The sequence below is a fragment of the Monodon monoceros genome, unplaced genomic scaffold, assembly GCF_005190385.1.
Source record: "Monodon monoceros isolate NGI ecotype Baffin Bay Population unplaced genomic scaffold, NGI_Narwhal_1 Super_Scaffold_9, whole genome shotgun sequence".
In the NCBI taxonomy this organism is placed as follows: Eukaryota; Metazoa; Chordata; class Mammalia; order Artiodactyla; family Monodontidae; genus Monodon; species Monodon monoceros.
The window spans coordinates 22943934-23012354 of record NW_021703786.1 but is presented as its reverse complement, the minus strand read 5'-3'; the positions used below and the strand labels follow the sequence as shown (position 1 = coordinate 23012354).

The window sequence follows — 68421 nt, the reverse complement described above, 5'->3', positions numbered from 1 at the left end:
TAGGTTCATTTGTGCCATATTTTAGAGTCCACATATAAGTGATATCATATCATATTTGTCTTTCTCTTTCTGACTTACTTCAATTAGTGTGATAATCTCTAGTTGCATCCATGTTGCTGCAAATGGCATCATTTCATTCTTTTTTATGGCTGAATAGTATTCCATTATATATATATACCACATCTTCTTTATCCATTCATCTGTCGATGGACATTTAAGTTGTTTCCATGTCTTGGCTATTGTGAATAGTGCTGCAATGAACGTAACGGTGCATGTATCAATATCTTTTTGAATTATAGTTTTGTCTGGGTATATGCCCAGGAGTGGGATTGCTGGATCATATGGTAGTTCTATTTTTAGTTTTCTGAGGAACCTCCATACTGTTTTCCATAGTGACTACACCAACTTACATTCCCACCAACAGTGTAGGAGGGTTCCCTTTTCTCCACACCCTCTCCAGCATTTGTTATTTGTATCTAACGTTCTTAAATTCAGTGGGAAGAGGTTCCCTCAGGCCCTCAGCCACCACATCTCAGGAACAGGCTGGGGTGGAGGCCAGAGACTGATCTGTGGCTGGTGGAAGGAGGGGTCAAGCTGTCATGTGGCTCTCTTTACTCTGGGTTGTAACTTGAGGGGCCACGTGGAGATCTGCCAGCAAGTCACCCAGCCAGTTACATGGGGCATTATCAGTGCTTGTCTCTGCCAGAAAGTCACCATGCATACACCCCAGATGTCCTTTCATTTTCCACGGGTGCCACTGCAAACAACACAGTTTGTCCCTCTATTCTAGACACATCGTAAGGGTGAGCAGGAAGCATATACATGCTGGCCAATGTGGCCCCACCCAGGCCCACCACCCCTGGGAGGGGCTCTCCAAAGCTGCAGGATGAAATCCAGACCCCCCAGACATGGTCTTCAAGGCTCTGGCCTAGCTGCCCAACCCACCTCCCCCAAAACCCTAAACAGATTCCATGCCCCCCAAAGACTGACACGGTGTAGTTCCCTGTGTCCTGAATCTGCCTTTGCTCGGGCTGTTCCCTTTCCCTGGAGTGTCCTTCCTCTCCATTTCCCTGTGCTCACAACTTACTCATCCTTTGAGACCCAACTGAAAAGACACATCTTTCCTGCCCCCAGCCTGGAAGTCACCACTCATCCACCTGAACTCCCACAGCACAATCAACTCCCTTCTTTAGGGAGGGCAATTCTTTTTCCTTGTACCATAGCTTCGTGTGCCCATGTCCACCCTCTCCCCAGCTATCAGCTGTTGGAAGGCAGGATGCCCAGCAGATGCATCTTTGTTACCTACTCAGGGCTAGCTCAGGTTCTGACTTATGAACAGAATGAATGGATGGGTGGATGGATGGATGAATGGATGAATGAATGAATGGGTGAAATGTATCAGAATCCATTCTATTCCCAGAAAGATCTGTATCCAAGGCCTCATCCACTCACTGAGTGCCTGCTGTGTGCTCAGCACTGGGATTGGCCATGGTGACCTAGACAAGACATGGTTCCTGCTCTCTTGGCATTTCCATCTGGTGGAGGAGACAGAAGAATGAATTAGGCCAATAGACAAGCGATTACAAACTATGATAAATGATGTCAAGGAAAATACAAGGGACTGTAATAGAGAGTTGAGGAGGAGAAATCCTCTTGGAGAAGGGACATTAGAGCCTAGACCGGGGAGTAATGTCTAGGACATTAGAGCCTAGACCATGTGAAGAGCGGGGAGACAAGAGCTCCAGGGAGAGCAAAGGCCCAAAGGCAGGCATGAGTCTGGTGGTCAAGGAGCTGGAAGGAGGCCAGGAGGCCAGATCAGCAGACAGAGGCGAAGAGGTAGATCGGGACTGGATCACCAGGGCCTTAGGTTTTATTCTAAGCGCAACAGGATGTGACTAGAGAAATTTAAGCAGGAGAAACAACATGATTAGTTTCTTGTTTTTATTTTTATTTTTTATTTATTTATTTATGGCTGCATTGGGTCTTCATTGCTGTGCGTGGGTTTTCTCTAGTTATGTCAAACGGGGGCTTTTCTTGCTGCGGAGCACGGGCTCTAAGCGCACAGGCTTCAGTAGTTGTGGCACACGGGCTTAGTTGCTCCACGGCATGTGGGATCTTCCCTGATCAGGGCTGGAACCCATGTCTCCTGCATTGGCAGGCAGATTCTTAACCAGTGTGCCACCAGGGAAGCCCCTAGTTTCTTGTTTTTAAAACAGCACCTGCTGCTTCCTCGGACTGGTTTGGAGAGGCCAGGGGCAAAAGCAGGTAGCTATTGTAAGAAATTGTTGTGAAATGGACCAGGGGAAAAAGGAGAGGTTAGGTATGTTTTGGAGATGGTATTAACAGAACTTTGGACAGGCTGAATGTAGAGGTGAGGGAAAAGGAGAATTCACAAAGACACCTCCTTTTTTAAAATAAATTTATTTTATTTATTTTATTTTTCGCTGCGTTGGGTCTTCGTTGCTGCGAGCGGGCTTTCTCTAGTTGTGGCGAGCAGGGGCTACTCTTCGTTGCGGTGCGCAGGCTTCTCATTATGATGGCTTCTCTTGTTGCAGAGCACAGGCTCTAGGCACGAGGGCTTCAGTAGTTGTGGCACGTGGGCTCAGTAGTTGTGGCTCGCGGCCTCTAGAGCGCAGACTCAGTAGTTGTGGCGCACTGGCGTAGTTGCTCCGTGGCCTGTGGGATCTTCCTGGATCAGGGCTCGAACCCGTGTCCCCTGCACGGGCAGGCGGATTCTTAACCACTGGGCCACCAGGGAAGCCCGACACCTCCGTTTTTGACTTGAGCAAATTTGGACTTGGCTGGATGGTGGTACCGTTTCCTGGATTGAGGAAGATGTTGGTTAAACAGTGGTATTGAGGACCCCTGACCTTGCAACTGATATCAGAAATGAGACCGGTCTTGGGTGGACTGTGTCCTCAAGCTTCATAGTTGGCTGTAACCCTTTATGGGAGCAGAGCCTGTTCTCCATAATAGTTGTACCAATTTACATTCCCACCAACAGTGTAGGAGGGTTCCTTTTTCTTCACACTCTCTCCAGCATTTATTATCTGTAGACTTTTTGATGATGGCCATTCTGACCAGAGTAAGGTGAGACTTCTTTGTCATTTTGATTTGCATTTCTCTAATAATTAGCGATGTGGCTCACTTTTTCATGTACCTGTTGGCCATCTGTGTGTCTTCTTTGGAGAAATGTCTGTTTAGATCTTCTGCCCATTTTTTGATTGGGTTGTTTGCTTTTTGAGAATATATTTCTTTTTTTTTTACTTTTTATTTTATATTGGAGTATAGTTGATTAACAATGTTGTGTTAATTTCAGGTGTACAGCAAAGTGATTCAGTTATACATATACATGCATCTATTCTTTTTCAAATTCTTTTCCTATTTAGGTTGTTACATAATATTGAGCACAGTTTCCTGTGCTATATGATAGGTCCTTGACAAATGTTTCATTCCAGATGCTGTCGACTGGATGCCTGTTAGCTATCCACATGGTGGGGTCCAGTAGCCAGTTAAATATATCGGTCTGGAGTTCAGAGGAGGGGTTTAACATACTCCTATAACACTACTTACAGTCATAGGAATGATGCCACCCAGACCCAGACAGAGCCCTGAGATTGAGAAGGAACAGCCGGAGAGGCAGGAGGTAAACTATGGGTGAGCTGTCGTGGAGGCTGAGAGGAGAGAGCCTGCCCAGAAGGGGACTGCAGCCAACTGGATTGAATGTTTCTATGAGGTTGAGGGAAGTGAAGACAGAAACGTGTTCAGCAGACTTGGCAGCAGGGAGGGTGCTAGTGACTTGACAAAAGCCACTTCCGTGGAGTGGGGGGAATGTACGCCAGGTTGGAATGGGTTGGAGAGGGAGCAAAGGTAAGGAAAAACAGCTGGTGTAGACACTTTCCAAGAAGTGTGTCCATGAAGAGGAACAGAAAATTAGAGTAAGCGTGAAGGGAGGCATGGGGCCGGGAGGGTGGTTTTTGTCACCACTGCCATAATTCTGAAGATGGCAGCACCTGGTCATAGAAGGGGCGGGGCTGGTGGTGGGAGAGGGAGAAGGTAAGTAGAGAAGGAGGTCCTCGGGAAGGCAGGCGGGGTCAGGGGCTTGAGACCAAGTGGAAGTCCTGGTCTTGAGTCTTCTTTTGTTATCAGGACAGAGGAGGAAGGGGCGGGCAGTGAGAATAGTTCTGTTGGTTTGTGTGTGACGGATCCTGTTTTCTCAGTGAAGACTGAGACAGAGTCACCAGCTGGGAGCATCATGGGGAAGACTATGGGGGTGTTGAGGAAAGAAGAGAAGGCACGAAGTAGTTGTTCTCAAAAAGTGGAAAAGCGAGACTCACAGAGAAACCTACACTTAGAGGGCGACACTGAGGGCAAACCCGGAGTTTATAACCACAGAGACGGCGTGAACCCAGCGAAGTCCTGCCTTGGCTGCAACAGCATCCAGCAGCTCAGGGCTGCCTCAGGAAGAGCACAGCCAGGCCAGGCAGGCTGAGGTTTCCCCAGGTGAGGCGGGTGGAAGGAGAGAGAAGGCTGCAGTTAAGCGTATTTTCGAGGGAGGGATTACGATGATGGATCTTGTAACGGAGGCTGGAAGAGGAGGGAGGTGAAGTCTGAGGGGCTGGCGGAGAGGGAGAAATCTCAGGGTCAAGGACTGAGTGTAAGAAGAAGCCCAAGGATTACACAACAGGGCCCTTGAGCTAAGCAGTAGGAGGTGGGGGAGGGGAATGTGTGAGTGGCGATATCAGAGATCCAGTTTCTGGTTATGATTTAAGTTCAGGGTGGGCTCAAAGGAGAAATGGGCTAAGGTGGAAGGGTCCTCTCATCCATTCATTCATTTGATAACCTTTTATCCACTGTTAGGCACACTGGTGGTACAAAGGAGCAATCCGCTCAGCCAGGGTGCCCAGGGAGGGCTTCCTGGAGGTGGTGGTTCTTGTGTAGGTTGAGTCTGGAAGGATGAATTAAAGCTCTCCGGGATGCCAAAAAGAAGGAGTGCTCCAGGAGGCAAGCAGACCATAAGCAAAGGCATGGGCTTCGGTGGAAAACAGTTTGGCCCTTTTGTGAAAATGGAGGTAGCATGGCCAGAGGATGGGTGTGTGTGGTGAAGTGATGGGCCATGAGGCAGGGATCGGATCGTGCAGGGCCTTGGGACCCACGTGGAGGAGTGTGGACACATTATTAAGCAGTGGGAAGCCACCGAAGGATTAAGCAAAAGGTGACATGATCAGATTTGTGATTTTAGAAATGGGGATGGTGGCTTGGAGGGGAGCCAGGCAGGAGGTAGGGATGCAGGTGGGAGGCTATTTGAATAGAGCAGGTGAGGGGTGACGAAGCAGCAGTAGCCTGGAGGATGGAGAGACATGTGGGTGCTGGGAAGGAGCCTCAGCATGGCTTGGGAACTGACCAGATGTGCCACCAGGGTGCTTTCAGCCACCAGCCACCAAAACCATTGCCTCAACTGGCCTAGCCAAGGAGGGCATTTACCCACTCACATAACAAGACATCCAGATGTGAAGTGGCTTCAGGGCTGGTGAAGAGGGTAGGAGGAGAGGAATTTACAGTGAAGTGCAGATTTCAAAGGGAGAGATGAGGACTCCATTGGAGGCCCGCTGGGGGCCAGCAGGAGGAGGTGCCAGGCTGGCTGTGCCATCTGGTGCTCCCATGCCAATGTGCCAGGCACTGGTTCAGGGGTGACCCCAAGCCTAGGCCTGTGAGGAGTCTGGTGGGGGGAGACAGACCACAGATAATCGCACAAGGAGGGCGTGAATCACCATTGACCTGAGAGCTGCCAATGTTGTGGCTGCACATGAAGGGGAGCCGTGACTTGACGGGTCTGGGGCCGTCAGGGAAGTGGGAACAGAAACCACGGAAAGGAGGTGGGTGGTGGTTATTCCCGTGGCAGAGAAGGGCACGGGAGAGGTGCCTGCTGTGAAAGGCAAACAGGGCTGCAGACCAGGCCCTGGAGAAGCAGCATCTTCCAGGGGCAGGAAGGAGGGGCTCACAGAGCAGATGTAGAGAGAGTGGCCGGACGGGGAGGCCACGCTTTCCTCCTGAGAAGAGAGGCCGTGGCCGTGAGATGTGCGAGGGAGGGTCAGCTGCACAGAAACCACTGGGTCTGACTGATCGGGGCCTCTGGTGCCTCTGGTGAGCGCAGTTTCCATGGGTGCTGGGGCCCGAGCCAGACTGTTCATCTCTGGTTATCTGTGGTTCCACTTGGGCGCCTGCAAGGGAGAGAGGGGGCAGCATCAGGCCAGAGGATTGTTGCCAAGCGGGGCAAGTGAACTGGGAGGCCGCCGAGTGGCCGTGGTCCCGCCAGGGCCGCCTGGCACGTCAGTGTCTTCTGTTTGGGCATGTACGTGAGGCCAGTGATGGGGAAGAAGGAGCAAAGGTATGTGGCAAGTGGTAGGTGCAACTGTGAGGTCAGCGTGAGGGGTGGTTTCAGGCTGGGCGTGCGCTCTCGTGTGTCTGCGCTCGTGTGTACACGTGTGTGTTCGTGCACACACACTCCCACGCACACGATGGGGCCAATGAGCAGCTGAGGGACGGGGTCAGCAGGAATGAGCAGAGTCATCCCCGTGGAAACACGACTCCCCGGGAGGGAGCAGCTGGGCAGCCAGGCAGGGGGCGTGGCCAGCTCTGCCCAATGGCTCCGGCCACTCCCTGGGCCGCCCTCCCCACCTGTTGACCAAGTCTGAGCAAGTGCCTGCACTGGCCAGGGCAGGGGCACTGCTCAGGCTTCTGGGCCCGCTGTGACAGGGCTACCCTCCGGTGTAGCCCAGGGTGTCTCTGGGGGCTCTGTCTGAGGCCCTTTGGTGGAGGGGTGGTTCCGGGGCATCTGTCCGTGCGGGCCTAGTGATGGCTGTGTGTGTGTGACCAGGCTGCTGTGGTGTCCCTGTGCCCGCCTGCTGCTGCGGGTCATTCCCCAGGGCCTTTGCCATAAGTGACCTACCACCTTGCTTCCACAGGGAACAGGCTCAGGAGGGCTGCGCAGCTCTCACAGGCCTCTGCAGCTCCTGGTGGGGACCCCTCTATCAGCCCAGTTCATACAGGGACCACCAGCCAAAAGCAGTCCCTGGGAGCTCTAGCCCTGCCCCCACCATTGAAACTGTCCGTCTCCTTGTCTCCAGGACCTTTCCTGTGTGTCCTTCTCTTCCACGTTAGCATCCTCAGGCTCTCCTGACATGACCCCCCCACACACACACACCCTGCATTTTCCCACTCCAGCTCCCCCTGCCTGCCCATGGGTTAGGTCCCATGGGTCCTGGGGGAGGGAGCTGGTGGGATCCTTGGCAGTGCCCGGGAACCTTCCTTCTTCCCTCTCCCCGACCAACATCACACCTCCCCAAAGCTCAGGACAGGGCACTCCACATTCCCACATCTTCCTTTTCTCTTCCCTTCAGGCCAGATACGGTGAGTACAGGCAGGTGTACCACATTCTCCTTTCTCATGCCCCTGGCAGACATCACTAATCAATCACAGCAGTCTTTTTGCACTGAGTCTGGCTGCAATCTTTTTTTTTTTTTTTTCAGGCTGCAATCTTGATAGTCTGCCCACATCTCCAATGCAGCCAATAGCAGCTGATCCAAGTCAGCCCTTAAGATGTAATCCATTTGCCATTCCTGCTTTAGGCTGACCCCATCAGGCCTCTCACCTCGGCCCATCCTCAATCCACCCTCACATTTCACATCTGATTCCTTTCTGCCTCACTGCTGGATAGAGGTCACATGGGCATAGCCAGCTGTGGTTTTCTCTGTCCCCATAGGCTGAAGCCACACAGTCCCCAGAACTTGGGACCAGGAGGCGGTTGAAGGCACTGGGGCATTGGCCCCAAGTCTCGAAGGCGGAAGAGGATCTGGTTGGTTTGCTGTCAGTCCAGAGTGCAGCCAAGCCCTTGCTGGGGAGAGTGTGGTGCGGGGCTTGGGGGGGATGCTCTTGTGTCCAGCACCTGTGCAGCAGGACCTGGGCCCGGCAGGCACACCTCCCAGCCCCCAAAGGGCCTGCACGCCGACCTCCCCGCCCTGGCCCCTGGTCAGGCAGGAGGTGAGTAGCGGACAGCAGGCCCAGGGCAGGGTGGCCACCCAGCACCCCGGGGGCTGCACGCTGCAGCCGTCCCAGCTGCCTGCCGCCCTGCTGGCCCCTGAGCCCAGGATGCGAGGATGGCCACCTCATCTCTGCCCACGGTGGTGCCTCTGGGCCCTGAGAGCCTGCGCCCCTTCACCCGGGAGTCCCAGGCAGCCATAGAACGGCGGGTGATGGAGGAGGAGGCCCGGCAGCAGCGGAACAAGCAGACGGGGATTGAGGAGCCTGAACAGAAGCCGTGCAGTGACCTGGAGGCTGGCAAGAGCCTGCCCCTTATCTATGGGGACCCCCCACCGGAGGTCATTGGCATCCCCCTGGAGGAACTGGATCCCTACTACAGTGACAAGAAGGTCCGGGCCTGGGAGGCTTCCCTCCACCCGTCTGTCCATTGTCAAGCTGTCTGCCTGTCCCAGGCCTCACAGCTCTCTCCCCGCCGCAGACCTTCATCGTGCTCAACAAGGGCAAGGCCATCTTCCGCTTCTCTGCCACACCTGCTCTCTACGTGCTGAGCCCCTTTAGCACCCTCAGACGCTGCGCCATCAAGGTGCTCATCCACTCATATCCTGCCCGAGTGGGGCGAGCGCAGGGGCGGGGAAAGGCAGGGAGGGCTCGGGGGTGGGCGGGAGGCCCTCTTTCCACCTCCCCTCCCACCTGCTCCCTCACTTTCCTTGACTCTCCCCCCAACGCTGTTCAGTATGTTCATCATGATCACCATCTTGACCAACTGCGTGTTCATGACCATGAGCGACCCGCCTTCCTGGTCTAAGCATGTGGAGTAAGTCTCCCCCTCCCCCGGTCCCCCGGTCCCAGGTGTCTGCCGGTCCCAGGTGTGCACTCCGAGGATGCCCAGAGTGAAACTGCTCTTGTCTTCCAGGGAGACAAACACTGTCACTGCCACCCCCATCAACAAACACCTTAAGTCCCCGGAATGGCACACACTGTCACTCTCACCAATGTCCTCAGCCCCTGGGTGGCATATGTCACTTCTGTGCCCTCCTTCCCAGGAGGTCCATCACTGCCACCCACATCCCGGCCCCGGCGTGACATGGCTGGCCCTGGCCGGCCCTCTCCCTGCCAGGTACACCTTCACAGGGATCTACACCTTTGAGTCCCTCATCAAGATCCTGGCCCGAGGCTTTTGCATCGAAGACTTCACATTCCTCCGGGACCCCTGGAACTGGCTGGACTTCAGCGTCATCATGATGGCGTGAGCAGGGCCCCGAGGGCATCCTGAGGCTGATGAGGGGGAGGGGAGGGGGCCAGGCCTCAGAGGGTGGACCGCAGGGCTGTGGGTCCAGCTTGCAGATAGCGGGCTGCACAGTTCTAGGAGCTGCCATTCCCGGGGTCTGGCTGGGAGTCTGTCCTGGTGCCCCTACACATAGCACATATGACCACACACAGCAGCCCTGAGCCCTAGTCCCACGGGTCCCCACCCGGGAGAGCTGGGCTACCCTTGCTAACCCCACTCCTCAGCAAAGCTGCTGCGCTGTCTTCCCCACCTCTCAGGCCCCGACAGGAAACTTGCTGTGCCTGACCTGTCCCCCCGCAACACCACGGTAACCCCAACTACAAGGATTCCTTGGGAATCCTCCTTCTGGGCCTGGAGAACCTGTGACTTCTGCCCTACCGCCCACCCCCGGCTCTGACACAGCCCTCGCCCCAACCTCCCCACCCAGGTACCTGACGGAGTTTGTGGACTTGGGCAACATCTCAGCCCTGAGAACCTTCCGGGTGCTGCGGGCCCTGAAAACCATCACAGTCATCCCAGGTACTGGGGAGGAGCAGGGACCCTCTGCCCAGGCCATCAGGCCTCCCTCCTCCCCCAGGCCTGGAACCAGGCACTCAAGTTCTGTGACTCAGGGTCACAACCCTCCCAGGTGGTGTAGGACCTACACCAAAGCCTGGACACAGAGGGGCCCCTGTGGCCAGAGAGGAGAAGGGGCCCCAGGTGGGAGGATGAGTTTTAAGAGGCAGCATAGCAAGGTGGTTAGAGCACAGATTCTGGAGCCTGGGTTCAATTCCCACCTCCACCACTTCCTAATTTTGACCTTGGGTAAGTGCCTTCCCTGTCTGCCTCAATTTCCGTATCTGTGAAATGTGGATAATAACAGTACCACTCATCTGGTTGTTATGAGAATTCAAAGTCTTGATAGCAATAAGGTGCTTAGAACAATGCCTAACAAAGGGTATGTGTATTCAATAAAATAAACAGACTGGGCAGAGCAGAGACCTCCACCTGAGAGAGACACAGAGAATCAGTGATAGAAAGTCCCAGCCCTGTGGGCTCAATAATGAACACGCCACATACCCACTGAGCAATCAGGCCAGGGCAATTCCAAAGTAATGCATCAAGAAGCATGAAATAACTAGAATCTGGATCATCCGGACCCTCAAAAAAGCATGTGGAGAAACTGGAGAAGGTTCATTAAAGGAGAGAAAGATGATCTGAAAAGGCATGGAGAACAGACTCTGGGAGGAGGGGAAATTGTGAAGTCATAGTGCTAGAAAATACGTTAGTTCTCCTCTAGTCCAAAGCCCTCGTGAATTGCAGTTGAGGAAGGAGGACCCCGGGAGGGAAGAGCTTACTGAAGGCCACACGGCACGTTGGCCCCTGAGTCAAGGCCACAATACCTTCTCTCGGTGCCATGCTTCCAGCATCCTCAGAGCTCAGAGGGCTTTTATAAGGAGGCTGCTGAGCATCTGTTTTCATACCAGGATAAGAAAAAGAAATAAACTCATACTGAAGCAAGAGACACACTGATTAGGCCCAAGGAAGAAGTTATGGTTCTTCTATAAACGATGGAATCTGAGCCTGGAATTCCATACGATTTGGCTATGCCTTTGACAGTCCAGAGGAGTGGAATGCGATATTGCAAAGTCAGCCTAGAGCTTCTCAGAGTGAACCCTGCTGTTCCTTGGGTGTTAACAGTCACTAAAAGAGAAAGGGGGCTTCCCTGGTAGCGCAGTGGTTGAGAATCCACCTGCCAATGCAGGGGACATGGGTTTGAGCCCTGGTCCGGGAAGATCCCACATGCCGCGGAGCAACTAAGCCCGTGAGCCACAGCTACTGAGCCTGCGCTCTAGAGCCCGGGAGCCACAACTACTGAGCCTGCACTCTACAGTCTGCGAGCCACAACTACTGAAGCCAGCGCGCCTAGAGCCCGTGCTCCGCAACAAGAGAAGCCGCCGCCGTGAGAAGGCCGCAAGCCTGCGCGTAGCAACGAAGACCCAATGGAGCCAAAAATAAATAAATTTATTAAAGAAAAAAAAAGAGAGAGAGAAAGGGTTCTGTGTCAAATAAGGTGAAGCCTGGCATTAAAGTTTTTGTTTCTGTAGGACTTTTCCGAGCCTTTGATAGGCTAATCTACACAAGGACCCTCCAAGAGGGCGCTCCAGAGCTCAGCCTTCCCCAAACGTGATTGAACCCCTTTTGTTAAGGGCACAGCTTGCGAGATGAGCGTTCTAAGGAACACACCTCAGGAGTGCTGACTTGGCGACATGTATTAAGCTCCACTGTGTGACTGGGTGTCGCTCTCCGAGTTGGGGCAACACACTGTGAAGTCTTCGTAGTCCCTTGTCTAGTGGCTGAGATTCGGTGGCCATTCAAGGCTCCAGATGGAGGTTGTAACCAGAGAAGGATGGGGCTAATTTGGGAAGGCTTCGGGCAAGCAGTGCCCCAAGTAAATCAGGGCTTGAAGGAGGTGGAGTAGGCAGAGGCTCGGAGGGGCTGAGTGGGTGAGTTACCCCCTGCCCTGCCCAGCCCCAACTCTCACCCTCCCTGTGATCAGGGCTGAAGACCATCGTGGGAGCCCTGATCCAGTCGGTGAAAAAGCTGTCAGATGTGATGATACTCACCGTCTTCTGCCTGAGTGTCTTTGCCCTGGTGGGGCTGCAGCTCTTCATGGGAAACCTGCGGCAGAAGTGTGTGCGCTGGCCCCCGCCCTTCAATGACACCAACACCACGTGGTACGGCAATGACTCCTGGGATGGCCAGGAGAGCTGGGCCAGCAACTCTACCTTTGACTGGGATGCCTACATCAATGACGAAGGTAAGAACGAGGGTCGGGGGGCCAGTGGGGTCTTTCCCAGCCCCGATGGCAGCCCCTTGTGAGACAAAGAGCATGGAGAAGACCTGAGTGTGAATCCATCACTTACCAGCTGGGGTAACCTCTGACAAGTCACTTCATCTCCCCCTCCCTCAGAATCTTTACCTATAAGATGGAGACAACAATACCTTTCTCAAAGGGTTTGTGCGACAACAAATGCCAAATTGCTTTGAAAATCCTAAAACTTTGGCTATAAAAAGCAGCAGTGCATAGTCCCTAACCTACGTACTCCTTGTTCTCCATCACACCACATGCTCGCACCCTGGCAGGGCCACCACCAGGCCCCCGCATCCTATTCACATACCCAGACTTCATAGCCTCACACGCACGAGGCAACATTCTCACAAAGCCACTATTACTTCACACTGTGCCTCCTGGCAGCTGAGAAAATGGTACCCCTTCTTCAACCTGGCATCCTGGATTCTAGCCGCATCCCCCCTTCAGTTGAGGGTCCTGCACAGGCACATGGTAGCCCCATCCACACACATGCATGTCCCCCACCCCGTATCCTTCTGTGCCCCTGCGGCACCCCACACTAGGCACTGAGCTGACAGCAAAATGTATCTACCCAGAGACCTTGGAACTTGGAGCTGCCCTTAAAGGAGAGGGAAGGGGCACCCAGAGAGCGTGTGGTCCACACAGATGTGTCCACAGGTGCACAGTGGGTACTGTGCCCACAGTGTCCATGTGGTGACATGTTTCCTTTGTGGCCTCTGACTCCCAAAGGGAACTTCTATTTCCTGGAAGGCTCCAATGACGCCCTGCTCTGTGGGAACAGCAGCGACGCTGGGTGAGTGACACTGGCGGGGGTGGTGGGGGGTGGTGGAGGGCAGATGTCCCAGGGTTGTCAGAAGATGGGGGATGATTAGGGATGAGAACCTGGGGTGGATGGAAACCTAAAGAAAATTCATGGGCATGGGGGGAACACTTTCCATTTTGGGGGATGCAGACAAGACAGAAGGATAGTTTTCTCTTGGGATCCTCCCATCTATCTCCCAGCTGGAGCTCTCCTTTCTCCCTAAAGCTAGCCCCCATCCTATCCCCAGGCGCTGCCCTGAAGGTTACGAGTGCATCAAGGCCGGGCGGAACCCCAACTATGGCTACACCAGCTATGACACCTTCAGCTGGGCCTTCCTGGCTCTGTTCCGCCTCATGACACAGGACTATTGGGAGAACCTCTTCCAGCTGGTACAGCGGCCCCCCGCCCTGCCCCGCAGCCCCATGGCTACCTCCCTCCATCTCCACGGCCTCCTCTGGGCTTGGTGGGGCCCCTAACAAGGCTGTCCCCTCTGTGGTACCCCCTAAATGCCCCTACATACGGGTTCTCAGAGCCCTCTGACGCTAGGTACGTGCCCAGATCGGAGCCTCAGCCCCTTCTTCCTTTTCCTCATTTGCCTTAAGAGCTGAGATCTGAGCTGGGCACAGACTCCCAGGCCTCACAGCAACTGGTAGGGCAGCTTAGACTCCAACTCTGCCCATACACAATTATTTACCTTCCACTGTTTGCAGGTGGGCAGGCTGGGTCTGGAGCAACAGTGCCTGCTGGTTCCTGGTGATGTTTCTAACATGATGATGTTAATAATAATATTTAGTAATAATAATAATAATAATAGCTACTATTTGCTGAGCTCTTACTAGATGCCAGGCGCTATGGGAAAGCTAGGACTCAAGCTGATCCCAAAGCCCATGTTCACCAATTTTTATCCTGGTTCTCTGATCTCAAGATGTCTGGCTGAGGTCCTCTGGGCTTTCTGAGCCAGGAGACCAGGAAGGTCTGGGTCCTGAGTATATATTTTGAAGCACCCCAGAATGTGGCTTAGCCTGCCAAGGGTGGCTATACCTTGCCTCAAAAGCCCTCAAACTGCTTGGCTCTGTGAAGGACCCTCTCTGTTTACCTATCTGGGCGATGGATGTATGGAGATGGGTGTGGGTGAAAGCAGGGGGGTGCCATGTGACGCTTTCTCTCCCTCCCAGACCCTTCGAGCAGCCGGCAAGACCTACATGATCTTCTTCGTGGTCATCATTTTCCTGGGCTCCTTCTACCTCATCAACCTGATCCTGGCGGTGGTGGCCATGGCATACGCTGAGCAGAACGAGGCCACCTTGGCCGAGAATCAGGAGAAAGAAGAAGAGTTTCAGCAGATGCTGGAGAAATTCAAAAAGCAGCAGGAAGAGCTGGGGAAGGTCTGGACTCAGGGAGAGGAGGCCGAGGACCCAGGGATCTCCCTGCCCCTCAGCCTGGGTGCTCCTGGGCAGGCTGAGGGGGGTCGGGGGAGGCATGGGGTAGGGCCTGCGAGGCAGAGGACGGGGAACAGAAGGCCCAGGCTAGAGCTTTGGTGGGGTGGGAGGCATGCAAGCAGTAGAAAGAGTATTTCTCAGCTCAGTGCCTCAGTTTCCCCGTATATAACAAGGAATCTGGAGTAGTTAAACCTGACGTAGGCTTCCAGCTCAAATTCCTACGGTTTTATGATTCTTTATGGGCAGCGTACGGGTCCAGGCTGAGGGAGAGGTGGGTCCTGATGAGGCCCCAGGGAGCAGCTGTACATTTACCCATCATCTCATGAAGTGCAGGGTCAGTCAAGGCTTCAGAGAGTGAAGGGTCTTCAGGATGTGTGCCCTCAGTCACTTTGGTCCCTACCCTGTCACCCCACCACCACCGAGGTTGCCGCCCCTGCCCACAGTAAGCTGGGTGCAGGCCAAAAAGAGGGGCCCCCAGCCTGAAAGACTCAGGAAGAAGCTCTGAGCGTCCATTAGTCCATCCCCATGGCTCAGCAATGGACTTTATGTCCATCACCCTTGCTGGTCCACAGGCCAAGGCCGCTCAGGCGCTGGAAGGTAGGGAGGCAGACGAGGACCCAGCCCACGGCAAAGACTGCAACGGCAGTCTGGACACATCGGCGGGGGAGAAGGGGCCCCCAAGACCCAGCTGTAGCGCAGACAGCGGCATCTCAGATGCTATGGAAGGTGAGTGCCTGGCATCCCCATACCCATCCTACTCTACCTGTCCTGCCCATCAGGCCACTTGGGCTCCCGGGGTGGGGGCCGGGAGGGCCTGGCTGGGCCCAGCTTCAGGACAGTAACTTAATATTGGCATCGAAGAAATGGCTGTGATAAATATAGTCCTGGCTTACCCTGGCCCAATTCTGGCTGCAAGGCCAGGCTGTGGCGGGAACTGGGGGCTTCCGGGAGGCCTTGGGGGCTGCCAAGGCAATGGGGAAGGACAGGATAATAATACGAACCAGGAAGGCCCAATGTTCCGGAAACTGGAGATCCTGTTCCTCAAATATCTTCTGGGTAAAAGTTAAACATCAAAGGTCCCTCTGCCCAGATAGAGTCACAGACTCCCCCAAATCCCTGTGCTGCCCCCCAGGCCTCAGTGGGACACTAGGATTAGGTAACGAGGAGAGGGTGGATAGACATACAGACGGATGGATGGATGGATGGATGGATGGTTGGGTGGGTGGGCTGAAAGATTAATGAATGGGAAGAGACATGGGTGTGTGGATGGATGAGAGGGAGGGAGGGAGGAGGAGGAAAGGGGGAAGCAAGGGAGGGAGATGCAAGGAAATCTGACATAGAAGGGATCAGGCCCCTCCCCAGGTGTCTCGCCTTGTGCAGGAAGGACTTGGAGGACTTTGCAAACCTCTAGAGGGCCCCATCCCAGCTGACCTTGTGTGACGGGCATCCAGGTGTCTGTGTGCCCTGCCAGAGAATGCCCCAGGGAACGCTGGGCAGGGCTGGCCGAGGAGGTCACTCAACGCCGTCCTTGCTGGGACTGTGGTGGGAAGTTTGGGGCCTCAGGCACAGTTTGGGGCACCTTCAGTAGCACCCGGGTTGGGGGTAGGGGTGTTGCTGCCAGAGCAGAATCTGCAGCCTGGTTTACTAATTCTTGGGTGGGGGTGCGGCTCAGCCGCCCCCAAACTCTGGGGTGTCCCAATCACGCACTCAAACCCAGGTGTCTATGGGGCTGCCCTGGGAGTCCTCTTTCCTCATCTATGACGTGGGGGCACTAATATACTTACCTCATCTATTTCCGGTGGTAATTAAATGAGAGCACGCCCAGGCTGAGAACCCCCATGGGCAGCAGAGGCCTGGAAGACCAGGAGGAGAAGCAGCGTCACCCATGGGCCTTATGGAGCCCCAGGGGTTTAGAGCTGGAGTGGCAAGAACAGGGGATGTTTCCAGAAAGCTACCCTGGTGGGAAAGGAAGGACTGGCTGGGGACAGTCTGGAGGGGCCGGCATACTGGCAGTGAGAGGGTGAGCCCTCGGGGGGAACCATGGTTTGCTCCTGAGTGGTGCTGGCCAGCAGCAGGTGGAACTGGGACCCAACCCCCTGCAGTGGCCTCCCGCTTCTCCCTGGGGGCCCTCGGGCCCCTCCCCAGCCGAGATCGCAGCCCTGGGCCATAGGCAGAGGATGGGAGTCACCCCATCGCGCTGGGGGGTGGGGAGCTCCAGGAAGGCGGAGCTGAAGTAGAACACTGGGAGAGAGGAGCTTGGGGTAAGGCTGCTGAGGGTGTGGCTTTTTGAGGGTCAGCTAAGGGACAGCGTGTTGGGGGGCGGGGCACTGAGGGGTGGGGCCATGTGGGCGGTGTCTAGAGGGATGGATCTTGAGGGTGACCCACTGAGAGGCGGGGCTTGGAGTAGGCCTCCCTGAGGGGGCGGGGCTTGAGGTGTGATGCTCCAGGGGGCGGGGCTTGGAAGGTGGGACCAAAGACCTAGGTGGAGGAAGGAGCACATGAGGGGGGATCCTCATCAGGTATCTGTTTCCACCCTACTCCCAGAGCTGGAAGAGGCCCACCAGAAGTGCCCACCATGGTGGTACAAGTGTTCCCAGAAAGTGCTCATATGGAACTGCTGCACCCCGTGGATGAAGTTCAAGAACATCGTCCACTTGATCGTCATGGACCCCTTCGTGGACCTGGGCATCACCATCTGCATTGTGCTCAACACCCTCTTCATGGCCATGGAGCATTACCCCATGACGGAGCAATTTGACAGAGTGCTCAACGTGGGCAACCTGGTAGGGAGCGGACGAGGGAGAGGCTGTCCTTCCTGTGCAGGACAGGAGAGGGGCCACAGGGCCCGACGGGCTGTGCGGAAATATGGAGCACGATTAGGGGGCATAAGGGGACAGGCTGGGGTTATTTTCCCAGCATATGGGTATATGGGGGCATGAGTTGATGTACCAGGGATGTACATGGGGTGATCCATGGAACGTGGAATTTGGGTTTTAGTGTACTTGGGGGCAGATAGACCGGGGATGAGGTGCTTGACTTCTTATGATCAGGATTTCGGGGGCTTTGGGGTCCAGGCCATGCCCTGGAGGCAGAGATGGGGGAGTGAGAGCACAGAGGTATGGGGGTGGCTGGATGGCAAGTCTCTCCACTTTCAGAGGTTGTTGTGGGCCTAAGAGGGACCAAGGGACCTGGAAGTGGGGGTATAGAGCCATGGGCACCCAGGCTCAAGAGGCCCCAGCTCACTCTGGAGGCCCCAGGGCATAGTCCCCCAGCCCTGAGCCCCCCTGCCCGCTGCCATTTCTCCGGCATGGCCAGGCCAGCTCCCCTCTCCAGCCCTTTCTGCTCTGCTATTGTTGACACACACTGATCCGCCTGCTTATCCCTGCCCATTAGGAGCATTATCACCTTATTGCCAGCCCCTGTGGAGCCTGACAAAGGGAAAAAGCTGCCTCCTTCTCCAGTCCAGCCCCACCCTTCCCAATTGCCTTTGCAACCTTTCCAGGATGGCGAATGGGCAAGATGCTCCCCCTCTCCTGAGGCGTGGGGAGCCCAGGAAGAGTCAGATTTGGGGCCTGGGGCAGGACGAGGACTGGGTGGGCGGCACAGGAATCAGACCCTGGACTCCCCAGCCCGCGAGGCAGGCACGTCCAACCCACGGAGATGCCCGAGGCGGCCATGGCCAGGCCGGGCTGGAGGAGCAAGGGTGCAGCTGCTGGGGTGTGTGTGATGGGCCCGGCCCGCCGCCTGCCCACCCCCTGCCCACGCTCTGCTGCTGTCTGGGCACCTGCTACGGGCAGGGACAGCTCCTGGGCGGGGCTCAGCATGTGCCCGGGCAGGCTGTGGACCCGGGGCAGCTGGTGCCCGGCAGGAGGGGGACTGTGCCCAGGGAGCTCTTAGAGGTTCTACAGCTCTCAGACAAGTCCAGGGCTCTGGGGGCTCAACTCTGGCTTCTCACTGATCCTCTGCCTCATCCTCTTTGGGGCCCTGCCTTAGACTTCCAAAGCCACCGAGATTTTCTGGGTCCTGGGACCCCAGCCAACCAGGGTAGAGAGGCTGTGGGGTGTAGGGACCCCAGCCAACCAGGGTAGAGAGGCTGTGGGGCGTAGGGACCCCAGCCAACCAGGGTAGAGAGGCTGTGGGGCGTAGGGACAGGAGACTGGAGTAAGCACCCCAGGACCTGGTTTGAGACGTGCTTCTATGTGGGCAGCGTGACCGACCGCTTACTGCTGACCTCTCTGAGCCTCAATTTCTCATCTCTGGGATGAGCGCGATCATTCCTCAAAACCTCACAGAGGTTGGGATACCGATAAGGTCATAATGTGAACGACAGCATGCTCTATGAGTGTCGAATATTATTTTGATTGGGCTGAGGCCCCAGGAAGTCACGTGACAGGCCAACCGTCACAAGGCCAGGAATGGACGGGCCCCGGTGTCTGAGTGGTTCCCACTCTGCCCTGTGGCATGGTCGTTCCGCTCCTCACTCACTCACGTACACACACCTGTGGGCCGTGGGTACCACTGCCTGCGCCCCCAGGGCTCTGTCACCCTCCCCTCGAGCCCTGGAGGTGGGAGTGGGGTTGGAGACTCCCGAGGTTCTGTGCCCCTGAGGCTCTGTGACGGGGGCTGCACCCCACCCTGCAGGTCTTCACGGGCATCTTCACAGCAGAGATGGTGCTGAAGCTCATCGCCATGGACCCCTATGAGTACTTCCAGCAGGGCTGGAACATCTTCGACAGTATCATCGTCACCCTCAGCCTGGTGGAACTGGGCCTGGCCAACGTGCAGGGGCTGTCGGTGCTCCGCTCCTTCCGTCTGGTGCGTGAGGCCCTGGCACCCGGGCTGGGGAAGGGTGTGGTGAGGATGCCTGGGGGAAAGGAGGAGAAGCCGCCAAGAAGCCAGAGGGCTGGAAGTAAGGCCCCCTCTGCCCTTTGGTCACCACTCTGCCTCTTAGAACCTTTCTTACTGGAAAAAAGGAGAAAGGTGCCCTCCCCCTTATCACACAGAGCTGCTGAGGGACCAAAATGACAGCCCAGGAGCTGACATTTGGGCTTGACTCCTAAGTGACCTTGGGTGGCAGTGGGGTGGGGACTTCAACCCATATTGCAGAGCTGGAAGCTGAGGCTCAGGAAGTACATCAGTAGTGGAATTGGGACTCCGACTTAGCATCATTTCCACTACCCCATAGGGACCTCTCATGCATCCACAGAAGTATAGAGAAGGTGAGCTACACCTCTGTGTACCTTTCACCCAGCTCCAACAGCTGTCAACATTCTATAGTTCTTGTTTTATCTGTCCCCCCAATTTTTCTGTGGGGAGTATCTTAAAGCAAATCCCGAGATTTCATTTCACTTGCAAATACTTTAACCTGTATATTTAAGAGATAAGGACTCTTTCTTTTGATCACTCGAAGAGGATTAGGTGGTAGGATGTGAGCATTCCCATTTCATAGAGAGGTAAACTGAGGCCTTGCATCCCTCAGTGGGTGGGAGTTGAGCTGTTCAAAAGAGTTCTTTCTGGGAATTCCCTGGTGGTCCAGTGGTTAGGACTCTACACTCTCGCTGCGGAGGGCCTGGGTTCAATCCCTGGTCAGGGAACTACTCTTTCTCCTATAAGGATGGGGCTCTCTTGGGGCTGGGCCAGGGGTCCCCGGGCCTCACCGGCCCCTGCCCTCCCCCTGCCCGGCAGCTGCGGGTCTTCAAGCTGGCCAAGTCGTGGCCAACGTTGAACATGCTCATCAAGATCATCGGCAACTCGGTGGGGGCGCTGGGCAACCTGACGCTGGTGCTGGCCATCATCGTCTTCATCTTCGCCGTGGTGGGCATGCAGCTGTTCGGCAAGAGCTACAAGGAGTGCGTGTGCAAGATCGCCGCGGACTGCAGCCTGCCCCGGTGGCACATGCACGACTTCTTCCACTCCTTCCTCATCGTCTTCCGTATCCTGTGCGGGGAGTGGATCGAGACCATGTGGGACTGCATGGAGGTGGCCGGCCAGGCCATGTGCCTCACCGTCTTCCTCATGGTCATGGTCATCGGCAACCTGGTGGTGAGTGAGGTCGGCTGGGTGGCTCCCCCACCCTCGCCCAGGACATCCAAGTGTCCAACATGTGTCCATGCCTTTATTTCCTTTAAATCAGGCTGTTGTTGAAGGGCCCTCTTCCCATGAGGTTACACTGTGTGACACCGCCGATGCTTGTTTTCTACCTAACCCCAGCCCCAAATGGCAGTTTTGTATGGTTTAACTCAGTGGCTCTCAAATTTTAACCTGCTTAGGAATCACCTGGGAGTTTCTCAAAACGTAGATTCCTGGCCCCATGCCCCAGAGTCAGACACAGCAGCTCTGAGCCGTGGCCCAGGAACCGGCATTTCTAATGAGCTCCGGGTGATGTCACTGCCTCTGGTACAGGGACCACACTGCGAGTAGTACTGTTGAGACCTAGTGTTTTGGGTAAAGTAACATGATAACTGGAGCCAGACTGACCCATGTTGCAGTCCCGGCTCCTCCGCTGTCTATGTGACCTTGAACGAATCACTGCTCTCTGGTTGGCTGAGTTCTCTGACTTCACGTGGAAGAAAAATGGTAGGCCCCTCAGGGGGTGGCCGGGAGGATTGACTGTGACCGAAGAAGGCACAGTGTGGGGTTGGTACCAGGAACTCCTGGCCCTTTTGTCCTCCTACCCTCTCACCCTCTGTTCCCAGGAACTAGGCCATGGGCATTGGGAGGATCTGGAGATGGCATGGGCTGCATCCATCCTGCCACTTTCTGTATGCGGGGCTGGTGCAGGGAAGGAGGTGCAGGGGCCCATGAGAAACGGGGTGTGAGGCCATGGCCCAGCTAACCAGAATTTCTGTGGCTGGGGCCGGGGGAGGCATCTCCTCTCACCCTGCCGACTCTGCTCCTCCCCTTCTTGGGGTGGGGTCACTCCTGCGAGGAGAGCTGTGCCCAGCTGCCCCCTGTGGTGGCCAACTCTGCCCCGGGCAACAGGGGGTGGGAAGACACATGTCCCCATGTTCCGCAAAGGCCTGTGGAATCCTTGAGCTGCTGGGTCAGCGCTTCTCAGATACGGCTGAGCTCCGGCTGGGGGCAGGGACGGACTGGCGGTGGGGGATGTCACCTTGACTGAGGAGGGGACCGTGGGAGGGGGTCCCAAGCCCCCAGGGACAGCCAGACAGCAGAACCCAGGCTGGTGGCTCCTGGGAGGGGGGTCTTAGGGAGTGGGGAGAGTGAGGGAAGATGGAGAGTGAGGGCAGATGTCCCAGCAGAACTTTGGGGCAGGATTCGGGATGGGTGCGTGGGAGCAGGCTCTCAGTAGAAGTTTGTGAGGGCAAGTTTAAGGGCCTGGAGGTGACTAAAAGGGTCTGCAGGGGGTTTCTGTCTGTGTGTGTGTAAACTCAAAAACATTTCAGGCCCCTACTTTGCCACCTGATGACTAGGAAACCTTGAGCAAGTTATTTCTCTCTGGCCTCAGTTTTTCTCAACTGGAAAATGGGGATGATGGGAGTGGTGACCTACTCCACTGGGTGGTCGTAAGGATTACATGACACATGTCAAGTGCTTAGCAAAGCACTTGGCCCAAGAGGCCAGGGGAGTCCAAATGTTACAGGCGTCGGGGGAGCAGTGGCGGATACAGTACCTATCACCAACCAGCATCACACTCCTGGTGTTGGGCTCTGCCACGTGCCGGTTCCTGTGCCAGGGGCTTTACGTGTATTATCCCTAATGCTCTTGACGACCCTGCACGGCAGGTAATGTTGGCTCTGTGCATCCAGGAGGCACAGCCCAGAACCACACAGCTAGTGTGAAACGGAGCCTGGACTAGAACCTGGGTCTGTGTAACTCCAATAGCAATAGCGTCAATACCAGCAGCAATGGTACCAATGATGAGGTTAGCGTCAGCAGTACCAGCGATGACAGCTTGACGGCTACTCATGTTTCTTCAGCATTCTGAGCACTTTCCTGGTATTGATCTCTTAATGCTCACCACCCCCTATGAGGGCCATGCTGTTTTATCGAGCAAAGTCTCAGGGAGGTTGATTAGTAACCTGTGCAGGATTTGAACCCAAGCAGTCTTGCCCCAGAGTCTGGAACCACTGCAATGCACTGCCTCTGTGTGTGTGCCACCCGCACCCTCCCATCACACACACATGCACACGCGTGCACACACACACAGACACACACACCTACCCACCCTGATGCCCTTCTCCGGCCCAGCTCTGTGGCTCTCCCACTTTGCTCAGAGGAAGCAGAGGGACCAAGGGGGGCGGCACTGCCAGCTCCTTTGGCACTGTCCCTGCCCACCACCCTCCCAGGCCTCATGGAAGCAAGTGTCTGCCAGAGGGCACCGGAGCACCCCACCAGGGTGTGTGGGGACCCAGGTCCCCTGCGTCCATGGCACTCAGGCACTTCCTCGGGGCTACTGTGAAGAAGAGGAAATGACCAGGGCATGGGGAACCCCCCCTCAGAGCCCCCCAGGGGAACTTGCTGTCAGTCCCCCTTCCCTCCAACCCACCCCCCATGCCTTGCCTGAGGTAGCTATTTCTGTCCCAGGCAGGAGCCGTGTGCAAACCCTGCTGACCCAGAGAGCAGCTAATTCCCATCTCAGATATGCTTCTGGCAACTGGACACCTCCCGCCAAAGAGGGAAAGAAAAACCAGTAAATTTGGGTGGGGGGCAAAGGCAGAAAAGTAGCTAGAAGGCATGGCAGTGGAGACAAATACCCCCAGCACATTCTCCCAGAGAGAAGATATACAATATACTATATATATATATATATATATATATATATATTTTTTTAAGACCACATTTAAAAAAATTTTTATTTATTTTTATTTTTGGCTGCATTGGGTCTTGGTTGCTGTGTGCAGGCTTTCTCTGGTTGCGGCGAGCGGGAGCTACTCTTCATTGCGGTGCGTGGGCTTCTCATTGCAGTGACTTCTCTTTTTGTGGAGCACGGGCTCTAGGCACATGGGCTTTGGTAGTTGTGGCTCGTGGGCTCTAGAGCGCAGGCTCGGTAGTTGTGGCGCACGGGTTTAGTTGCTTCACGGCATGTGGGATCTTCCCAGGCCAGGGCTTGAAACCGTGTCCCCTGCATTGACAGGCAGATTCTTAACCACTAGCGCCACCAGGGATGTGTGTATATATATATATATATATATATATATATTTTTTTTTTTTTTGCCGTACGCGGGCATCTCACCGCTGTGGCCTCTCCCGTTGCAGAGCACAGGCTCCAGACACGCAGGCCCAGCAGCCACGGCCCACGGGCCCAGCCGCTCTGCGGCATGTGGGATCTTCCCGGACCGGGGCACGAACCCGCGCCCCTGCATCGGCAGGCGGACTCCCAACCACTGCGCCACCAGGGAAGCCCCTATATTTTAAAGATATTATGTCAACATGATAGTTAAGACAATGACAAAAAGACTTTGGAGGACACTGGTGAAGGCCAGTCAGTGAGATGCATGGAGAAGATGGCCAAGGGTGGGAGATTCACATTACAGTCCTCCCTTGGTATCTCAGGGGATCGGTTCCAGGACACCCTGCAGATTCCAAAATCTGAGGATACTCAAGTCCTGTAGAAAATGGTGTAGTACAGTTGGCCCTACTTCCACATGTCCACTCATACAGCCCCACCCTGAGACCCCCAGAGTAATACCTGCCTCTGGCTGACAGGAGACAGGACCCCCACCCCAGCCAGGCTGTACCTTCCTCCTCACTGCCCTGGGGTGGGAGTAAGCTGGTGGAAGTCAGGGCCACTGCATTGTGTAGCCTCTGGGGTATCCATTCACACTGTAGTCCAAATAAATGATGTCCTCTGAAGTTGTACAATGATTGGAAACCGGGGTTCTAGTTCTGACTGTGCTGTTTGTCCTCAGGCAAGTCACTCCACCTCTCTGGGACTCAGTTTCCTCAGTCATAAAATGCTTAGCTGGCCTCAGAGTTAATCACACTCCTCCCTGTACCTTGCAGAGTCTTCTATTATCACACACATAACAGCCAACAAGTTTTGAGTGCCTACTGTGTGCTCTACTTGTATTGACCTTTTAATCCTCGCACCAATGGGAGGAGGTAGGTATTGGAACCATCGCCATTGTACAGATGAGGAAACTGAGGCCCAGAGCAGTGACAGGACTTGCCTCAGGACACATGGCTAGTAAACTGGGGTTCAAAGCCAAGCAGCGTGGTTTCAAAACCCGTGCACCCCAGTCTCTGCTTTGTGCATACCCACTGCATTGTATTTGTCTGATCAAATGTCTGTCTCTAGGCGGAGGGCAAACTGAGACCTCTTGCTTCTACACACAGTGGGAGGGGCTCAGTAAATGTCTGTCCACTGGAAAATAAAGTTGACGGGGGCAGACCAGTAGCCTCTGAAGTCCCTTTCAGTGGGGCTAAGAGAAGAGAACCAGGTGGAGCAGGGAACCCCAAAGGAAGAAAAGGCAGTGAGCAGTGGTAGGTGAGATGCCCCTTCTACAGCAACAGGGGACATGCATCTGGGTATCGGGAGCACAGGGTCTATTAAAAGTCCCAATTAGGGCTTCCCTGGTGGCGCAGTGGTTGAGAGTCCGCCTGCCGATGCAGGGGACACAGGTTCATGCCCCGGTCCGGGAAGATCCCACATGCCGCGGAGCGGCTGGGCCCGTGAGCCACGGCCGCTGAGCCTGCGCGTCCGGAGCCTGTGCTCCGCAACGGGAGAGGCCACAACAGTGAGAGGCCCGCGTACCGCAAAAAAAAAAAAAAAAAAGTCCCATTTACCAGACAAGAGAAGAAGGCTCAAAAGATTCAGCCTACCAAGAAGTCCTGGAAGCTTGGAGACATGAGTCCTGTTTTTTGTTCCACATCCCCTGGCAGTGGAGGTGGAGGACAGAGTCATAGAAAGAGTCCCTGTCACTCAGTGGGCCTCCCCGAAACCTGCCTCTGCCTTGGTCAGCAGAGTCCTATCATGTGCGTAAGACTCAGTTTCCCTATCTGTAAAGGGGGCGTGACAGTAGCACTTCTCACCTTCACAAGCAGTTGTGAGGGTTCCGTAAGGTGACGTCCTCTTAACAGCCCACCATGAGGTGGGTCTGATCTGGAGACCCGAGGCCCCTCGTGCTGGCTGAAGGTGGCACCCTCAGGGGCCTAGAGGCTGAGCTCAGGCTCCCCCCACCCCCTGCTTCCCAGGTCCTGAACCTCTTCTTGGCCCTGCTGCTCAGCTCCTTCAGCGCCGACAGCCTGGCGGCCTCGGACGAGGATGGCGAGATGAACAACCTGCAGATCGCCATCACGCGCATCAAGTGGGGTGTCGGCTTCGCCAAAGCCTTCCTCGTGGGGCTGCTGCATGGCAAGATCCTGAGCCCCAAGGTTGTCATGCTCAGCCTCGGGGGGACTGGGGAGGCTGGCGAGGCCGGCGAGGCTGGGGAAAGTGTCTCAGAAGATGAGAAGAAGGAGCTACCGCCCGAGGAGGATGAAAACAAGGACCTCAAGAAGGACAATCATATCCTGAACCACATGGGCCTGGCTGACGGCCCTCCCCCCAGCATTGAGCTGGACCACCTCAACTTCATCAACAACCCGTACCTGACCATCCACGTGCCCATCGCCTCCGAGGAGTCTGACCTGGAGATGCCCACAGAGGAGGAAACGGACACCTTCTCGGAGCCTGAGGATGGCAAGGTGAGCCTGTCGCAGAGCCTGGATCGAGGGATCGGGAGTCAGACAGACATGACTCTACATTTTTGTGTGACCCTGAACATGGCACAAATCCTCTCCAAGCCTCAGTTTCTCCATCTATAAAATGGGGTAATGGTACCTACCTTGTGGTATTACTGTGAGCATTAGATGAGATGCTGTGTGCAAAGCACAGTCAGCTCTCTGTGAACGGTGACTGTTATTACTATTAATACAATTATTATGGCATGCCCTGCCTGTCCTAATACCCTAGGCCATTCCCTTCACCCCTGCCCCACAACTCCACCTGGGTCCCCTCTCCCCAGCAGGTGGCGCTCTGAGACAGCATGTTCTCACCTGAGGCACCCTAGCTCCAGGGCCGGAATCCAAGAGGCCTCTCTTAAACCCCCTCTGGGTTTGAAGCTCCTGCCAAGTCCTTGCCATTATCATCTGTTTCTGTTTAGACCCCACCTGGAGGGCTGGTCCCAACCTCCGAGTGTGGGCCAAAGTGCCAGGTCTGGGCTGAGGAGAGGGGTCAGGGGCCCAGTAGGGTTGGGTTCAAGGGGAACAGAGAGCCGGGAGCTGGAGCCACTACCCCCCCTCTCCCCCATGCAGGGGGCCTGCTGCTGGGTTGAGGTTCCCCTCCCCTGCGAGGGTGGGGGAGGCCCTGGTGGTCGCCCCCAGAAGCTCAGGCTGAGCCCCCTCGCCCACCCTGCAGCTCGGGCGGGGCCCCCTGCCCGTCCCAACCCTATCGGCGAGGGCCCCGCTGGCACCGGAGCCTGAATAAACTTTGCCCTGAAAGCTCTTGACTCCTTGTTTCCCCCAAATACGTGGCACACTGACTTACCAGGGAGCTGAGCGCCTGCCAAGCTATAAATACCCAGGGAAATGTGGCAGTAACTTCGCTATGAGGAGAGCGGGTGGAGGAGGGCTGGACAGCAGCCGGGGCCAAGGCTCTGGGGACTCTCACGGGGAAACAAGTACGGCTCCCGGGGGGCTGTGAGAGTTGGGGTGCACGGGCAGGGCAAGTGGCTCATTGGGTGTCGTGCCCAACCTAACGCCCGGTGCCTCGGTTTCCCTTTCTGTCGACTGGGCACAAGGCCCTCCCTGGTTTTCTGGCCACTGTCCTGACAGCCGCCCCCTGCCCCTCCAGGTTACCCTCTCCATCTTCCTCTTCAGGGGCCTCACCCCCAGCCATGAAGGGGGCCCCTTGAGGAGTGGAGGCTGGGGGCAGGAGGCCGGCCTAGATGCAGCACCGGGAGGAGGTGGGAGAGGCCTGGCCAGGCTGGAGCACCAGCCGTCCCACCCGACCCACTCCCAGTTAGGTTCCCTTGGCCCCAGGCTGGAGCTTTGGCTGCAGAAAAATTTCCATCCTTTTTGGATTTCTCAGCCAAACAGACCCTGAGGATAGGAAGGCTCGGACTTTGCTCCATGCTCATCCCCTTCCTTCCCCAGGCCTCATCCCTGTCCCACTCCAAGGGCAGGACCAAGGCCTGTCGTTCTTCTGCATAGGCCCCAGTGGTGGCTGCATAATCCAGGGCTGAATGAATGAATGAATGAATGAGTCTGCTCCACCCTCTCTTTCCCTTCTCCCTTCTGGTCTCCCATCTTGACCTCCCCGGCCCCACCTTGTGGGAGGGCCCGGGGTCACGTGACCCTGTGGCCTCTGCAGAAGCCGCTGCAGCCCCTCGACGGGAACTCCTCCGTCTGCAGCACTGCCGACTACAAGCCCCCCGAGGAGGACCCTGAGGAACAGGCCGAGGAGAGCCCTGAGGGGGAGCAGCCTGAGGAGTGCTTCACCGAGGGTGAGGGCCAGCCCGCGTGTGTGACCCCACCTCTCCTGGGTGCCTCCCCCAGCCCGGCAGACCCCGTAAGGGGCCCGAGGCCGGCAGCAGCCCCAGCCCATTGCCCCCTTGGGGACATCTCGGGGACACACGCATCACCAAAAGCAGGCAGGGCCTTCTTCCTCTGATGCTCTCCTGCCCTGCCCTGCGGCACCCCAGGAGAATAGAATGCTGGGAAGGGGTGTCAGAGCTGGGGATGCCTCCCAGTCCCTGAGCCTCTGACCCCTGCAGTGTCGACGGTAGGTGACAGTAGCATCAGCCCGAGGGCTGCTGTGCAGAATCCCCACGGAGCCCCGAGTGTGGCCGGCACCGCACGAAGCAGGCGCTCAGCTGTGGCTGCTCTAAGACTGTCCTCCTCAGCTTCGTCCGCCAGAGAGAGGCCTGCCTCGCCCCTCGGGAACATTTTTGCCCGGAGGGCCTGGGCTGTGGCAGAGTGAAGGCTGCCTGGGCGAGGTGGGGGAGGATGGGGACAGCCTGACGGCTGTACAACCTGTGCTGGCTGCCTGCACCCCTGTGCTCTGGAATGTCTCTGCATGCGGTTGTGTGTGTGTAGGGGGTGGGGGCGGATCCTGGGAAGGTGGCGGGACTGTGCCTCCTAAGGTGGCCCCCAGGCCCGTGACCGGTGCCCCTGCCGCCGTCCCTCCCCAGCCTGTGTGCAGCGCTTTCCCTGCCTCTACGTGGACATCTCCCAGGGCCGAGGGAAGATGTGGTGGACCCTGCGCAGGGGCTGCTTCAAGATCGTTGAGCACAACTGGTTTGAGACCTTCATCGTCTTCATGATCCTGCTCAGCAGTGGAGCCTTGGTAGGCGCTGCCCTGGGGACCGGGCACTGGGCAGAGGCAGGGGCCAGACCTGGGCAGCCCCGAACCCAGAGAATCCTAAAGAACTCACCAGTGCTTCCAGGATGTGTTATAGACTGTGTTAATTTTCTTAAAGAGACAGATGGGCTCTGAATCCCTGTGCATACTTAGCTGACAGGTCCCAGCCGGGGATCAGGTGGGGAAGGCCTTGGGAACTGGGGGTTGGGAGGGCGGGATGTGTCAAGTGAACCCCCCTGACAGACCAGTGAGGGTTACTATTATTAGGCCTGGGGAAGGGGAGCTGAGGGGCTTCTCCCCACCGGGAACTCACTGGCTCACCCGCATGATGGGCACGGGGAGTCTGCCCCCGCCTGGCCCCGGTGCCAGAACCCTGGGAACCAGCAGCCTTAGGCAGGTAGGGACGTGGCTGCTGCCCTGGCCTCCTTTGGGCCCTGACCACCCCGCCCTGCTGGTGCCCCCAGGCCTTCGAGGACATCTACATCGAGCAGCGGCGAGTCATCCGGACCATCCTGGAATACGCAGACAAGGTCTTCACCTACGTCTTCATCATGGAGATGCTGCTCAAGTGGGTGGCCTATGGCTTCAAGGTGTACTTCACCAACGCCTGGTGCTGGCTCGACTTCCTCATCGTGGATGTGAGTCTGCCCCACCCCCGGCCCCGCAGTCAGATCCCAGGCGGTCCTTGTGGCTGAGGCCCTGCTCTCCCTGACCACCCTCCCCTCCCATTACAGGTCTCCATCATCAGCCTGGTGGCCAACTGGCTGGGCTACTCGGAGCTGGGACCCATCAAATCCCTGCGGACACTCAGGGCTCTGCGTCCCCTGAGGGCACTGTCTAGATTCCAGGGCATGAGGGTGGGTGCTGAGGGGGACTCTGAGTAGGGCTAAGGACTGGGGGAGCAGCCACAGCTTGGAAGGGGGCTGCGGGTGTCTGTACTCCGGCCACCACCAGGGGTCCAGGTCTGGAGGTCCCCAGGCATCCTCCCACACCAGCCCAAGTGCCCATTCCCGCCCTCAGCCCCCTCCTTCGCTCATCTCTTCCACCACTGGGGGCAGCAGAGGCTGTAGCAGCTCCCAGGAGGGGCCTGAGGGCACCGAGGCAGGAGGAGAGGAAGGAAAGCAGGTCTGTGGGTTTATAGGTGTCCCTCCCCAGCCTCAGACTGGGGCCCCCCAGGACTCCAAGCCTGCCCACCCTTCCCTCAGGCCCTTGAGGGCGGAAGTGACAGGTAAATACAGGGTTTGGGCAAGACCAATGGGACTTCCCCAGGCAAGGGGCGGGGGTGGGGGGTTGGGGTGTCTGTTAGGAGCAAAACCCACGCTAGAGGGACGAACTTCCATGAAGCAGCTGGTTGCAGGTCAGCAGTGCACAGAGCCTGGTGGCTCCCTCCTGGTCATGCAAGAGGCCAGCCAGCACTGGGCCGTCCCACCCCTGGAGCCGGGACCCCTCCCCACCAGAGAGAAAGTGACCTGGCAGCTGGTTGGTGCCCCAGCCAGGAGTAGAGCTCCCCTGGGCATCACCGGGCTTGCGCCACCCACTTTGTCTGGAGGTCATGGAACGGTTTCTCCCTGAAAACAGATAGTTCTCAGATTCAGTTCAGCCTGAAATAATGAGGGTGGCCACCGCTGGTACTGCACAGGAGGCCATTCCCAAGGGTCCTGCTGCTTCAAAGACTCTGTTGGCTTCTTTTCTGGGTCTGTGTCTCTAATCCTGTGAGAAGATGAGCAGGGGAACAGGTCACGGGGACTGAGTTTCCTATGGGGGCCAAGGAAAGAGTGTTTGTCTCCTGCCCGGTGACCCGTGGCCGGGCTGCTTCCAGAGAAGCCCAGCCTCCACTCTGGGCTGATGGCTCCAGCCAAGCGGAGAGCCCTCTTCAGCCACCAGGCCGGCAACCCACTACCCCTACTCCTTGCTTACCATCCCCCCGCCCCCAAGTAAAGCCCAGCAGACTTCTCCCCCAGGCCTGGCTCAGATGGGCCCTCCTCCAGGAAGCCTTCCCTGCGCAACAAGGCCCAACTGTGCCTGGTCCCCTGGTTACTGTGGGTGGGAACCCTCTCCCAGAAGAGACTGGGTGTCCCCGCCTGCCTGGGAGAGGATCTGGAAGTGACCCCCTCCCTGGCCCCCAGGTGGTGGTGAATGCCCTCCTGGGCGCCATCCCCTCCATCATGAATGTGCTGCTCGTCTGCCTGATCTTCTGGCTCATCTTCAGCATCATGGGCGTCAACCTGTTTGCCGGCAAGTTCTACTACTGCGTGAACACCACCACCTCCGGGAGGTTCGCCATCTCCGAGGTCAACAACAAGTCCGAGTGCGAGAGCCTGATGCACACGGGCCAGGTCCGCTGGCTCAACGTCAAGGTCAACTACGACAACGTGGGTCTGGGCTACCTCTCCCTCCTGCAGGTGGTGAGTGTGACCCGCTGCCCCTGCCCAAGGCTGGGATGGAGGTGCCCCCGCATTCTCATTGTACCTGAGCGCCCTGCCGCTCCTTGTTAGGGGGCCGCCCACCCTGCTTCTAGGGCTGTGGGACCCAGAGGTAGTGTCTATACCTCTCCGGTCTCTATTGGATGCCTCCCCAGGGGAGCTCAGGGCAGGCAGCCTCTGGGGAGGACCAGGCGGGGGCAGGGAGGGAAACTCAAGGATGATGGAAGCAGGGGGCAGCCCCCTCCCCTCACACCCAACCACACTCTCTCAGGCCACCTTCAAGGGCTGGATGGACATCATGTATGCAGCCGTGGACTCCCGGGAGGTGAGTGGGGGTCCTCGAGACATGGCTGGTGAGTGAGCCAGGGGAGAGGACTCAGATCCATCCCCACCCCATGCTGCCTCCTCAGGAGCCCCCGAGACCCCACAGCCTGGGGGTGGATGGGCCCACGGTGAGATGGGGAACAGGGAGCAGGCAGCATGTGCCCCCAGCCCACCCAGCCCAGCCCATCCCATCCTGTGGCCCCTGCAGAAGGAGGAACAGCCCCAGTACGAGGTGAACATCTACATGTACCTCTATTTCGTCATCTTCATCATCTTCGGCTCCTTCTTCACCCTCAACCTCTTCATTGGCGTCATCATCGACAACTTCAACCAGCAGAAGAAGAAGATAAGTATCCAGCCCGACCTTCCCCGGGGCCTCCCCTCCCCGGGCTCCCTCCTCCCTCCCTCCGTCCACTCCTTCCTTCATATGTTCACAAATGCTGCCTCTGCACCTGCTGTGCTCTCGCTGGCTGGCGGCATGATTCAGCAAGGCTGGGTTCACATCCCACCAGACGACCTTGGACAAGTGAGATGTGGCCACCTCGAACCTTGGTTTCCTTATGTACAGAATGAGGTTCGTGCCGCCTGCCATGCCGGCTCATTCTGAGGACCCAACGAGATATTGATGGAAGGTGGCGCAAAGCGGGCAGTGAGGCTGCGCTGACCCCTTGCCTCTGTCGGTCGCCCAGTCCCCTCCCCTCCCTTCTCTGGGCCCCTGAGTCCCCCTTCCCCTGCCTCCCTCGACCCCCATCTCTGGCTGCTCCAGGCAGGTCCCACCGGCTCCCCTGCTGGGGTGCGGGTGGCTTTAAGGGTGATGCCTGAGAAGGTGAGAAGGGGGAGGTCCTGGAAAGTGAGAAGGAGGACACCCCCCACCGCAACCTCACGGGCCCCATCCCACTATACTTTGGAGGGAAAGACCTCTTCATGACGGAGGAACAGAAGAAATACTATAACGCCATGAAGAAGCTTGGCTCCAAGAAGCCTCAGAAGCCAATTCCCCGGCCCCAGGTACCAGCCTTCCGGGCCCCTCCCCCTGCAGCCTGTATGAGGCTCCTGCCTAAGGGGGCCACGGCGGGCAGGGGGCAAAATGCAGCCTGCGCTCTGCCCACCAGGCTATGTCCCTGGCATGAGGCTGGGTCCACCTGCCGGGAGGGGCGCCAGCAGCTGCCTGATGAACTCCGGTCATTGGTTTACCCTTTGCCTGGGCCTGCTCAGCTCCCCAGTGTCCAGTCAGCTCTTCAGCTGGTGGCCTCTGGGGCAAGGGCCCCTGGAACGGGGAGGAAGAGGATGTCCAGAAAGCCCCCCAGTGAGCAATGACTTCAGGAGAAGGATGAGGGGCTGCTGGGGGACCTTGACGGGAGGAAAGGTCCCAGAGTGAGGAAAGATGCCCGCGGACCCCACAGATTGGCCTGTTCTGATGGGAGGGTCTCGCCGCCCCCGCCCTGGCCGACTCTGCCACAAGACCTGACACCTCCTCTCTGTCTGTCTCTCTCCCTGTCATGCTGTCATGTCCTCCTGCATCTTCTGCCGGTCCACGTCCTGCCCTGACCACTGCCCCCCACACCCCTCGGCGTGCATCCCGCGCTCGCATCCCTGCTGCAGAACAAGATCCAGGGCACGGTGTACGACTTGGTGACGCAGCAGGCGTTCGACATCACGATTATGACCCTCATCTGCCTCAACATGGTCACCATGATGGTGGAGACGGATGACCAGAGCCAGCTCAAGGTGGACGTCCTCTACAGCGCCAACACAGTCTTCGTCATCATCTTCACTGGCGAGTGCGCGCTCAAGTTGTTGGCCCTGCGCCAGTACTACTTCACCGTCGGCTGGAACATCTTCGACTTTGTGGTCGTCATCCTGTCCATTGTGGGTGAGCAGGGCCGGGCTGGTCTGAGTCATTCAGGGAGGCCGGGCGCTCCCATCCTCGTGTCCACACACAGACCTGCTCACGCACCTGCCGTGCTCACACTCACACTCACACATACACACACGCGTGCGCACCTGGTGTCTACACTTAATGCGCAAAAGCACGTACAGTGGGCTCCCAGGCAACCTGTCGCCTTCACATGCATGACCACACCTGAGAAACATTTACTTGTCCAGTGGTGCCCGTGTGCTTCGAGAAGAACATAAGAGGGTTCCAGTGTCCTTCACACAGGAGAGCTGTGTGTCATTGTGATAGTAACTAGCTAGCGTTTATCAATCATATACTATTTGCCTGACACTGTGCTACGCACGTCACAGGCATTAGCTCACCTATTGTTCCCAGCAAATGGCCTGAGGCTGGTACTGTTGTCACCTCCATTTTACAGGCGAGGAAACTGAGTCACAAACCAATTAGGTGACATGCCTGAAGTCACACACCCAGAGCTGTCCTCCCCCGCCCTCTCATCCATGGCATCTGCAAACAGCCTTAGCGATAGGCCTACCACCATTCGCTTTGACACGTCCCACCTCCATGCAGCTGTGTCAGGGCAAAGATGGAGTCCAGGCCCCAAGACCCCTGGGAGAGCCTAATGGGTCAGGCCATTCGGGCTGCGCTCCGAGCGGTGAGCTTCTACTGCTCCTTTCTGGGGAAGAGCCCAGCGGGCTGGGCCCCCCTGAGCCGCGCATGCCCCCTGCTCCCCGACCCAGCCGCCCACCCTGAGGGGGAAAGCAGTCCTCACCGCATCCTCCCTGCAGGCCTCGCACTCTCTGACCTGATCCAGAAATACTTCGTGTCACCCACGCTGTTCCGTGTCATCCGCCTGGCGCGGATCGGGCGCGTCCTACGGCTGATCCGAGGGGCCAAGGGCATCAGGACGCTGCTCTTTGCTCTCATGATGTCACTGCCCGCCCTCTTCAACATCGGCCTCCTCCTCTTCCTGGTCATGTTCATCTACTCCATCTTCGGCATGTCCAACTTCGCTTACGTCAAGAAGGAGTCGGGCATCGACGACATGTTTAACTTCGAGACCTTCGGCAACAGTATCATTTGCCTCTTCGAGATCAGCACGTCAGCCGGCTGGGACGGGCTTCTCAGCCCCATCCTCAACAGCGGGCCCCCCGACTGCGACCCCACGCTGGAGAACCCGGGCACCAGTGTCAGGGGCGACTGCGGCAACCCCTCCATCGGCATCTGCTTCTTCTGCAGCTACATCATCATCTCCTTCCTCATCGTGGTCAACATGTACATCGCCATCATCCTGGAGAACTTCAACGTGGCCACGGAGGAGAGCAGCGAGCCTCTCGGGGAGGATGACTTCGAGATGTTCTACGAGACGTGGGAGAAGTTTGACCCCGACGCCACGCAGTTCATCGACTACAGCCGCCTCTCCGACTTCGTGGACACCCTGCAGGAGCCGCTGAGGCTCGCCAAGCCCAACAAGATCAAGCTCATCACACTGGACCTGCCCATGGTGCCAGGGGACAAGATCCACTGCCTGGACATCCTCTTTGCCCTGACCAAAGAGGTCCTGGGAGACTCTGGGGAGATGGATGCCCTCAAGGAGACCATGGAGGAGAAGTTCATGGCTGCCAACCCATCCAAGGTCTCCTACGAGCCCATCACAACCACCCTCAAGAGGAAGCACGAGGAAGTGTGCGCCGTCAAGATCCAGAGGGCCTACCGCCGGCACCTGCTGCAGCGCTCCGTGAAGCAGGCTTCCTACATGTACCGCCACAGTCAGGACAGCAGCGGGGACGCAGCACCCGAGAAGGAGGGGCTGATTGCTGACACCATGAGCAAGATGTATGGCCCTGAGAACGGGAACGGCGGTTTGCAGAGCAAGGGGGAGTGGAGGGGCTCGACATGGGACCCCAGACCTGCCCTGGGGCTCCTGTCCATCAGACCCACAGACACAGCCCTCCCTCCCGCCCCACCCCCGGGGCAGACGGTGCGCCCAGGGGTCAAAGAGTCTCTTGTCTAGCAGGTGGCTGTGAGGTGGCACAGCCCCAAAGCTCCCCCGTGGCGCCTGCCCCTGAGGGAGCTAGGGCTTTGCGTCTGGGACTGATCCAGCTCCCTGTCGGGGACAGGATTTGGCCGTGCTGGGCTGTCACCCAGGCCATGGCAAACGGGAATTGTACCTGAAGTCTCCACTCTGAGCCCGAGGCTGCTGCCTCCGTGATTTCACCTTCAAGTTGCTCTCACCTCCTCGGGGGCCCTGCTGCCCTCCTCATGGCCCCGGGGGAGGTTGGAACATCAGAATCTCTGCTCCCCTCTTGGGGAGGAGCCGGCCTGTGATGGAAGGATTGGCCGCCCTCCTGCCACCAGAGTCTTAAGGGCCACTGACCTCTCCCCAGGAAGTGGCTCAGGCCCCCCCAGCTCCCTCCAGGACAAGGAAGTCTTAACTTCAGTGAGAGCAGACGCCTGACCCCAGGGCCCGCCAGCCCTCCCCTGACTCTGGGTGCAGCATCACCCTGCCAGCTTAGGAATTCTCTGGAAAAGGAAAGCATCACTGGTCCAGAAATGGCTCCACAAACCTGATGGGCCACTGGATCCTGACTCATTGGGCCGGTGTGACCCCTGACACCTTTTCCAGATTTGTCCATTGCCCAGGCCCCTGGCTTCCTGGCTGGCCCCTGGGAGAAGAGCAGAAGGGAGGATTCCATTTGGGAATCGTCTTTTTCTGGAAAGCACGGATGGGTAGCACAGGTTGGATCCCACCAGCATATCGCTGCACTGGGGGCTTTCTTGGCCGGAGCACCCAGATCTCGGGTGGTGTCGGGGACCCTGGTGCTCAGGAAGAAGGTTCCCTTCCCTCCCCCCTTCCCTCCCTCCTGCATCGGCACCACTGGGGCTCCTGGCAGCCGCCCCAACCCCAGAGGTTTCCTCCCCATCCTCCACCACACCTCATCCTTTTCCCCGCCTCAAAGTGATCCTAAGAATGTTCTAGCTGAGCCCACGTTCGAGATTTCCACACTGGGGCAGGCACTGCTCACCTGGCTCAGACCCAACCTTGCAACTTCCTGCCGTCCGGAAAGCCAGGCGGCACTTCTGCTGGCACTGCTGGCCTGGGCATGGCGGTGCCGGTCCTCCGCCAGCTGCCGAGAACAGACAGAGGCTGAGCTCGGAGGAGGGGGTGAGACGCAGGCTTAGGGGTCACTGGATTTGCTCATCGGTGTGTGTGTGCCTGTGTGCCAGCGTTATACCTCTGTGTATAGCTCTGTGTGTGTGTGTGTGTGTGTGTGAACCACCGTGTCCCTCAGAGCCTGCATACACATGTGTGTATGGGTATATTTGTGTACATGTGTGTCAGTGTGCCCCGCAGTGTCTGGCTGGTGTGTGTGTGTGTGTGTGTGTGTCTTCTCTGTAGGCCTGTCTGTGTGAGTGTCCCTGTGCTGTGTGTATGTGTGTGTGAACACAGGTGGTAAGGTTTGCACATCGAGTCCCCCGTTGCCCTTAGTTCCTCTTCTTTTTCTTGTTTCTCGCGAACAGTTTGATTAAAACTCAGGAAGCAGCAAAACCTCCAAAACAACCTCTGTGTGAGTGTGCGTGTGTGCATGTGTGTGCGTGCACGCGTGTGCGTGTGTCCGTGTGTGCGTGTGTGTTTACGTCTGTGCTCGCCCGGAGGCCGGAGCCTTCCCTTCCGTCTGCCGCGCTCGCCGGCCCCCTCACCACCCTGCCTGGGCATCCCTCTCTCTCAGCCCCGTGAGTCCACTCTTCTGCCCTCTTCCACTTCTCTTCCTCACACCCACCGCCCAGCCCCGCTCCCCGGCCCCGCCTGGGTCCTCTCTGGAATGAGGCCCCTGCTCCTTCCATCTCTTCCTGCAGCAGTTCTGGCTCTTTCTTCAGAAGTTCATCCTGTAGGGGTCAGCCTCCTCTCTGACCAGCACTCCGCCCACTGCCTTTCCCTCCTCGTTGGGGCTCTGACTAGTGAGGCCCCAAGAGCCTCGGCCCCTGCTGGACTGAACTCTCCACGGGACCGTGTGCAGATTGCAGAGCCGGCGTGGCTGAGCGGGGTCCAGGCCTCCCCCTGCCTGCAGCCTCCTCCCCTGCAGACCCACACCCATTGCACCTTGTCCGGGTAGGAACAGGCCCAAGCCAGGCCAGTAGACAGGCCCCTTTGTACAGTTCTTATAATAAACCTCCCCGGTGCCTCTGACATGTGGGCTCTCTCCTTCTGTGCTTCTGCGTGCGGACATCGACGGGAGCTGAGGGCAGCAAGAAGGGCTGGTGGGGATTGAGCCAAGTGGGGAAGACTTGGGGAGCTGCCAGGGATTGGGGAAGCCCCAGCTCCCTCCTCTGGCTCCGTCTGGCCGTCTCCTGCCCCCTCCAGAAGGAGACTGGGACTCCAGCCTCACAGCTGGAATCCCAGAGGCCAGATGAGGTCGAGTCGTGCCCTGCTCCCTTCACTCCCCTAACAGCACCACACTGCGTCTCCCTGCCCACGACAGCACCCAGGAAACGGGTGTTGGGACCCGTGTCCCCAGCCCCTCCTCTCCAGAAGCCCCCATAACTTCTCTGCCCCTCAGAGGCCCTAAGGTGCCTATGGGTACACGGTGTGGCCCCTCCCTCTCCCCAGAGGTACAATTCCCCCAGGATGCTGCCTCTGACCCCTGACCCCAGAAAACCCAGGGTCCCATGGACCTACGACAAAGAGTAATGTTATGTAGTGAGCTCAGGCCACAATCCCAGTGGGTGAAATGTAATTTCAGATTTAATTTTGTTTTCTGATAGCCAAGACTGTATTCCTCCAAACTAGTGAGTATTAGTCCCTTTCAGGATTTCTGTATCCCCTTTTCCTGGGTCCTGAGGTTACATGGCACCCTTGGGGGCTGGGGAGGGGAACCCCCAGGCCACCCCGACATCCCTCAGCCATGTCCTTGAGCCCCTTCCCACAGTGTGGTTGTCTTTGCCTGCAGGGGAGGGGTCTATCCCCGCAGGGCTCCCTGAGCCCCCCACCAGGGTGCTGACCTCCCTCCCAGAGATGGGAGAGGGGCTCCTTCTCACATGAAAGTTCTCCAAACCTCGCCCAGGTCCCTCTCTGGCCCCAAGGACAGGAGAGCTTGAGGGTGCCCTGACCCACCCTTCCCCTGAGCCTTGAATGGTAAAAGAAAAAAGACAAAATCCTGGGTGAGAAACATAGATAACCAAAGTTCCTATTTCGGAATCAAGACCCTCCCCCAGTTATCAGTCCTACGCACCACCTGCCTGAGGGTGAATCTGAGTCCCTTCAAGGCTCACGACAGCCCTACGAAGAAGATATTATTACAATTATTTCTGTTTTACCTAAATGAGGAAACTTGGTCTCTGAAAGGTTAAGCACGGGTGTTGCTTAACAGGGGTGCAGTTGACATGTGAGACAAGGAAATTCTGCTGTGTGGGAGGCTGCCCCTCCCACGGCAGGGTCTTCACTGCCCCCTGGCCCATGAATGCCAGAGGTGTCCATTGGTCATTTGACCTTGGCAATGGCCCTGGAGCATTTGTGGGGCAGGACCACCCTTCATTGAGAAGCCCCAGGTGACTTGAGGCGGCTTCCCGGTCTCCTGCAGGGTCAGGATTCACATCCGAATCCTTCTGAGCCTGCAGGTCTCCCCTGGTAACAACAAGCCAAGTAGAGTCGGTAGGCGAGGGCTGGGGGGAGGGGCAGAGGTCAGAGCCCTTCTTTCCAAACTGAGGTTCTGTCCTCTCCCACCACCCTCCCAGGGTTACTGGGGGTCCCTGTCCTCTTGTTCCCCAAACCCCCAAGCTCCATGTCCCTTCTCCCTACACCCCCATCTCTTATTTTGATGCTGCCTTCCTGGAAAGGTGGGGTGAGGGCTGCCTGATGTCGGGGTGCACAGCCCAGGGCAGCCGGGGGCAGAGGCAGGAGTGGACTTACGAGGCCTCCTGTTCCAGGAAAGAAAAGGCGTCACAAGCCCCGAACAGAGCTCAGTACTGTTGTCACTGGGGAGGGAACAGCATGGCCCCAACTGTGACAAATAACCCTGCAGGCGGTGGGGCCCCCATTGCCCCCACCCACTCCTGGCATGAATGGGAATGAAGTCCAAAGGACACATCTGCATCCCTGCCCACGGGAGAGGCAGATGGGTGTGTGCTTGGAGGACACCTACTGCGCCCCCAACCTCCATGCCCCCTAGAGTCACCCTGGGCCGCAGGACCAGCTCCTGAGCAGTCCCACACCACACAGCCCGGGAGCACACCCGTGTCAGCAGCTACATGCACACACACACACGTGTGTATCCCAAGCCTTCTCCGTCTTCCTCCCAACTTTGGGGGACGCTAGCCCCAAAGCTAACCAAGGCTTCCATCACCAGGGGGTACTTTGCTAAAGGAAGAGACCCCTGGATTTTCCCCCATTCCTCTGGGGGAGTCTCGAACCTCCCCCACCAGGGGCCCATGGTCCCCAAGCTGACCTCAGGTGATGTTTATATTCCTGGGCTGTTTGTTCTGTGAACTGAACATCTGACACCTTTTCAGAGAAATGTGTTTTGTTTTGTTTTTTTTCATTTGGAACATCTGGAAACAACAAGAACATCTGGGACTGCCAGGAACGAGCTGTTCCTTGGAGGGAAAATTAACCCTCCTGTCCCCGCTTTCCACAGCTCCAGTCCTGGCCCGTACTCCTCGGGGGTGGGGGTGGGGGGGTGGACCCCACCATCCCAGGTGAGGCTTATGCTCAGGACTGAGGGGGCAGCACTCAGACCTCTGTCTTCCTCACCACCAACCCTGGCCTAGGAGGTGGGTCCATGTCTCCCTGAACCCAAACAGACCTGCCAGCAGCACAGGCAGCTTGAAAACTGGCAGGTGGTAAGGAGAATATGTAGGCAGAGGACACAGGATTTGCATCTTCCTTCCCCTCCTGGCAGTTGGAAGAAGACAGAGTGAGGGGCCAAGAGAGAGTAAAGAAGCTTCCATAAAACATAAAATTCAAGAGTGGGCTCAGCTGTGGGGCTGAGGGATGCAAGCCTGCCATGTGCAGCTGTGCAGGTTGTGCACTGCACAAGGGCACCTCCCCCACCCCGAGCCCCCAAGGGATGAGGGTTGTGTCTGATCCAGGGGCAGGGGCACAAAGTTGAACTTAGACAAGCTCCTAGACTTATGGTTCCATCCACCACTCTGCTGACTGGCGAGACAAAGCCAGAGATCCTTTTTGTTTCAGAACCTGAAGACTCCCCCATACTAGCCTCCTGTCCTCTGCCCGAGACCCCTGGAGCTGTGGATAACACTTCAGTGCCCTGAGAGTCCCCTGACTGCTGAGTGGTGGGTTTTCTCTAAGCTGTCAACATCTAAGTCCACCTTCTCTGGCAGCTCCCAGAAAACTCTCCCACCAAGTGAGGGAGGGGCCCTCTCGCCAGGTCCTGGACCAAATCTCCCAAGCGGCTGTTACTTTTGGCCTGTTTTTGCTCAAGAACCACTGTGGTTCCTTTCCTCCCCAGGGTCAAATCTCCATCAACCTCCAACATGGCCACCTGCACTCCAGCCAAGAGGCTGTGCTCTGGGCCCATAGCTGCCCGCCAGCACCCCTGCCTCATCCTTCCTGGGTGCCCCTCTTCCCACAGGGTGTAGGCTGGTCCAGGGTGGAGAGGCCACGCTCGCATTCATCCACAGGACCCATGTGTATTCAGCTAAGTGTGAGGTGGGAGGCTAGGGGGCCCCAGGGCACGGGGATGGGGTGGGGACACAGAGGCCGCCGCCACCCGGGGCGTCCACCGCGGACCCCGCTGTAGTGTCCGAGCTGGGGTGACCCTTGAGCCTTAGCAGCACAGCTGACAAAAGAGCCTGCCCTCCCCCAGGGTCCCCGGAGAGCTGGTGCCTCCCCTGGGTCCCAATTTGCATGGCAGGAAGGGGCCTGGTGGGGAAGAGGCGGGGAGGAGACAGGCTGCAGCCTGGGCAGTTACACGTTTTCCCCCCAGGAGCCTCCGCTGTCACGGGCTTGGGGCAGGAGACGGAGGGGTGAGCATGGCGGGGCCGGCGCTGTGTCCCGGGCTCAGCAGCTGCTTGGTGCCTCTGCTGCTGCTCCTTTCAGGTACGGCCCGAGCCGAGAGGCCTGCTGGTTCCGCTGTTTCCACTGGTTCTGTCTCCTGCTCTCTCGTCCTCCTCCTTCTGTCTCTCACACTTTTCTGCCTCCTGTCTCCCTCTGACAGCCCTGGGGACCAGGTCTGTGGGTATCAGCCATGCTGATGGCTCAGGGCTCCGCGGCCCCAGCCCCTCTCCCGCCCGGAGGGTGTCGGGCTGAGCTGGGCCTGAGGCTCTGACCGCAGAAGACCTAGGCCCAGGAGAGAGAAAGAAGAGTGTGGTTCACCCCCAGGCCGTGGAGGGCACTGCGTGGGGGGCGGGCAGTGGAGAGCTGCCCCCAAGCAGACCTGGGACAAGCATGTTCCAGAAGCGGTGCCCTGGTCTGGAAGGCGGTGGAGCCCTCCAGCTGTAACTTCCCTCCCGTCTCATCCAGGCACAGCTCAAGGTCAAGGGCAGAAGGGGGGCTGGGAGTCGGATCTTCTGGTGACCCCACCCCGCTCTAGTCTCTCCAGAGCAGGGCTGGGGGAGAGTTGAGGGGTCTTGATGCTGATGTCCTGGGCGGGGAGGAAGTGGGTCTGGGAACGCAGGGGTGGGACAACCAAGTCCCAGTGACCGGCCCGCCCACTTCCTCCCACCCAGCAGGTGAGACGGTGCTGGAGGCCAAAACAGAGGCGCTCTACCGGGATCCCAAAGGTCAGCAACTTCCCCCGCCCATTCTGGGGACAAGTATGTCTGTGTCCAAAGCCGGTCACTGTCCTGTGTGCTGTCTCATGGTTGTCCTTGTGCCCTTGTGCCCCCTGGGTCTCCCCACCCAGAACTCCCATCCCCAGGCCTCCTTAGGGTCGGCCTCCCTCTGTAAGACCTGGCTCTGAAGTACCTCCAGTCCCCCCTCCTCCACTGTCATCCTCATTAAACATCAGTGCTCCAGTCCCAGCGATCTGGGGCAGCGCCAAGCCCAGGGCTGGAGTGGGGGCCAGTGGGAACCCCACTGAGGACTCAGGCCCGTTCTCCCTGGCTGGGGAGTTGGGCTTAGCCCCGGCAGGAGACCGTAACCTCAGGGACCCCGACAGGTCGCAGGGGTTCCTAAGGGACCACTGACTGGGAACCAGGCAGGAGGGAGGCTTCTTGGAGCAGGTGGGCGGGGACATCATGGCAAACTGAAGAAAGAAGGCTTAGGAATAAAAAGAGGAGCAGGTCCACACGGAAGGGGGGAGGGAGGTGATGGAGGAGAGACGGCCAGGGGATTGATGTGGGAGGCCTTGACTGCCAGGCTAAGGATTTGCGGGGTGCCCCTGAGGATTTTGGGCTGGTGTGGGTAGCCCAGGGCAGGGAGAGGTGAGAGCACCAGGCCAGGCCGGAGGCTGTGCTATGGGCCTTCTGGCCTCATGGGGTGAGGCCGGCATCGGGCTACTGTAATGGACGTGGAAAGGAATCAGAAGGTTCCAGGCCCTTCTTAAGGAAAATCAGGCGGGAAGTGTGGGCCATCAGGAAGGGGCGGGGTCCGGCGGCTTGGCCTGTGGCTTCTCACGTGGCTCTGGCTCTCCCACACCTCTGCCTCATGTCTGACCCACATCCCGAGAAGCAAGGACAGACAAGGGGGCTGAGCCGGGGGTCAGTGCTGCCCAGGACGGGGGCCCACGGCTGAGGGCCTGAGTTCGGGCCGACGGTCAAGAAGAAGGAGCGGGATTTTAATCCCAGCCTTGGCGCCCACAGGAGGCTCGTGTTCCCGGATCTGGCAGCACCCACGTTTCGTGGCCAAGAAACGGGGCTCCATGGTGGAAATCAAGTGCCACCTGGGGGACTCCGGCAATGTGAGCTGGCTCCGGAAGCAGGAGACGGACTCGGAGGCCAAGCTATTTCTCCCCGAAAAGGGCCGCATCCTCCAGACCCACAACAGCACCGAGGCCACGCTCATCATCCAAGACGTCCAGTTTCCGGACAACGGCATCTACTTCTGCAAGCAGGAGTGCTCGCAGAGTCCCCCGAGGACAGAGCGCGGCTGTGGCACCGAGCTTCGGGTCATGGGTGCGTGCGGGGCCCGCCCCCCAGCCAGGGAGGAGAGCGGGTGTGCTCGTGGAGCGGTCCACACCCACCCCACCCCAGCCCGGACCAGTAGGGGGGGCCACAGCGTGGCGGTGACTGTGGCCCTCGAGCACCTGGGAGAGCCACTGAGAAGCAGGTCCTGAGGGGCGCAGGCCCGAAGGGGGGGCCCCAGCCTCACCGTCCCCGCCCCACCTCCCCCCAGGGTTCAGCACCTTGGCGCAGCTGAAGCGGCGGAACACGCTGAAAGATGGCATCATCCTGATCCAGACCCTGCTCATAATCCTGTTCATCATCGTGCCCATCTTCCTGCTGCTGGACAAGGTGACCCTGGGGGCCGGGGAAGCAGCCACGGGGCGGGCCGGGCACAGGCAGGGTCTCCATCTCCCCAGCCCCAGAGCCTGCCCATCGATTTACTGATTCAATCACTCCTTTATGCAACAGCTGCTCTCGCAGAGTGCGCCTCACCCCTGACCCCTGACCCCTGACCCCTCGCCCCGGGCCAATCTCCCTGGCCCTCCCCAGCCTGGCCCAGCAGTGGATGGGGTGGGGGAAGCTAACAGTCTGCTCTCCGTCCCTCACCCGCCAGGATGACAGCAAGGCCGGGATGGAGGAAGATCACACCTATGAGGTAAGGAGTGGGGTGGACCCCGCAGCTCCCGGGGCCGTGGGGGGCAGGGGGGGCGCTCAGAGGCCCCATCTGTGTGCGCTCAGGGAGTGGCCAAGGCCTGAGCTCCGCTCCGTGTCCCCAGGGCCTGGACATTGACCAGACAGCCACTTACGAGGATATAGTGACGCTGCGGACAGGAGAGGTGAAGTGGTCGGTGGGTGAACACCCAGGCCAGGAGTGAGAGGCCGGCCCTCCCCAAGCCCCTGGGCATAGCCCGCTGGGCCCTCACTGACTGCTTCAGAGCCGCCCGGCTCCCAGCCCATCCCCTTTACCCTGAACCCCCTGTCCGCCTCCAAAGCTGGCCCACCAGGTCCGCCTGCCCCTCCAGCCCTTGGTCCCCATCTCTTGCCAAAGGGACTGGAGCGGAAGGGCCACAGGGCAGTGATTTGGAGCAGGGAGTTCTCTGGGGCTAGGCTGGACCCAGCCTTCTGGGGGTGCTATGCGGGGATCCATCCCCTATTCAGGACGGGGAAGGCAGAGACTTGTCTGGAACCTGCAAATGGACTCAGAACAGCCCGGCTTCCTGTAGAGCCCGGGAAGGGCCCTGGCCCACCCGCACGTGGCTGCAGCTGGGCCACCGAGAGCTTCATCCCTCTCCCATCCTCTCCTGCTCTCTCCTGCCCTCCCCCACGCCAGGGGGCTGCTGGCCTTGAGTCCTTTCTCCCACGGAATAAACAATGTGTCTTGAGAAATGACACACAGGCTTGTGACATCTATGGTTATGGAGTGGATGAGAGTACCTGTTTGGGCGCAAATCTTTGGGCACCCATGGACCCGTGGGGTGTGAGGAGGGACGGCTGCCATGGGGCTCAGAGCCCTCTCCAGTTCTCACTCACTGCTTCTCTCTGACGGCCCAGTTGGGACCTGTGGCCATGTCTCCCGTTCTTCCCCTGCTCTCTGACCCTAGTGGGGCCCCGAGCAGTGGAGAAGGGCTGAATGGACTGGCCCTTCTTCTCGGCGGGGATACCCTCACCCTGCATTCCCTTCAGCCGACAAGCAGCACTTGAGTCCTGCTCTGTAGGGCAGAGGTCTTAGCCCTAGAAGAGTTTGCCCTCCCCCACCCACCCCAATCCTCTTGTCCTTTAAGGCCCTCCACCTACAGGAAGCCCTCCCAGAGTGCCCAGTCCCTGCCTAATCCCTGTTTGGACCCTGGCCTCTCCAGCTCTGGCGTAGCTACTACCTTGTGCTGCCCATACCGGCCTTGTTCTCGTTAAATTAGAAGCTCCCTGAGGGCAGGGTTTCCCCTGACTCCATCACACACCCCCTTGTCCCCTACGAAGCCTGGATACTTTTTTAAATTTGACCCAGAGCTATGCAAGAGAGATTCCTAAAGTGGGAAGCTCTGTGGTGGTGAAATCTGGGCATCCTTAGGTAACCCCTTCAGGCTTTCCCAGCACAAAATCAGAGGCAAAATGGTCCCCAACCTGCCAGCTGCGGGAGCGACAGAGAGCAGCTCAGGGCTGGGAGCTGAAGTGAAATTAACCTCTGTGTGCAGAGCCAGGCTGAGCTCCACTTCCTGTTGACCTTGGGGGGGACCCCAGAACACCTCTTTGCCATGCATGCTCTGGATTCAGATGGGAGAAATCCCTGCCCTCAGGGAGCTGCCAGTTTAACTGGAGAACCAAGGCCAGCATGGGGGGACCAGTGAGAGCAGCTCCCCCTGGCATTCCAGGTGGGGCAGGTGGCCAAGGCCCCCAAGCCTGGGGTTTCAGGTCCATCTCTGCGTCGCTCAGCGGTGTCCACTCAGAGCCAGGCAGGGCCAAGCCGGGGCGGGCCTCCTCCCTCCCTGGTGTCCGGGCTGCCAGAGGAAACTGGCTTGTTTTGGCATCTGTCTCCACTGAGCTGCAGCCCTTCCTCTCCTGCTGCTTTGCATAGTGGCGCTAATTCTGGCCTCGACCTCCACCAGGGACCCTGGGCAGCCGGCTGGGGGTGGGACGGAGCCTTCACTTCTCCCCCCGCACAGCAGGGTCTTCCCCCTGCTTGGGGCTGCCCTGAATCTGGGGAGGCCTTGGCTTTTTTGAAAGACAACTTAATATCTTTGAATAACTGAGTTTCTCTAATGCTTTGAAGTACTGTTGGCAGAGAATCATCTGAGCAGGGAGGCCTGCCTCGACCACCAGACACCCACCCCGCAAGGGCACTGCCTTCATGGTTATGATGTAGAAGCACTCCCTGGTCCGTTCTTCTGTCTTAGAGGCTTACACTATGGGTGTCCCCATGTCCAACTTATGGGTCCCTGGCCCCCAGAACTGACAGGCAGTGGAAACAAAGCTGGGTGATGCTGGTGGGGGGCGATGAACGTCTCAGATCTCGGTTGCTTTATCTACAAAACGGGAATCATAAATCTTATCCAAAGGAGCTGAACCAGATGCTGGTTTTTAGAAAATTACCCTACAGTAAAATTGACTTCGTTTTCCTTTCATGAATTTTAGATTTACAGCTTTGTGTAACCACCACCACCACAACCAAGTTACAGAACGTGAATCAGACTCTTTTGCTGGGTCCCCCAAATATTTATATATTGAGAATCTCTTAACTGCCAGTAAGATTTTCTTGAACACCTCCATATTCATTTACGTGAGCTTGTCTCACCGTGACCCTGGAAGGGGGACATCTGCATCCCAACTTTAAAAATGTGGAAATCGAGGCCCAGGGAGATGATTACCATAATTGGCCAAAAGACACACACAGATCTTCTGACTCCAAACTTAGCATTCTTTCTACTACATCACAGCTGCCTCCCTCGAAGGACCCTGAGCCAGAGCAGGAGGAGAGCCATAGGGAGAGAATCCTGGGACAGCTCTGCCATCTCCCTTGTTCACAAGTCGCAAAGCCCTGAAGGCCCCACTCCTTCCTGATAGGCCAGGATATTGAGTCACTGGGCCATCCTTCCAGGAGTCCGGCTCTGGGCCCCTCTTCCTTTAGAATGCAGCCCCGAGGGCCCTCGGTGGGCACATGCCCTGCTGCCCACTGGGGGAATCCAGCCCTGTCCCCCGGGGCCTGGGGTAAGCACAGGCTGGTTCCTCCTCCGTTCTAGCTTGACTTCCGGCCCCCTGGCTGCAGGTGTTGCTAGGCCGGGGGTGCTCTGACCCAAGGGTTTGGGTGTTTTTCCAGCAGAATTGGAGATTAGAGAAAAACAAAACAAAACTCGGAAAGCTGCTGCTGTTTGGGTGTCACTGGACCCCCAGCAGGTGTGCAGCCTGGCCGGATCTTCTGCAAAGGGCCTCAAAGGCCATCCAGCCGGGGGACCAGGGACTCTGGTCCACGCATGCTCTGCTCTCTGCAGGCAACCTCAGCAGCTGGATTCAGAGCCCACACCTGTGAGATTTCTGGATTTGTATCTGCTCTCCAGCCTGGACCTAGTTGGTGTCCTCGGGAACTGCTATTGACTCAGGAACAAACAAAACCCAAAACCAACAAACCTGCCACTTGGCGACACCTCAGCGGCCATCTCCCACCCCAAAGCCTTTACTAGGAAACTTAGGTGACTCCACAGAAAACAAAAATTAACAAAACTGAAACCCTGAATTCAGAGTGTAGTTTGTTTAAACACATTTAGACAGATCCTAATGCACAGATCAAATTAATTAAAAAAAAAAAAAAAAGACATCATTCTCTCGGCCCTAAGACCACTTTCTCACATGGCAGGAGTGGGCGGGCCAGATGCCTCGTGAGGTCCTGTTTGGGGCTCAGGTTCTGCAGGTTGTGGGTCTGTGTGAACATCTGTGAGTGCTCACCCTCAGCATATGCATGCCGCCCTGTCTCCTTTTTGCATTTACATTTCTTCAGGTATGTATTGCTGTGCATGGCAAGATCCCGTATTATCATTTTTTCTGTACTTGTTATGTTAAATTCATTCTGCTACGAGGAGAACATCAAGACAAGTAATGGGCTGCCTTGCCATTTCTGGCCGGGGGCGGGGAATATTTGAGTTCTTTCCTTGGCACTGCCCTTGCATCCATTCAACCCACTTAGCAGACGCTTGGTGAGTTGCTAGGCCTGGGATGGTGCCAGCTGCCAGGTCCCCCCACTCCCTAGAGCTACGCTCTCACCTCTATATCTTAGCTATTTCCTTCATGGTAGTTTTCACAATGTGAAATTTCTGTATACATTTTATCATTCTGTATTTATTTGTTCGCTGTTGTCTCTCCTGCAGACTGTAAACTCCAGCAGAGAAAAGATTGTGTCCTTTGTTCATGTAGGTATAATGAACTGGTACAATACCTGGCACATGGAAGGTACAACAACTGCTTACTGAATCAGTTAATGCAGGAAAAAGAGAATGAGTGAATGAGTGAAGAGACGAAAGGCATGAACCCAGCCTCAAAGAGCTTACATTCCCTTAAGGGGAAAAAGATGTTCACAAACAACCACAGAATAAGGTAGGAGGAGGCAGAAGTTATTTCCAGCTGACAGCACCAATCAGGAAAGCACCTCAGGCTTCCCACAGCTGCTGGACACACCCCGGTATTATTATATTTCTTTTTCAATGGGCTTGTCTCCCTGGGGAATAAGCCCCCAAGTGGAAATTGCTTAGTAGGTCCCATGATGTAGATTGTTTTGCTCTTCTAGATTGTTCAGAGATCCTCACCTACTGTAAACAACATCCCCATCAACCCACAGGAGTGCCTGTCCCCATCCTGCCCCCCCACCCCAGAGCCCTCCAAGGCCCTTCCTCCATGCTTGAGCCCTCTGGCAAACTCAAGGGTCCGATGAGATAAAGGAAGTGAAAACGTGATGTACACTGAAATGTGCAACACAAATGGGAAGGATGATGCGACTTGGTTCATTAAATCGGGCTCCATCGAGTTGTTTTTTTACTGCCTCTTTTCTTGGTGTCTGTGGACCTCACTCTGGGCTGAAGCTCCTTGCATTCAATTCCCCCCAAGCTTCATTGAACATCTTCTGAGCGGGGACTTGATCCGGCCCTGCTAGCTTTGCAGTAAGGATAGCGCTTCCACGCCCAGCGGCGCCACTGTCTTTCCTAGATGAGGCTTCTAAAGAGCTCGTTGTGGTGGGAAGACTGGGGCCTTGGGCTGCCATCTTTTAGGAGCTGAGAGACACCTGGCAAACTACTTATCTCTTTGAGCCTGAATGTCCTTGTATGAATGCACCTCACCCTCTCCGCATCACACAATACAGTGCCTGGCACATGGAAGGCACTCAGAAATGTTGGTCTCCTTTTCCACCTCCCCCTGGAGAAGCCCTTGGGAATCCCCACATAATATTCTCTAAAAACATTGACCCAATGAGCTGTGATCAACGCGGTCATCAGACTCATGCTGGAATCAAAGACAAAGTGGAGCATATCCTGGGGGCAATCCCAACCTCTGGCCTCAAGGAAAGCAGGACAGAGCTAGAGGTGGGAAGCATGGACCTCAAGTGACCAGGGGAGAATGGAAAGAGCTGCCCCCAGTCCCTCTGTGGCTCTCCCTAAGACCAGGGCAATCATGACTCTAAACAATGAGATGGCCCCGAGCCGCGTGGACTTGAACCTCAGAAGTGCTCCTGAAGCCTGAAAGAGGCCACTTTCGGATCAAGAGTAGATCTTTGAATTTCCACAATAGGCACAGAGAACCCCAGAGATGGTCAAATCTGAAAATACGAAGGGCTTCCAAACACACTGAAATTCATGGATTCCAAGATAATGGGGGGATTCATCCCGAACCCTTTGAGGATGACCCCGGAGATGCTGATCACAGCCTCTCCTCACTGGCCACCGTGCAGAGGCCATTGTGGGGCAGCCTCTGAATCTGGAGAAGCCAAGGGTCTGGTCCCAGGTCGTGCCCCAAGAAGGGGTGAGTGACTCCCTAGCAAGAGCATGAAAATCCCAAGTCTAATTCAAAGTTTATCTTTTACTAGCAATGAATTATGTATGTGTCTCCATCACTAAAGACCCTGAAAAAGACCTTTTCTATACTAGAGAGAAGGGTCACCAGTATCCACCCCCCACCCTCCAGTTCTTCCCTCTTTGGGTCCGATGGCTGCCACCGTGGTCACCTTTAATAAAGGTGTATCCCGGGGGTCCCCAGAATCCTGTGGGCCAACCGGAAGTGGGTTGGTGAGAGGAGACTCTCCCCTGCTCTGGCTGGTCCCACCTGTTCTTGGCAGTAACCTGCCTGGCAGGGAGCCTCAGCCACACCTCACCTGTGCCCACCTTGTGTGGATCTCGAGTGGTCCCCAAGTAGGGCTCCTGTACCCTCAGTCATAGGGGAGGCCTGAGCTTCTCCTGTGGTCCACAGTTCACATACTAGTCCCCCCAGTATTAGCTAGAAGTCTGTCACGAGAGGTTCCACTTCAGTGTCCCTTCCCCCAGGTGACCTAGAAGGAAGAAGTGGCGGAGGACACAGGAGGCTGTGTGGGGCTTAGAGACCCTCCTCCACTTCCTGCCCGGCTCCTCCCCTTGGGTGGCTCTGGAAGGAGAGGAAAGGGGTGTCCTCATCTTTCCTGTGGCCCCATCTTCCTCAGAGCCTGTTTCTTTAATGACACTCCCTTCTAGTCCTCCTATGGTCATGCCTGGGGACAATTCCCACAGGTCCCAGTGCCCTCCGTAGCAGATAAAGAATCAGGGGCATGGTCGGGCGATGGTTCAGGAGCGATGAGAGAAAAGAGAGCTCTATCTTCTGGTCTTAAAGGGGGAGATGGCAAGGCACAAGCACTCAGGTTCTGGACCATGGGGGTGTGACTTTTCAGCATTGGTTGGCAACACTATAACCAACCACCTCTAGAAAGTTTTGCTCATTCGTTCGTTTGTTTCCCCACAGGGTCAAGTGCTAAATGTTCTTAGACTCAAGGGATGGAAAGTTTAAACGGAGGGCAATATGTTCTTTCCTGCTCTTATCTTGGGGGACTATTTGACGCTGGTGACCTCCAGATGCTGAAATAGCCCCAACTCTGGGCACCAGGAGGTGGCAAGCCTGCAGCCCTAGCCTTCCTGACCCTGGCCTTGCCCTGCTATGAGGTCTCCGCCATGCACCCCATGTCTCTGGGCCAGTCTCACCTGGAAAATGACGGACAAAAAGCTGACTCTTAAGGGAGGACAAAATGAGGCAAAGGGACTCTTGTGATTAGGGGCAGGACGCTTGTGATCAGAGGGATTTAAAAGTTAAAAAACAGAGTGGCGCCCACCCAGTCCGCTTTGAAGAAAGGGCTTGGGATGCTGCAATGTGGGAAGACAAGGATTTGGAGATCTGCTGCCTTGGCTGAGGAAGCTCATGTAAGTAAGCCTCTCTGAGCCTTGGTCTCCTCCTCTGTAAAATGGGGTGATAATACTTCCTTCACAAGATGGTCCTGAGGGTCTAATGTGAGGTTGCGTGGGCTTGCTCTTCACAACCTGATAAGCTCTATACAAATATTAAAAGGAGGAGAAGAAAGACGGGGAGGAGGCTGCAATGACTGGAGAGGGCATCTTTCTGTGTGCTGTGCCCAGAGCTCCAGTGCTGGGGGTGGGACTCAAGTCCTCAAGGGCTCTTCCAAATTTGAGATTCACTGACGGTGACAGGGCTATGGGAGGAAGCAGTTGTAAGCAGTGTCTGTTCCCGGGATCTCTGTGGCACATCCAAGGAGCAGGGACAATGCCTCAAGTTTTGGTCCTTTGCCCTATCCACCTGGGGGAGTCCCTATGCTCCGGCAAAGGGGAGGGCAATGTGTGGGGCTGGAGCCCTCTAGCGGTCAGGGTTAGCCTTGCATCCAGCTACCTCAGGCTGGATCAGGTGGCAGGAGGATGGTGATGGGGCAAAGGTGGAATCTGTGCCCAGGAACCCCAGAATCTATTGCTATCCTTGGCCCCCTTCTCCCAAACACACATTCTCTCTGGTGGATGGAGGGGAGCTGTTCAGGGAGGAGGAAAGAGGTGGAGAGTGAGGAAGCATCCACATAGCTCTCAGGGTACATCCATCCTGACATAGCCCCCCTTTAGGGGACCAGCTTGGGCCCTCCTCACCCTGGAGGACAACCCCACAATGACACCCTGCCACAGTGTGCCTGGACTCGGGCTACTCCCTTCTACTACCTCTCCCTTAAAAAGAGGACGGATTGGGTGGTCTCTCAAGCTGAGACTCTGTGCGTACAGCCCTCGGGACAGGTGACAGTGGAGAGGGGAAGATGACAAGCCTGGGGGACATGACCCCAGAGGAGGAGCGGTAACAGGATGAGTGGGTGGGGGTTCTAAATTATCCATTAGCCCAGGCCCGCCGGTGGCCCGTGCATAAATGTATAAAGAAAATAGGTGGGGGCAGAGAGAGAGAAGAGGCCAGCGTATAAAAACGGCCCACAAGGGACCAATTCCAGGACGCCAGGACCCATCTCCCCAGACAGCTCAGGGTCCTGTGGACAGCTCACCAGCTGTGATGGCTGCAGGTAAGCACCCCTAAAATCCCCTCGGGCTCGGTGTGTACTGAAGGGTGATGGGAGGGCCCTGCAGATGGACTGGGGCACTAACCTCAGGCTTTGGGGCTTCTGGATGTGAGCACAGATATCTACCCCCAGACATGTGACCAGGTTTGAAATGTTCTCATACCCCGGTGGGGAGGGGCGGTGGAGGACTGGCAGGGGAACCAGGCCTCGAGTTCTCTGGACCCCTCCCTCTCCGGCCCTCCTTGTCTCTCTCTAGGCCCTCGGACCTCCATGCTCCTGGCTTTCGCCCTGCTCTGCCTGCCCTGGACTCAGGAGGTGGGCGCCTTCCCAGCCATGCCCTTGTCCAGCCTGTTTGCCAACGCTGTGCTCCGGGCCCAGCACCTGCACCAACTGGCGGCTGACACCTACAAAGAGTTTGTAAGCTCCCCAGGGACGCGTACTAGTGGCGGGCAGCAGGAAGGGCTGAATCCGTGCCCCCTCCACGTAGTGGGAGGAAACTAAGGAGTTCAGAGGTATTTTATCCGAGTGAAGATGCTGTCATAAACGGAGGGGGGTTCCTAATAAAGCAGTGAGGAGAACCGCGCAGCAGCCTAGACCCGGGCGTGTGTTCCTTCTCCCAGGAGCGCGCCTACATCCCGGAGGGACAGAGATACTCCATCCAGAACACCCAGGCTGCCTTCTGCTTCTCGGAGACCATCCCGGCCCCCACAGGCAAGGACGAGGCCCAGCAGAGATCGGTGAGTGGCCATCGCGGACCGAGGAGCAGGGGCCTCCCTCATCCTAAGAAGGCTGCTCCATCTCTCGGCATCGGGCCTTGGGCTGTCTTCTCCCCGAGGAGGTGCAGGGTGGTGGCTGGTGGCGGAAGGTGACGGATGGCGGAGGGAGGCCCGCGGCTGCCCCCCTCCCCCGCCCCCGCCACCGACCTCACGGCGCCCACCGCCCACCACCCACCCATCTGCCCGCAGGACGTGGAGCTGCTCCGCTTCTCGCTGCTGCTCATCCAGTCGTGGCTCGGGCCCGTGCAGTTCCTCAGCAGGGTCTTCACCAACAGCCTGGTGTTTGGCACCTCGGACCGCGTCTATGAGAAGCTGAAGGACCTGGAGGAGGGCATCCAGGCCCTGATGCAGGTGGGGATGGCGTAGTGGGTCCCCCAGGCTGGGCCCATGCCCGCCCTCTCCTGGCTTAGCCGAGGGATGGGGGGCTCCCGTGGGCTGGGGGAGAGAGGTGCCTGCTCTCTCTGTGGCAGTCCAGCCTTGACCCAGGAGAAATCTTCTCCCTGTTTCCCCTTGTGAGTCCTCCCTCCACACCCTTCTCCAAGCCTGGAGGGGAGGGTGGCAAATGGAGGGGACGGGAGGCAGCCGCTCCCAAGGGCTCCCTGTCTGTCTCTCCCTCCCTTTTGCAGGAGCTGGAAGATGGCAGCCCCCGGGCTGGGCAGATCCTCAAGCAGACCTACGACAAATTTGACACAAACATGCGCAGTGATGACGCGCTGCTCAAGAACTACGGGCTGCTCTCCTGCTTCAAGAAGGACCTGCACAAGGCTGAGACGTACCTGCGGGTCATGAAGTGTCGCCGCTTCGTGGAGAGCAGCTGTGCCTTCTAGTTGCCGGGCATCTCTGTTACCCCTCCCCAGTGCCTCCCCGGACCCTGGAAAGTGCCACTCCAGTGCCCACCGTCCTTTCCTAATAAAACGAGGTTGCATCACATTGTCTGAGTAGGTGTCATTCTGTTATGGGGTGGAGCGGGGCAGTACAGCAAGGGGAGGGTTGGGAAGACAAACTGCAGGGATCCTCTGGGCCCTATGGGAACCCAGACGCTGAACGATAATTGACCCAGTTCTTCCTGGGCTAGAAAGAAGCAGACACATCCCCTTCTCTCTGTGACACACCTAGTCCATTCCCCAGGTCCGTAGTCCCAGTTTGCTGGGGACTCATAGGTCAGGACCACTCCCCTCACCCCACCCCCAAAGTACTTGGAGACGTTTCTCTCTCCGCCACCAGAACCACAAGACCAAACCTAGCCCCCAAGGGTGGGAAGAAATAAAAGCAAGACAGGCTATTAAGTACGGAAGTCCAGAAAACGCCTCCAACATGTGAGGAAATCATAGAACTACCTTTGTGCAGAAATTTTAAGGTGAATACACGTTCAGCCCAACTACCCTTGGGAAATGCGAACAATGCAAAAATGGCTTTGGGACAAACAGAACCAGAACATTTGGGATCTGAATTGGGGCAAGAGATGTGGAAGAGAGATTCTAAATTGAGGGTTGCAAATTCAGTGCCAACAGGTGCCAGGTAGGTACATACATAAGTAATAAGGGCTGCATGTAAAGGTAGAAATAGCAACTAGCTCTCAGCCTGCTTGTGAGGGATACAGCACAGAGGGGTGAGGGCCAGAGCAACCTAAAGAACTCAGGCCCCAGCTAAGGATGGGGCCCATTGGCCTTGTCAAGACTGCAGGAGCAGTGTTGCCAGACCTTTTGATTCTTCGAGACAGACAGGACATCCAGCCTTTCACGTAAAATCTAATGTTTAAACATTGGCAACTAGTTCTTATTGAAAACACTTTAAGGGCAAAAGTTAACCCAAACACGTGGTCTTCAAGCTGTCAGTGGACAATTTGTTCTTAGAGGAGTGGATTGGGATAACTTGGTATAAGGGAAAGAATCAGAAAGACTTGGACTTAAACTTATGTTCGGGAAGAAATTACTTAACCTCCCTGAGACCCAGTTTCCTCACCGATAAAATGGAGATAATAGTGTATTGCCTTACAAGGCGTATGTGAGGATTAAATGAAATGAGGTTTCTGAAGTGATTGACACAGCACAGCACTCAAGAAGTTGCAGCTGGTTTTGCAGTGAATTGTGGGGTGCTCTGTGTTTTCCAAGGGAATGTTTAAGTACTTGTTATTGAATCACATTCTGTTTTCCTAATGGCACCTCAGATGTTTCTTTCTTTTTTATTTCCAAATGAACTTAAAAGGGCAGCTTTAGAGTTAAGTTTTTAGTCACCCAAGCACCTTGGCTAAGTAACTAGTGATCTGTAAATTAATAGTTAGAAGCTTAAAGTAACTCTATCATCCAAACATGATTTTACAAAGTCAATAATTCTTTCACAATGCGAATAATCAATAAATCTTCCTGAAAAGCCCAAAGTTTTACATGCCATAATGAATTTTCTTCAAAATGGGACTCACGTGTATTCATTTTGGATATTTTACGTCAAGTAACTAATGTAAATGTAAACTTGGGGAGTGGTTGAAAGTTGGAATAATCAGAACCCTGGAGCTCCATTTCTTAACTCAGAAACCATTCCTCTGCCTTAGGTCATTTTTGTCTGACTTTTAAATCATGGAGTTTTGGAGTTAGAAGGGCCTCACAGGTCATCCTAATTCCTTCTAATTTAGGATTCTTACCTTATAGCCTCCCTCACAGATGGTACTCACTTGTGTAGCACCGGTGTCAAGGGAATTACTATTTCCCAAGGTAATTTATTCTATTAAACCCCTTTGATTTCAGCAAAGTATTTCTTACATTCAGCTGAAATCAATGTCCCTGTAATATCCCTCATTTGACCTTAGAATTATTTGCATATCTCATGGTCTTTTAGAAGTTGATGTATTAAGCACAAATATTATTATCTATTGGCTTGAATAAGTGTTTTAAAAGGAAAGTGAGGGGACTTCCCTGGCGGTTCAGCGGTTAAGATTCCATGCTTCCACTGCAGGGGACAAGGGTTCAATCCCTGGTCGGGGAACTAAGATTCCGCATGCGTGTGGTGTGGCAAAAAAAAAAAAAAAAGAAAGAAAAGTGAGCCATCTTAAGAAGTATGTGTTGAATGAATGTGGCAGGAGAGGAGTGCCTGCAGAGAGGGGTGTTATAGCCACTAATAAGAGGGTTCTAAAGTGGGGTTGTCATGCCAGCAGTAGACTGCAGAGGGAGCCACACTCCAGAGAGCTTCCACTCAGCTCCTTCTGGGCGGGCGCAGCTGAATCAACTCAACCACTGCTGGTTGAGAATTACGAAGACGCTAGTGGATTTTGCAAAAGTTTTGAATTTAAAAAGACCTTAAAGACCATGTACCCTAAACTCTTTGATTTGCCAACTGTTAATCTCCCTTTCAGCTCTCCAGTTAGGCGTTGGATGGCAAATTCGGCTGTAAATTAGAAATGCCGGGGGTGTTTGCTGTAGCCTTCACTCCCTGAGATTCTGACTTTAATGGATCTGGGATGGGATCCGGACAAGAGAATTTTAAAAACTCCCCAGGTGAGAAGGCTGAGAATCACTGAGTTGGGACCACAAAGATGAAACGCACGTGTCCACAGGTATTGTATTGGTAAAAGGGGGCAAAAGGAGATGAGAGACCTGGGCCAGTTTCGACACTTTCTGTTTCCAGTTCTAACCAGTCAATTTAAAAAATTCTAATAAGCCAGTAGCAAAAAGACAAATACTGGATGATTCCTCCCATGTGAAGTACTTTGAGTAGTCAAATTCATAGAGACAGAAAGTAGAATGCTGGTTACCAGGGGCTGGGGGGAAGGGGAATGGGGAGTTGTTTAACGGGTAGACTTTTAGTTTTGCAAAATGAAAATGAGTTTCTGTTGTGAATTACACAATTGTTGTGTAATTCACAACAATGTGAATGTAGTTTTGTTTTTTGTTTTTTGTTTTTTTTTGCTGTACGCGGGCCTCTCACTGTTGTGGCCTCTCCCGTTGCGGAGCACAGGCTCCGGACACGCAGGCCCAGTGGCCATGGCTCACAGGCCCAGCCGCTCCGCGGCATGTGGGATCTTTCCGGAACGGGGCACGAACCCGTGTCCCCTGCATCGGCAGGCGGACTCTCAACCACTGTGTCACCAGGGAAGCCCCACAACAATGTGAATGTAGTTATTATTGAACTGTGCGTTTAAAGTGGTAAATTTTGTTACGAATATTTTACTGCAATTTAAATTTTTAAATTGAGGTATAATTGGCATAAAACATTAGTTTCAGGTATACAACATAATGATTTAATATTTGTATATATTGAGAAATGAGCATCACAGTAAGTCTAGTTAATATCCATCAGCATACATAGTTATAAAAAATTTTTTCTTGTGATGAGAACTTTTAAGATCTATTCTCTTAGCAACTTTCAAATATGCAGTACAGTGTTAACTATAGTCACCATGTTGTATATTACATCTGAATGCATAATTTCAAATGTTTAAAAATTATTTTCTAGTGAAAAAATCTTCCCCAAGGTTAAGATTAGTGAGATTTGCAGAAGAAAGTGTTCAACAGGCAGAGCTCCAGTAATCCTAGACCCCTTGGAATAATGTTTTTCTGATGCCATGTAATCTTTTAAATTTAACCTGAAATGATCAATCTGAATTCCTCCCATCATTATTGCTGAAACACATATGGTGAGTTTTGTCCTTTTATACACATTTGAGAGGACTTACACTTTGCCCTTGCTTCACAAGTCCTCAGAATTATAGGACCTGGGCTTCTGGGATAAGCAAAAATGATACGGCTTTGTGACTTCTTTAATTCAGGCCCCGGCAAAGCTGAGAAACATTTTGAGTGATACCAGTATTAGGGTGACCAGTTCGTGCCAGTTTGCATGAGACTTTCTCAATTTTAGTGCCAAAAGTCCCATGTTTTAGGAACCTCTCTGCTCAATGCAAACTGGGACAATTGGTCCTCCTACTAGTAGTCCCAAATCTTAGGGAACAACAACAACAACAAACAAACAAACAAACGGGAAAGTAGAGGAAGGAAAAGGAAATGGAATAGAAAAAGAGGAAGAGAGAACACAATGGAAAAAGAGAAAGGAAGTATCAGTGGTGTATATGACTTTTGATGGCCCTCAGTCGTTGCCATGGATTTCTGACTCTTTTTTTTTTTAGTATTAGGGGTTTTTTTTGAATTTTATTTTATTTATTTTTTTATACAGCAGGTTCTCATTAGTCACCAATTTTATACACATCATTGTATACATGTCAATCCCAATTGCCCAATTCAGCACACCACCATACCCCCCCACTCCGCCCCTGCGGCTTCCTCCCCTCGGTGTCCATACGTTTGTTCTCTACATCTGTGTCTCAACTTCTGCCCTGCAAGCCGGTTCATCTGTACCATTTTTCTAGGTTCCACATACATGTGTTAATATATGATATTCATTTTTCTCTTTCTGACTTACTTCACTCTGTATGACAGTCTCTAGATCCATCCACGTCTCAACAAATGACTCATTTTCGTTCCTTTTTATGGCTGAGTAATATTCCATTGTATATATGTACCACATCTTCTTTATCCATTTGTCTGTTGATGGGCATTTAGGTTGCTTCCATGACCTGGCTATTGTAAATAGTGCTGCAATGAACATTGGGGTGCATGTGTCTTTTTGAATTATGGTTTTCTCTGGGTATATGCCCAGTAGTGGGATTGCTGTATCATATGGTAATTCTATTTTTAGTTTTTTAAGGACCCTCCATACTGTTCTCCATAGTGGCTGTATCAATTTACATTCTCACCAACAGTGCAAGAGGGTTCCCTTTTCTCCACACCCTCTCCAGCATTTGTTGTTTGTAGATTTTCTGATGATGCCCATTCTAATGGGTGTGAGGTGATACCTCACTGTAGTCTTGATTTGCATTTCTCTAGTAATTAGTGATGTTGAGCAGCTTTTCATGTGCTTCTTGGCCATTGTATGTCTTATTTGGAGAAATGTCTGTTTAGGTCTTCTGCCCATTTTTGGATTGGGTTGTTTGTTTCTTTAATATTGAGCTGCATGAGCTGTTTATATATTTTGGAGATTAATCCTTTGTCTGCTGATTCATTTGCAAATATTTTCTCCCATTCTGAGGGTTGTCTTTTCTTCTTGTTTATGGTTTCCTTTGCTGTGCAAAAGCTTTGAAGTCTCATTAGGTCCCATTTGTTTATTTTTGTTTTTATTTCCATTCCTCTAGGAGGTGGATCAAAAAAGATCTTGCTGTGATTTATGTCAAAGAGTGTTCTTCCTATGTTTTCCTCTAAGAGTTTTATACTGTCTGGTCTTACATTTAGGTCTCGAATCCATTTTGAGTTTATTTTTGTGTATGGTGTTAGGGAATGTTCTAATTTCATTCTTTTACATGTAGCTGTCCAGTTTCCCCAGCACCACTTACTGAAGAGATTGTCTTTCCTCCATTGCATATCCTTGCCTCCTTTTCATAGATTAGTTGACCATAGGTGCATGGGTTTATCTCTGGGCTTTCTATCTTGTTCCATTGATCTATGTTTCTGTTTTTGTGCCAGTACCATGTTGTCTTGATTACTGTAGCTTTGTAGTATAGTCTGAAGTCAGGGAGTCTGATTCCTCCAGCTCCGTTTTTTTCCCTCAAGACTGCTTTGGCTATTCGGGGTCTTTTGTGTCTCCATACAAATTTTAAGATTTTTTGTTCTAGTTCCATAAAAAATGCCATTGGTAATTTGATAGGGATTGCATTGAATCTGTAGATTGCTTTGGGTAGTATAGACATTTTCACAATATTCAGTCTTCCAATCCAAGAACATGGTATATCTCTCCATCTGTTGGTATCATCTTTAATTTCTTTCATCAGTGTCTTATAGTTTTCTGCATACAGGTCTTTTGTCTCCCTAGGTAGGTTTATTCCTAGGTATTTTATTCGTTTTGTTGCAGTGGTAAATGGGAGTGTTTCATTAATTTCTCTTTCAGATTTTTCACCATTAGTGTATAGGAATGCAAGAGATTTCTGTGTGTTAATTTTGTATCCTGCAACTTTACCAAATTCATTGATTAGCTCTAGTAGTTTTCTGGTGGCATCTTTAGGATTCTCTATGTATAGTATCATGTCACCTGCAAACAGTGACAGTTTTACTTCTTCTTTTCCAATTTGTATTCCTTTTATTTCTTTTTCTTCTCTGATTGCTGTGGCTAGGACCTCCAAAACTATGTTGAATAATAGTGGTGAGAGTGGACATCCTTGTCTTGTTCTTGATCTTAGAGGAAGTGCATTCAGTTTTTTACCATTGAGGATGATGTTTGCTGTGGGTTTGTCATATATGGCCTTTATTATGTTGAGGTAGTTTCCCTCTGTGCTCACTTTCTGGAGAGTTTTTATCATAAATCGGTGTTGAATTTTTTCAAAAGCTTTTTCTGCATCTATTGAGATGATCATATGGTTTTTATTCTTCAGTTTGTTAATATGGTGTATCACATTGGTTGATTTGCGCATATTGAAGAATCCTTGCACCCTTGGGATAAAGCCCACTTGATCATGTTGTATGATCCTTTTAAAGTGTTGTTGGATTCTGTTTGCTAGTATTTTGTTGAGGATTTTTGCATCTATATTTATCAGTGATATTGGCCTGTAATTTTCTTTTTTTGTAGTATCTTTGTCTGGTTTTGGTAGCAGGGTGATGGTGGCCTCATAGAAAGAGTTTGGGAGTGTTCCTTCCTCTGAAATTTTTTGGAAGAGTTTGAGAAGGATGGGTGTTAGCTCTTCTCTAAATGTTTGATAGAATTCACCCGTGAAGCCATCTGGTCCTGGACTTTTGTTTGTTGGAAGATTTTTAATCACAGTTTCAATTTCATTACTTGTGATTGGTCTGTTCATATTTTCTATTTCTTCCTGGTTCAGTCTTGGAAGGTTATACCTTTCTAAGAATTTGTCCATTTCTTCCAGGTTATCCATTTTGTTGGCATAGAGTTGCTTGTAGTAGTCTCTTAGGATGCTTTGTATTTCTGCTGTGTCTGTTGTAACTTCTCTTTCATTTCTAATTTTATTGATCTGAGTCCTCTCCCTCTTTTTCTTGATGAGTCTGGCTAATGGTTTATCAATTTTGTTTATCTTCTCAAAGAACCAGCTTTTAGTTTTATTGATCTTTGCTATTGTTTTCTTTGTTTCTATTTCATTTATTTCTGCTCTGATCTTTATGATTTCTTTCCTTCTGCTAACTTTGGGTTTTGTTTGTTCTTCTCTCTCTAGTTCCTTTAGGTGTAAGGTTAGATTGTTTATTTGAGATTTTTCTTGTTTCTTGAGGTAGGCTTGTATAGCTATAAACTTCCCTCTTAGAACCGCTTTTGCTGCATGCCATAGGTTTTGGATCATCGTGTTTTTATTGTCATTTGTCTCTAGGTATTTTTTGATTTCCTCTTTGATTTCTTCAGTGATCTCTTGGTTATTTAGTAACGTATTGTTTAGCCTCCATGTGTTTGTGCTTTTTATGTTTTTTTCCCTGTAGTTCATTTCTAATCTCATAGCATTGTAGTCAGAAAAGATGCTTGATGGGCTTCCCTGGTGACGCAGTGGTTAAGAATCCTCCTGCCAATGCAGGGGACACGGGTTTGAGCCCTGGTCCGGGAAGATCCCACATGCCGCGGAGCAACTAAGCCCTTGCGCCACAACTACTGAGCCTGCGATCTAGAGCCTGAGAGCCACAACTACTGAGCCCTCGTGCCGCAACTACTGAAGCCCATGCGCCTAGAGCCCGTGCTCTGCAACAAGAGAAGCCACTGCAATGAGAAGCCCACACACCACAACAAAGAGTAGCCCCCACTCGCCGCAACTAGAGAAGGTCTGTGTGCAGCAACAAAGACCCAAGGCAGCCAAAAGTAAATAAATAAAATAAATAAATTTATTTTAAAAAAAGAAAAGAAAAGATGCTTGATATGATTTCAATTTTCTTAAATTTACTGAGGCTTGATTTGTGATCTATCCTGGAGAATGTTCCATGTGCACTTGAGAAGAAAGTGTAATCTGCTATTTTTGGATGGAATGTCCTATAAATATCAATTAAATCTATCTGGTCTATTGTGTCATTTAAAGCTTCTGTTTCCTTATTTATTTTCATTTTGGATGATCTGTCCATTGGTGTAAGTGAGGTGTTAAAGTCCCCCACTGTTATTGTGTTACTGTCGATTTCCTCTTTTATAGCTGTTAGCAGTTGCCTTATGTATTGAGGTTCTCCTATGTTGGGTGCATATATATTTATAATTGTTATATCTTCTTCTTGGATTGATCCCTTGATCATTATGTAGTGTCCTTCCTTGTCTTTTGTAACATTCTTTATTTTGAAGTCTATTTTATCTGATATGAGTATTGCTACTCCATCTTTCTTTTGATTTCCATTTGCATGGAATATCTTTTTCCATCCCCTCACTTTCAGTCTGTATGTGTCCCTAGGTCTGAAGTGGGTCTCTTGTAGACAGCATATGGATGGGTCATGTTTTTGTATCCATTCAGCAAGCCTGTGTCTTTTGGTTGGAGCATTTAATCCATTCACGTTTAAGGTAATTATTGATATGTATGTTCCTATGACCATTTTCTTAATTGCTTTGGGTTTGTTTTGGTAGGCCCTTTTCTTCTCTTGTGTTTCCCACTTAGAGAAGTTCCTTTAGCATTTGTTGTAGAGCTGGTTTGGTGGTGCTGAATTCTCTTAGCTTTTGCGTGTCTGTTAAGCTTTTGATTTCTCCATCGAATCTGAATGAGATCCTTGCCGGGTAAAGTTATCTTGGTTGTAGGTTCTCCCCTTTCATCACTTTAAGTATATCATGCCACTCCCTTTTGGCTTGTAGAGTTTCTGCTGAGAAATCAGCTGTTAACCTTATGGGAGTTCCCTTGTATGTTATTTGTCGTTTTTCCCTTGCTGCTTTCAATAATTTTTCTTTGTTTTTAATTTTTGCCAATTTGATTACTGTGTGTCTCGGCGTGTTTCTCCTTGGGTTTATCCTGTATGGGACTCTCTGTGCTTCCTGGACTTGGGTGGCTATTTCCTTTCCCATGTTAGGGAAGTTTTCGACTATAATCTCTTCAAATGTTTTCTCTGGTTCTTTCTCTCTCTCTTCTCCTTCTGGGACCCCTATAATGCAAATGTTGTTGCGTTTAATGTTGTTCCAGAGGTCTCTTGGGCTGTCTTCATTTCTTTCCATTTCTTTTTCTTTATTCTGTTCCACAGCACTGAATTCCACCATTCTGTCTTGCAGGTCACTTATCTGTTCTTCTGCCTCAGTTATTCTGCTATTGACTCCTTCTAATGTAGTTTTCATTTCAGTTATTGTATTGTTCATCTCTGTTTCTTTGTAGGTCTTTGTTAAACATTTCTTGCATCTTCTCAATCTTTGCCTCCATTCTTTTTCTGAGGTCCTGGATCATCTTCACTATCATTATTCTGAATTCTTTTTCTGGAAGGTTGCCTATCTCCACTTTAGTTGTTTTTCTGGGGTTTTATCTTGTTCCTTCATCTGGTACATAGCCCTCTGCCTTTTCATCTTGTCTATCTTTCTGTGAATGTGGTTTTTGTTCCATAGGCTACAGGATTGTTGTTCTTCTTGCTTCTGCTGTCTGCCCTCTCGTGGATGAGGCTATCTAAGAGGCTTATGTAAGTTTCCTGATGGGAGGGACTGGTGGTGGGTAGAGCTCAGATTTCTGTTTCTTGCTTTCAGTTTATTATGGGTGTGATTACCACCAGCATTATATAGTAAAAACTAATACTTGTAAATACATGTATATGACACTATGCTAGTGTTTTTACCAGTACTATGTCATTTCTTTTCAAATATAATTATGTAATAGATAAATGCTGTTATTATCATCCCTATAGTAAGAAGCTTCACTGAAGATTCTTGTTTTCTCAGGTCTAAAAGAAAGTCACCTTGACTTTCCTAAGAGGTTAAATTTTGGAGTATTAAACGTTGCTCTCTTCACCTGGAGATAATCAGGGTAGCTGCCGTTAAGTGTGAGCTGGTTACTCTATTTTCAGAAAAGGAGTGTGATCAAAACCTTTTAGGGGGTGGGGCCCCCAGGAGACACTGAAGGCAGCTACCCTTAGAAGGGTGAGCAGTGGCCAGCTGTATTATTCTGGAAAAAAGATGTAATGAGATCCTTTGTGCTTTAAGAATTGACTAGGAGGGGCCACCTGACCCCTGGTTGTGTGGATCCCTGGGGAGAGAAAGGAAGCAGAGGTTCCAAATCTACGAGGGCAAGAGCCTACCCAAATCTGAGAAGCCTTGGAGGACAGCTAATCCAAAGTATCCAGCTCTAAGAACTGTAACCCTGGAAATCCATGCAAGGCATCACCAAAGCCGGACCAAGCCCTGGGAAGCCGATTGTCCTCCCTGGAAGATCCTCGGCAGCCCACCCGGGAACCTGGATTTGTAGTACTGCAAGGTTTGATGGACTGTGTAGGACGCTGTCAACAGTGACACCATGTGGCAGTGAGAAGCAAAGGCAGGATCAGGCTAAGCCTCCAGGGTCTCCAAGGTGGACCAAGAAGTCCGAATGACCCCCCTTCCTCCCTCCTGTTTAGGATTCACTGTTCCACAGAGCACTGGGGCCATGAGGTGGGGTTTGCAGATATGAGACAGCTACAGACCTGATCCCAAGACACTGAAATGACTGAAGATTCCCAGATGAGGCAACTCCATACTCTTCTTTCTAACTTATTTCCCCAAGTGCTCAATTCAGAAAAGTGAATAATTTCTATTACTCACATGATGAGAGAGCAGTGGCTAGTATATTTAGTAGAAAAATTGAAGCAGAGAAGGTCATTTTGGAGGGCTGCTGTTTTGCAAAATCAAACGGCGTATTTCCAAGCTCCCGCCGGGAAGCCTTCCTGGATCCTGAGTTAGGTGTTCTCCTAAGGGCCTGTGCTTCCCCATTCACAGCATTTAAGGTGCAGTTGTGCTTTCCTGTTGATGTGCTCTAGCTTGTAGCAGCAGGGACAGTATTTTGTTCACCATTGTATCCCTGCTGCTTTGTATGTGTTGAAACCAAAGGATTATTTTATAGCTAATCCATAACCCAGACTCAGGAAAGGTCTGGCAAGAATGAGACAGTTTTTTCACTTTGATGCCTGATGCTGTGTTCTTTCTATCTGGTGTCTTCAATTTGGAAGGCTGTGGACCTGTATCTGGAAGTCTGGACTTTAGTTTTGAAGGCAAGTCAGAAAGGCTGCTTCCTGAACTAACGCACCACCTGCCCTGGGCTGTTTGGTTATGCTACCAACTTGATATTCTTTCTCAAAGTGCAACTATGTGACTTAATAAAAACTTTCAGCAGTGACACAGAAGAGAAATACTTTCAGAGGTCATAAAATCACTTTTACTTTTTATCATTTCCAACATTTCAGTGACCCATACATGACTGATTTTGGAGAAGAGACCTGGTTTTACAATTCTTCATGTCTTCTCTAGGGGGTGAATATAATCTTTCCAAAGAACAGAGAAGGAAGCTCAATCATATAGTGAACATTGTCACAGGAGGAGTCCTCCTGAAGCTTAAAGGGAAGTTTGCAGACATATAAAAATATATACTTCTTTATGTAAAAGGAGAATAAACATTGGAACTCTAACCTAAGAGCTTGTACAGGTAAAAAAAAATTAATATGTTTAATGTGAACTCACAGATGATTTACTCTATAATGGATTATGAAAAGGAATTCAGAGATGTTTGGAGCTCAATTTCATGGAAGAACTCTACCTTCCATTTCAGGGACAGAACACTGGGCTAGAAAAGCTGCTTGTCTGACCCAGTGTGGAATTTCTAATGATTTGTATACTCCTCTATGGCACACAATAGATGGTTGGTGAGTTGAAGCCTAACCAGACACTGAGCCTTAATGATGTCATCAAGCTCAGCTCTGGGAGCCAGCATTCCAGAACCCCAGGCTAGGGGAGCACAGGAATGTGTAGGCGGGAATCGGGTTCTGATTCCTAGCCCTTTGTTTGGTATTGACTCCCTTCAAACTCCAGTCCCCAGACTAAGACACTGGTTCCCACTTAGTCATGAGGAAACCATGAGAAATGAGTTGTATTTCAGAGATATTTCTGGCTATCTCTTCAGTCTGATGTTTGGGAGCAAAGGGCAGTGGGAAGGGGGTGACAAGGCACAGGCAGGATCTTCTTTTCTGAATCTGAGAGTGGACTGATAAATCACACAGCAAGGAGCAAGAGGCCCTCTCACCAGTTAACACTGAGACTGAATTCCTACTCAGAGGAGTTGAGCTTGTGGGTGGATTGGATCCACAGGACATGAGGGCCTGAAACACTGTTTTATGGGACCATAGAACACAAAGGATAATGTCTCTTCCTTTCTCTTCTACTCCCTCCTCCCTCTCTCAGGAAACCCCAGTAGTAGAGGGTGCCTTCAACCAAATAGCTGTTTCTAACTAACAGTTCTGTGCATTGTGCTTTTCTGCTTGTTGAACAGCAAATTGGCTTTCCTCCTCTTTGTTCTTCTCCTTCTGCCTATAGGGCAAGTTCCTCCTCTCTATCTTGCAGGGCCGATAGTTCAAATACAGTGCTATGATGCCCACTCCAAGGATGACAATAATAATGACGAAGATGGTGGAACTGACTCCTTCATCCAGTCCTGCCCAAGCACAGAAGACAGAGAATTGGGAGTGATCGAGGGCAGGAGAATCGCCCCACCCCAGCCCACAAGGCCCATTTGTCAGTCTCACCCTCCCCAGCCCACTGAAATCTTTCTTCTTTCCATGTTTGTTTAAGAATCCCAGCCCCTGGGGGATTTCCATCCTGGGTCTGGCAGCAGGCGAGCTGCAGTCACCTTGCACAATGACAGCAATGTCTTTGCTGACAGAGCCCAGCTGGTTAGTGGCTGTGCAGCAGTAGGTTCTAGAGTGGTCCTGGGTTGCCTTCTGTGGCACTTCAAGGTCAAAGATCATTCCATTCCAGGTACACGACAAGATTGGTGTCGGGTTTCCCTTTGGGACACAGGCAAGCATCTGCTCCATCCCTTCCAACCAGATCTGATTGCCAGGGCAACCAGATTCCTCTAATCGTGGCTTGTCTGGAAAAACAGGTCCCCAGAGGGGCCAGCTCAGGGCGCCACATTCCCTTGTCTCCATCATGCTCGGCTCCCTGTCCCTCCCCTGATCCAGACACTGTGTCTCCTCCACCCAATAGCTTTCTTTCCCAAGGGGAGGACCATCAGTTCCCTGCTTTGAGCTACTCTTTTTCCTCCTTGGACGAGACTGAGATGCAGCACAGGGCATTTTAATGGATTAAGACTAAATGATCTGAACTGCTTTGTCAATGATGGCCCTGGGGTCCCTGCTTCCCATCTTTGCTTCTCAGTGAGTGAGAACATGGGTAGGGGTGAACCCAGAGACAACGATTTTTCTACTTTTCAAAATACAAGTTTTTATGAGGAAATTTCCCTCCTCAGCATAGGCTCCAACTATCACCTCCTATGTTCAGCCTTTGGCCCTCAACTAATACTGCCTGATCACTTTAACCACTTTTTCTTTTCTCTTCCTGGTTTCCCCCTAGGGTTCTCCCTACTCACTTTCCTAGGGGTAAGGTAAGCTTGAAGAGCTTTAATTTTATTTTCTCCTTTTTTTTTTAAAAGAGAAAAATGTGGCAACTCTAATAATGAAGCTGCTGGCCAAGATCTCTGGAAATGGAACACTAATAATCCTTGTTTTGACAAGAAAGATCAGGATTCTACTCACATAAGACATGGAGTTGGATCACAGTGGTTTTGCTCAGCCGCTGACCCTGAACCTCCAAAGAGGCCTCACAGGAGAAATTTCGGCCATCATCTTCCTCCCTGGCGGTAAGTAAAAGCCAGGCAGGCTCCCCAGGGGCAGGGAGATCTGGGGCTCCCTGAAGCCGACAAGTAGGGCTGGGTGATGTTAATACATGCCCTGAGCAGGTCACGTTAATTTCTGTCCCTGCCAATGGGTATAATTCTTCTATCTCCAGGATTGGCGGAGGGAAGCCTATAAAGAAAGGAAAAAGAGAATGAAACATATTTCTCAAAACTGACAGCCACTTCTGTACTCTTGCTGCTGGTGGCACCCCTCGGGCAGGCAGAGAGCAGGGGAAAGACTCTGGATACCATTACTGCTTCTGTGCTGACTGGCGGGAGCGACGAGATGCTGTGGGAATTTGCGAGCTTCTCCTGTAACAAGTGCCGCATGCACACGTCTGGCT

General features: G+C 53.9%; 4 protein-coding genes across 5 annotated transcripts in view; 3 read left to right on the top strand and 1 right to left on the bottom strand.

Moving 5' to 3' along the window:
* The first annotated feature begins 8156 nt into the window (after positions 1-8156).
* SCN4A (sodium voltage-gated channel alpha subunit 4) lies at positions 8157-37551 on the top strand. Its single transcript, XM_029212894.1, has 24 exons — positions 8157-8429; positions 8519-8637; positions 8765-8854; positions 9158-9286; positions 9756-9847; positions 11868-12128; positions 12912-12975; positions 13232-13373; positions 14160-14369; positions 14996-15149; positions 16968-17206; positions 19065-19238; positions 20109-20465; positions 25578-26069; positions 27736-27868; positions 28556-28710; positions 29190-29363; positions 29460-29582; positions 30852-31130; positions 31420-31473; positions 31681-31818; positions 32376-32480; positions 33075-33345; positions 34158-37551. Exons 1-24 carry the CDS (start codon positions 8157-8159, stop codon positions 35381-35383), a joined length of 5454 nt encoding a protein of 1817 aa, XP_029068727.1. The 3' UTR covers positions 35384-37551.
* Positions 37552-41269: 3718 nt separating this feature from the next.
* On the top strand, positions 41270-44835 carry CD79B (CD79b molecule). Of its 2 annotated transcripts, none has more exons than XM_029212142.1 (6): positions 41270-41425; positions 42055-42108; positions 43129-43440; positions 43661-43779; positions 44045-44086; positions 44208-44835. In XM_029212142.1, exons 1-6 carry the CDS (start codon positions 41359-41361, stop codon positions 44304-44306), a joined length of 693 nt encoding a protein of 230 aa, XP_029067975.1. In that variant the 5' UTR covers positions 41270-41358; the 3' UTR covers positions 44307-44835. The 2 variants fall into 2 exon arrangements, with proteins under 2 accessions (XP_029067975.1, XP_029067976.1); XM_029212143.1 differs by having other exon boundaries at positions 41282-41425; positions 42058-42108.
* A 4237-nt stretch (positions 44836-49072) lies between these two features.
* GH1 (growth hormone 1) lies at positions 49073-54183 on the top strand. The gene is made up of 6 exons (XM_029212141.1): positions 49073-49923; positions 50890-52483; positions 52737-52897; positions 53101-53217; positions 53446-53607; positions 53883-54183. Exons 2-6 carry the CDS (start codon positions 52336-52338, stop codon positions 54081-54083), a joined length of 789 nt encoding a protein of 262 aa, XP_029067974.1. The 5' UTR covers positions 49073-49923; positions 50890-52335; the 3' UTR covers positions 54084-54183.
* A 12449-nt stretch (positions 54184-66632) lies between these two features.
* The window catches only part of LOC114889622 (intercellular adhesion molecule 5), a 5493-nt gene continuing 3704 nt past the window's right edge, over positions 66633-68421 (bottom strand). Inside the window, 3 exon segments of the mRNA XM_029213028.1 lie at positions 66633-66835; positions 67031-67273; positions 67938-68207. Of these exon segments, the coding sequence (XP_029068861.1) occupies positions 66633-66835; positions 67031-67273; positions 67938-68207 (716 nt within the window).

Bases quoted from the DNA above. Each gene is read 5' to 3' on its own strand.
- SCN4A (XM_029212894.1), top strand. From the start codon at position 8,157: ATGGCCACCTCATCTCTGCCCACGGTGGTGCCTCTGGGCCCTGAGAGC. The intron at 9,287-9,755 runs GTGAGCAGGGCC...CTCCCCACCCAG, and splicing joins TTCAGCGTCATCATGATGGC to GTACCTGACGGAGTTTGTGG. The intron at 13,374-14,159 runs GTACAGCGGCCC...TCTCCCTCCCAG, and splicing joins GGGAGAACCTCTTCCAGCTG to ACCCTTCGAGCAGCCGGCAA.
- CD79B (XM_029212142.1), top strand. From the start codon at position 41,359: ATGGCGGGGCCGGCGCTGTGTCCCGGGCTCAGCAGCTGCTTGGTGCCT. The intron at 41,426-42,054 runs GTACGGCCCGAG...CCTCCCACCCAG, and splicing joins TCTGCTGCTGCTCCTTTCAG to CAGGTGAGACGGTGCTGGAG. The intron at 44,087-44,207 runs GTAAGGAGTGGG...CCGTGTCCCCAG, and splicing joins AGGAAGATCACACCTATGAG to GGCCTGGACATTGACCAGAC.
- GH1 (XM_029212141.1), top strand. From the start codon at position 52,336: ATGTATAAAGAAAATAGGTGGGGGCAGAGAGAGAGAAGAGGCCAGCGT. The intron at 52,484-52,736 runs GTAAGCACCCCT...GTCTCTCTCTAG, and splicing joins ACCAGCTGTGATGGCTGCAG to GCCCTCGGACCTCCATGCTC. The intron at 53,218-53,445 runs GTGAGTGGCCAT...ATCTGCCCGCAG, and splicing joins ACGAGGCCCAGCAGAGATCG to GACGTGGAGCTGCTCCGCTT.